Source organism: Gorilla gorilla, chromosome 18, assembly GCF_029281585.2.
Source record: "Gorilla gorilla gorilla isolate KB3781 chromosome 18, NHGRI_mGorGor1-v2.1_pri, whole genome shotgun sequence".
Classification (NCBI taxonomy): Eukaryota; Metazoa; Chordata; class Mammalia; order Primates; family Hominidae; genus Gorilla; species Gorilla gorilla.
In genome coordinates, this window is record NC_073242.2 from 23,172,780 (window position 1) to 23,226,931 (window position 54,152).

At 47.5% G+C, this 54,152-nt stretch overlaps 2 protein-coding genes across 7 annotated transcripts; one reads left to right on the forward strand and one right to left on the reverse strand.

Annotated features, from left to right (window-relative positions):
* Positions 1-843: 843 nt before the first annotated feature.
* Positions 844-36,459, reverse strand: EARS2 (glutamyl-tRNA synthetase 2, mitochondrial). 4 transcript variants are annotated; one of them, XR_004067624.3, is made up of 10 exons: positions 35,967-36,232; positions 30,911-31,066; positions 23,264-23,453; positions 13,702-14,174; positions 11,484-11,592; positions 8,563-8,716; positions 8,321-8,451; positions 4,075-4,210; positions 2,338-3,280; positions 844-2,244 (listed from the first exon to the last, which is right to left on the reverse strand). XR_004067624.3 is itself a non-coding variant. In XM_031002739.3 (9 exons), exons 1-9 carry the CDS (start codon positions 36,103-36,105, stop codon positions 3,197-3,199), a joined length of 1,572 nt encoding a protein of 523 aa, XP_030858599.3. In that variant the 5' UTR covers positions 36,106-36,459; the 3' UTR covers positions 844-3,196. The 4 variants fall into 4 exon arrangements, 2 of the variants coding, with proteins under 2 accessions (XP_030858599.3, XP_030858598.3); XR_010131514.1 differs by lacking the exon at positions 35,967-36,232 and adding an exon at positions 31,806-31,885; XM_031002739.3 differs by having other exon boundaries at positions 844-3,280; positions 35,967-36,459.
* UBFD1 (ubiquitin family domain containing 1) lies at positions 36,319-53,155 on the forward strand. 3 transcript variants are annotated; one of them, XR_010131515.1, is made up of 8 exons: positions 36,394-36,529; positions 36,712-37,041; positions 38,229-38,437; positions 40,963-41,028; positions 41,381-41,486; positions 42,799-42,849; positions 45,748-45,830; positions 49,240-49,257. XR_010131515.1 is itself a non-coding variant. In XM_019011903.4 (7 exons), the coding sequence occupies exons 1-7, from the start codon at positions 36,505-36,507 to the stop codon at positions 49,348-49,350; spliced, it is 930 nt and encodes a 309-aa protein (XP_018867448.2). In that variant the 5' UTR covers positions 36,319-36,504; the 3' UTR covers positions 49,351-53,155. The 3 variants fall into 3 exon arrangements, 2 of the variants coding, with proteins under 2 accessions (XP_018867448.2, XP_055221475.2); XM_019011903.4 differs by lacking the exon at positions 42,799-42,849 and having other exon boundaries at positions 36,319-36,529; positions 49,240-53,155; XM_055365500.2 differs by lacking the exons at positions 42,799-42,849; positions 45,748-45,830 and having other exon boundaries at positions 49,240-53,155.
* Positions 53,156-54,152: the final 997 nt, after the last annotated feature.

Consider the following 54,152-nt stretch of genomic DNA (forward strand, 5'->3'; position numbering starts at 1 on the left):
GTTCAGCGGCATTACGTATCTTTATAATGTTGTGCAATTATCACCACCATTGACCCCTGTAACTTCATCTTGCAAAACTGAAACTCTACACCCTAAACAGTAACTTCCCATTTCTGCCTCCCCAAGTCTGACAACCACCATCTTATTTTCTGCCTGTATAATTTTGATTATTTTAAGTAATTCAAATAAGTAGAATCTTACAGTATCTATCCTTTTAACTTTATTTTATTCATTTTTTTTTTTTAGACACAGGATCTTGCTCTGTTGACCAGGTTAGAGTGCAGTAGTGCATTCATAGCTCACTGCAGCCTTAACTCCTCAGCTCAAGTGATCCTCCTACCTTAGTCTCCCAAGTAGCTGGGACTACAGGCATATGTCACCTCACCTGGCTAATTTTTAAATTTTTTGTAGAGACAGGATCTCACTATGTTGCCCAGGCTGGTCTCTGAACTCCTGGCCTTTGACAAGCCTACCACCTTTGCCTCACAAAGCATTAGGAAGTATTTGTCCTTTTGTGACTGACATTTCATTTAGCATAAAGTCCTAGAGGTTCATCCATGTTGTAGATATACCAGAATCAACTTAGTATTTTGACCACTCACTTTGTTAAAAACACTCACTTGACCGTGAGCCAAGAAGCTCCTTGTAACCATTCTTAATGTCTTAGAAACAGATGCTCTGACAACACTCAGTAGATCAGAGTTAAGCTTGGACTCTGGATTGGCACAGATCTGAGTTTAAATCTTGGTTTTGCCTCGTACTATAACCTTGGAAGTTTTAGTTAACTTTTCAGAACCTCGGTTTCCATATCTGTAACAGAAAAAAAAAATACTGCTTCTCTCGTAGTGTTATAAAAAAAATTTACTGAGATGATGGACTAAGGCATTTACGAGCATTATCTGACACCTGGGAGAGGGTGAGGCTCATATAAGCGCACAATAAATTACAAGTATTATTGTCCCCTTCTGTGGTCAACCACCTGTTGTTTCTGCCATTACATCATCTTCTGGAGAAAGCTCCCTAGTTTTCCTTGAGAACAACTTTTCCTCCATTGCATATAATCCCTGTGAAACTACCTATTACTGGCCAAGGAATGGTAGCAGGACCTCAGATAGCCCAACAGATACTTGCTCCTCAGAATCTGAACCTTGAGCAGAGTCATCCAAAACTGAGGGGAAAACACGGAGAAATTAACAACAACAAAATGGTTGTAGTTCATGTGTCGCCATCAAAGAACTCAGACAAGATTGGCCATTAGCTCCTGTAGCTAGTTCCTGTCTTTTCCAAGACCTGTTTTTTTTGGCTTTTTGGTAGATGCTGTGGCTCTCTTATGGCCTCCAATAAACATAAGTGAGGCAGAGTTGGTTTCTATTCTTTGCAACCAACGAACTTAATGGATTCTGTATTAGAAAGAACTGGTATATTTCTTTAAGCAAAGACTAGGACTCTATGGGGCTCAACAAACTCTGTAATCAATCGCCTTTCCACTCCCCTGGACAAAATAAATATATTGTCTACTGCTGAAACGCAAATTATCCCCAAACCAAGTAGCTTTAAACAATAAACGTTTACTATCTCACAGTTCATGTGTGTCTGACGTTCCGGAGCAGCTTCTCTGAGTGGTTCTGGCTTAGGGTCTCCCATAGAGGTCACAAGCGAGATCAGCTAGGATTGCAGTCATGTGAATGCTTGGCTGGAACTGAAGGACCAGCTTTCAAGATGGTGCACTCCCATGGCTATTGGTGGGAGGCCTCGATCCCTTGTCATGTGGAGCACTCCATAAGGCTGCTTGAGTATTTTCATGACCTGGAAGCTGGCTTCCCCCAAAGTAAGTGATCAAAGAAAACAAGACAGAAGCCATGATGTATTTTATGACTTACCCTCAGAAGTCAAACTCTCATTTCTTCAATAGCGTAGTGGTTACACAAGTCAGGCCTATTCAGTGTGGGAAGGAACCACACAAGGGTGTGAATAGAAGAAGGCAGGGATGGTTGGGGGCCAACTTAGAGGCTGGCTGCCATGCAGGGGAAGCCTAGAAGTCTGGTAGGGGTTCATGTACCCTGCCACCATCCTCCTTTCACTTGCTATTCCTCTTCACTGAAGACCCCAAGGAGCATATCTCATTTCAGAAACCAGCAGAGATGATGACTTATAAGTCATGGAGGAAGGACAAGGTGGATTTGAAGAGAAAGCCACAAAATAGGCAGGGTGAAGGTCTCCAGTCCAAGGACCAGGTCTGGAAGACTGGAAAAACGGAACAGATGACGTTTAGGGATGGGAGAAACAGGCTGCCCCAAGGTTCAAGAATAAAGGGTAGCATAAGACAAGAGTGCTTACCCTTGGCAGTGGAGTCACACTTCTCCTTTTACAACCCCAAAGAAAGTCTGGTGTCCAGTTCAGCCCTGCTTGTGTCATGTATCCTTTGCTGCTCTGAGTCCCTGGGGTCTGAGAACTGGGACCCATGAGTCCTGCTGCCCAGCTGCTACGGGCTGAATTGTGTCCCCCTAAATTCTTATGTTGAGAAACCCCCGGAACCTCAGAATGAGACTGTACTTGGAGATTGAGCATTTAAAGAGGTGATTAAGTTAAATGAGTCTGGTTAAAGTTAAAATCCAGTCCAAGTGGTGTTCTTAGAAGAGGAACGTTGGGCACATAATGAAACCAGAGATGTGTGTGCATGGAGGGAAGACCGCACAAGGACACAGTGAGAAGACAGCTGTCTGCAAGCCAACAAAAGAGGCCTCTAGGAAAAACCAGGCCTGCTGACACCTTGATCTTGAACTTCTAGCCTCCAAATGTGAGAAAATAAATCTCTGTTGTTTAAACCACCTGGTTCTGTGGCATTTTGTTATGGGGGCCCTAGCAAACTGAAACCCAAGCCTTCTGCACTGTTCCGGGATGTTTACTTTTCTGTGAACTAACTCCAAACCTCTGCTGTGTAATGTGTGAGAAACCAGACCCGGAGAATGCCTTTCCAGAGTCCAGGAGGTTAGATGGGTTGGGCTTCCCCAGCCAACTGACCAAAACGGGCCTGTGGTGGATCACAAATGTACTTGTGTGCAGTCAGAGATTGTTTCCACTCTTAGTTCCTTCAGCAAACTTCCCAGCGGGCCCCAGGCCTCCTTCTGGTCTCTGAAAGCTGTTTCTAAGCTCACAGGTTCTTAGGGCGATCTCCACTGCCCGACACATCCTCTCCCTAGCTGGAAACCACCTTCTGGATCCGTTCCCGTACTTCCTTTGGTCCCAAGGCCAACATCATCTCAGCTACAGGAGGTCCTTGCTAAGAACAAAAAGAGCAAATATTGCCTTACTAACCTTAAACAGCCTAAAGAACTGAAGCTCAGCCTCAGTCTGCAGAAGTTATTCCCAGGCCAGCCCCCACACTGCTGCCTGTGTTCTGAGGATCAGTGCTTGTGTTATTTCCCTGGAAAAGGATGGGTCCTAAGAGCCTGTTTCTCCTCCAACCACCGCCCCCCTTTTTTTTTTTTTTTTTTTGAGATAGAGTCTCACTCTATCGCCCAGGCTGGAATACAATGGTGCGATCTTGGCTCACTACAACCTCTGCCTCCCAGGTTCAGGCAATTCTCGTGCCTCACCCTCCCAAGTAGCTGGGATTACAGGCGCACCACCACCCCCAGCTAATTTTTGTATTTTTAGTAGAGACAAGGTTTCACCATGTTGCCCAGGCTGGTCTCAAACTCCTGACCTCAGGTGATCCACCTGCCTAGGCCTCCCAAAGTGCTGGGAATACAGGTGTGAGCCACCGTGCCTGGCCTGATTTTCCCATATTAAGTAAGCTGTTGCTAGGTCTGTTATCCCCAATAAACTGCAAACCCCATGGAGGCAGAGATTACGTATGTGTGTTTCATTCTATACTGTATTCACTGTACCTAACACAATGCTTGCACATAGTAGGTACTCAATAGTGTCTGTTGATTGACTGAATGAGGGGAGTGATCATGTTTCATTCACCTTTGTATATTCAATATTAAGCTCAGTGCCTGCCAGGAAATATAAGTTCAGAGGATCCATGAGGGGCTCCAGGGAACAATCCAACCCGTGTCCCTGCCTCACCTGCTGTCCACTGAGGGCCACCCGAAGGAGTTTCATCACATTACTGTACTTGGTGCCTTCCAGCCCTTCTGATAGCTTCTTCAGTTCTCCATTCAGCATATCCTGAGTTAAGCTCATACCAGATCTTTCTAGAAGCCTAGAAGAAGAGGGCCAGTTTACAGGGCCTGCATGGGCCAATGGCAAGTGGGTGGGAGGAAGGGCTTCAGAAGGTTATTGATCAGCTACAGTACGAGCAGCACAACCAATGTTCAAGCCTGTTTTGAGGGAGGTGAGGAAGATATCGACCACTTTCTCCCTTATCCAGGTCGGGAAGGAAAAACCACCAAGGGACCACACACAGAGAAGCCAGTGGTCACAATGCAGGGAGGTAAGAGGTGCCATAAGAGGCTTTACTCATTGCTACCTCTGCGTCATGCAATCTTTATGCCTCAGTTTTCTCATCTGTAAAGTGGGGAGAATAATAGTATCTGAGGCTGGCGCAGTGGCTCACGCCTGTAATCCCAGCACTTTGGGAGGCCAAGGCAGGCAGATCACTTGAGGTCAGGTGTTCGAGACCAACCTGGCCAACATGGTAAAACCCCATCTCTACTAAAAATACAAAAATATCAGCCAGGGATGCTGGCAGGTGCCTGTAGTCCCAGCTACTCAGGAGGCTGAGGCAGAAGAATTGCTTGAACCTGGGAGGAGGAGGTTGCAGTGAGCCGAGATCGCATTGCACTCCAGCCTGGGTGACAGAGCGAGACTTTGTCTCAAAATAAAAAAATAATAATAATAGCATCTGTCCTGCACAAGGCTATCGTAGAGAGTTAAAACTTATAAAGCACCAAGTGCCTGAACACATGATAAATACTCAGAAATATTACCTTTTTTTTTTTTTTGGAGATGGAGTCTCGCTCTGTTGCCCAGGCTGGAGTGCAATGGCACGATCTCAGCTCACTGCAACCTCCACCTTCCAGGTTCAAGCGATTCTCTTGCCTTAGCCTCCTGAGTAGCTGGGATTACAGGCACGTGCCACCACGCCCAGCTAATTTTGTATTTTTAGTAGAGACAGGGTTTTACCATGTTGATCAGGCCGGTCTCAAACTCCTGACCTCAGGGGATCCACCCACCTTGGCCTCCCAAAGTGCTGGGATTATAGGCAGGATTATAGGCATGAGCCACCATGCCCAGCCAAGTATTACATTTCGTATTTGAATTTAAAATTTTTAAAAATTAGTTAAGTACAATCAAGAGCTTTGAGACATTACAAAAGGATATAAAAAGAAACAGTTCTGCTTGCAGGCACAACAAAAAAGAAACTTAGGAATAGATTTGACATAGAATGGATAATTTCTGGGAAATTATCTGAAATATAGCTTTAAGATTGGTAGAGGGAGACTTCTTTGGAGACGTAGCCAAGAAGAGAAGAAATCAGAAGACCCCACCCAGCTCCAGCAATGGCTCTGCCACCAACTTGCTATGGCCATTCTTCCACAAATTGAAGCCTCTAGGATTCCAGCGGGCCAGCAACCAACCCCCACATCCTGGCAGTCCAGCTGAGCAAGATGCTCTGCCCAAAAGCTTTTGTTTCAGGAGAAATTCTCCACTCAGTTAGAGGTGGACTTACAAAAATTTGCCTCGGCCCTGATTGAGTTAGTCAAGAGATGGGAATAAGCTGGGGATGAGTATATTTCACTGCAACTTTCCAGTTCCTCTCAGTTTTTAAAAATAATTAATTATTATTTTTTTTAAGACAGGATCTTGCTCTGTCACCTAGGCTGGAATGCAGTAGTGCAATCACAGCTCACTGCAGCCTCAAACTCCTGGGCTCGAACGATCCTCCCACCTCAGCTGCCTGAGCAGCTTGGACCACAGGCACCCACCACGATGCCTGGCTAATTTTATTTTTACTTTTTGTAGAGATGGGGTCAAGCTATGTTGCCCAGGCTGGTCTCAAACTCCTGGCTTCAAGTGATCCTCCCCATTCACCCTCCAAGAATACTGGGATTACAGGCACAAGCCACAGTGCCCAGCCTCCCTTCAGTTATTACTGGAGATTCCAACATGGAAACACTGAAGAGGAACTGGGGCTGGACATCTTTCTGGTGCAGATGATCTGTGATGTCAATTCTGACCCTGCCTGCTCAAACATGGTCCAGGCAACTGCATTCCAAAGTCAACTCAGTATGGACCACTACTGTCTCAGGGAACTGGGTTCATAAGTGATTTGAAGAAGCAGCCTTTCAGTGCAGACAGATTTCCTTACTAACTGTCAGCACTGAAGCAGATGAGTTTCAATTTCAGACAAGGGTGATCGTTCTTTTTTTTTTTTTTTTGAGACAGAGTCTTGCTCTGTCACCCAGGCTGGAGTCCAGTGGTGCAACCTCAGCTCACTGCAAGCTCCGCCTCCCGGATTCACGCCATTCTCCTGCCTCAGCCTTCCGAGTAGCTGGGACTACAGGCACCCATCACCACACCCGGCTAAATTTTTGTATTTTTAGTAGAGATGGGGTTTCACCGTGTTAGCCAGGATGGTCTTGATCTCCTCACCTCGTGATCGGCCCGCCTGGGCCTCCCAAAGTGCTGGGATTACAGGTGTGAGTCAACGCGCCCAGCCAAGGATGATCGTTCTTACTGCATCATCTCTATGTTCTGAATGTTTGTGTTCCCCTAAATTCATATGTTGAAATTTTAACCCCCAAGGGGACAGTATTCAGAGGTGTGGGCTTTGGGAGGTGAACAGGTCATGCAGGCAGAGCCCTTATGCACAGATGAGTGCCTTTATAAAAGACACCCCAGAGAGGTCCCTCGTCCCTCCACCACGTGAGGATGCAGCGAAGGGCTGGAAAAGGGAAGGGCCCAGGAACAAGGCCCTCACCAGACACTGAATCAGCGGCACCTTGACCCTGGACTTCTAGCCTCTAGATCTGTGAGAAATAAATGTCTGTTGTTGAAGCCACCAGTCTATGTTATTTTGCTATAGCAACCCCATGGACTGAGACAATTATTAACTGGGTCACATGAGTACTGCTATTTACAAAAATCAGGAGATGAAATACCGAAGACATAAAATATAATGTGGGAAAAAAGCAGACACTCTCCCCAATGGCACTGCAGGGAAGCAGGCTGCTGAGGAGCTGATGAAACAATGACATGCCCCAGGCCGGGAACAATGGCAGTTCCAGACCTGCTAGAGCTGGCCCAGAGTTAAGAACCATGGCATAGGCACAGAAGGGATTTCTAGTGATCTGGCAGCTCCTGAACATTTGGGTATCAGCTTTCCTGACTCGAGAGGGAGTCCCAGAGCAAATCTAAAACCCAACCTCATGGTGGAGACACGCAGTTACGACACTGAATCCTGGTGAATTAGAACTAATAGGCCCTGGCCAGGCACTATGGCTCATGCCTGTAATCCCAGCACTCTGTGAGGCTGAGGAGTGAAGATCGCTTGAGCCTAGGAGTTTGAGACCAACCTGGGCAACATGGCAAGACCTTGTCTCTACAAAAAATAAAAAAATTAGCTGGGCGTGGTGGCTTGTGCCTGTAGTCCCAGTTTCTAAAGAGGCTGAGGTGGGAGGATGAGCCCTGAGCTGCTTCCTGCAGATTGCTACATAATGGAGAAATGTACTTCCACAAAGGACATGCGCTGTCATTTCTTTTGTCTGGTAAAGAGTCTTGCCCTCTAGTTACCTGATACACAGCTTCTGCAGGAAAAGTGGTCAGCATTGGCGAGTAGGGGCAGAAGGGGAAAGGCAGAGAGAGAAAGCGAATCCTGGTGATGGAGTACCGACTCCTGCATTAAGCTGTGCCTCAAGCAGCCCTTCTTCTAGCATCTACAGTTACATAAGCAATTATTCCCCTCTTGCCTAAGCCAGCTTTGGTTGCATTTGTAATTGAAAGTTATTACTGTTACAGTAAGAATTAGCATCGTCTGTCTCTCACTGAGAAGGAAAAGGAAGCTCAAATAGGTATAGTAACTTGGCCAAAGTGAAGCCGCCTGAGCAAGGTGACATAATCTGGTGAGTACACGGCAGAGCTAGGATACAACCAGGTTGGTGCAGGCAGTGAACACATGCCTATGTCCAGAGAAAGCCCGGGTTCTCCAGGTAAGCCCTCCTCACCAACGAAAGCCAGTGAAGGGTCAATTCTTCACTGGCCATGGGGTTGTGCTGGGGCCCCAACAGCCCAGCCCTGAAGGAAAGAGAACTATGGGACAGAGAGAGGGAAGGAGGGTGTGGAACCCTGAGCTCAGCCTGCGGGTACTCACCCCAGCACACGCTTGGCAATCACATCCACCTTCTCCGAGATGGCGTCCAGCTGTGCTCGACCTACTGCAGGGCGAGTCCACAGGTAAGAGTATACTGGGGACACCAAGTCCTGCAGGCGGCAAATGTGACCCTGGGGAAGGAGGCAGTCATTGAATGCACTAGGGACAGGGCTCTGGAAGGCAGGAGGAATTGAGGCACCCAGTAACCCCTCCCTCAGCCTCCCAGAATCCTGACACCACACCTGTCTCAGCAGGAGGATCCTCTCCACGTAGACTGGGTTGAGGACATCCCTGTTTTGCAGCTGGCAACCAAAGGCCTCCTCCACAAGGACCTGCAGCTTCCCCACCAGCTGGCGCCTCTGGCTCTCATTGCTCACCAGCCGCTGGAGGTGCAGTCTGCGGAAGAAATCAAGGGGCTGCCCTGCTGTCAACACCCCAACCCACCCAAACCGTCTCTCCCCCAGGGAAAGGGTGAAGTTGGAAGAATGACATATCAGGTCCCATGAGCCCTCCCTTTTGCAAGCTAGAAGAAATCTCTTCACGTTTATAAAAAGAAAGGAATGTGACTAAGGTCACAAACAGCCTGAAAGTCCCAAGCAACTCGGAGACATGCTTTGTTTTCAGGGGTTTGGTTTTTGTTTTTGTTTGAGAGTCTTGCTCTGTTGCCCAGGTTGGAGTGCAGTACCACGATCACGGCTCACTACAGCCTAGACCTCCTAGGCTCAAGCGATCCTCCCATCTCACCCTCCCAAGTAGCTGGGCCCACAGACACACATCACCATGCCCAGCTAATTTTTTAGTTTTTTGTAGAGACAGGGTCTTGCTATGTTGTCCAGGCTAGGCAACAAGCAATCCACCCAGCTGGGCTCCCAAAGTGCCAGGATTACAGGTGTGGGCCACCATGCCCAGCCACACTTTCAGTGTTTTCAAAATAGTAGCTGACATTTTATTTTTATTTATTTATTTTTGAGACGGAGCCTTGCCGTGTCACCCAGGCTGGAGTGCAGTGGTACGACCTCCGCTCACTGCAACCTCTGCTTCCCAGGTCACCTGCCACTCAGTCCTGCTGGACCTGGAGAAGCTTTTGGCCAGGTGCAGTGGCTCACTTAATCCCAGAACTTTAGGAGGCCAAGAAGGGAGGATCACTTGAGGCCAGGAGTTTAAGACCAACCTAGCAACATGGTAAGATGCCATCTCTACAAAAAAAATTTAAAGTAACAAAATTAGCCTGGCATGGTGGTACACACCTATAGACTCAGCTGGTCTGGAGGCTGAGGGGAAAGGATCACTTCAGCCTGGGAGTTTGAGGCTGCAGTGAACCGAGATGTCACCACTGCACTCCAGCCTGGGTGACAGGGCGAGACCCAGCCACTAAAATATATAGAAAGAGGCTTTTTTTTTTTTGAGATGGAGTTTTGTTCTTGTTGCCCAGGCTGGAATGCAATGGTGTAATTTCGGCTCACTGCAACCTCCACCTCCCAGGTTTAAGTGATTCTCCTGTCTCAGCCTCCTGAGTAGCTGAGACTACAGGCGCCTGCCACGTCGGGCTGATTTTTTTTTTTTTTTTTTTTTGTATTTTTAGTAGAAATGTGGTTTCACCATGTTGGCCAGGCTGATCTCGACTCCTGACTCAGGAGATCCACCTGCCTCAGCCTCCCAAAATGCTGCGACTACAGGCGTGAGCCACCGCGCCCAGCCTACATCCACTCTTGAATGCCCCATTCAAAAGATGCCCACTGTTTACTGTGTGAACTTTGGCTAGTTTCTTTTTTTTTTTTTTTTTGAGACGGAGTCTTGCTCTGTCGCCCAGGCTGGAGTGCAGCGGCGCAATCTCGGCTCACTGCAAGCTCCGCCTCCTGGGTTCACGCCATTCTTCTGCCTCAGCCTCCTGAGTAGCTGGGACTACAGGCGCCCGCCACCACACCCGGCTAATTTTTTTGTATTTTTAGTAGAGACGGGGTTTCACTGTGTTCGCCAGGATGGTCTCGATCTCCTGACCTTGTGATCTGCCCACCTGGGCCTCCTAAAGTGCTGGGATTACAGGCGTGAGCCACCCACCGTGCCTGGCCACTTTGGCTAGTTTCTTAACCTCTCTATGTCCTGGGTTCCTCATACGTAAAATAGGGCAAAATCATACAACTGACCTCATAGGCTGATGGGAGAAGTAAATAAAGTAATAGCCCTAAAATATCTGCAACTGATGTTAATTCTCTGGGCTCATGCAAGTAAATGCACTGATACTGTGTCCCCAAACCAGTGCTCTAGGCAAAGTATCAGGAAGACCTTCACCCCAGGTGCACACCTGGCTGATGGTCTTACAAACCACTAATAACTTTTTTTAAAGACAGAGTATCACTTTGTTGCCCAGGTTGGAGTGCAGTGGTGTGATCCTGTCTCACTGCAACCTCTGCCTCCCAGGTTCAAGTGATCCTCGTGCCTCAGCCTCCCAAGTAGCTGGGACTACAAGCATGTGCCATGTCCAGCTAATTTTTGTATTTTTAGTAGAGACAGGGTTTCACCATGTTGGCCAGGCTGGTCTCGAACTCCTGACCTCAGGTGATCTGCCAACCTTGGCCTCTCAAAGTGCTAGAATTAAAGGTGTGAGCCGCACACCCAGCCAACACTAATACCCTTTGACTCAGACATGTTAACTATGATCTGAGTTGGAACGATATTTGGAGGTTTCCAAGTGAAGAGCTAGTTGCAATATCAAATACATGAAATATAAAGTAGATGCCATGAGAGAGTGCTCACTCACTGTGTTGGCTGGATGTAAGGCTGAGAGGGGGGAGGGAGTCTAAAATGAAGATACACCTCTCCAGGCTTTGGTTGTTAACAGAGTCCATGCAAGGGGTGGCTAGGAACATAATGCTAATGATAAAAATATACGTACCATTTACTGAGCACTTTGTATGTGCCTGGGCTACACAAGATATTTTCATGCAACACTTAATACAAGATACTTTCATAGAACAAGCATATAAGGTTGGTACTGTTATTAATCCCATTTTAGAGAAGAGAAAACAGAGGCTCAAAGAGGCTAGGTGATTTAGCCATGGTCACACAGAATTAGGTACCGGAGCCCATTATACCCTCTGCTGTAGGGATCATCATAAGCAAGAAAGCCCTTTGCCACCAGGGGATCTCCATGCTCCCCACTCACCTGTTGAATTCTGGGAGCTTCTCCAGGTCCAGCAGGGCTGAGTGACAGGTGACCTGGGTCAGGTTGAACTGTGTGATCAGCTCTGGCAGGGTCCTGCCCATTTGGTTCTCTGCAAAGGAGAGCGGCCCAGCCACTTAGCTTCCTCTCTTCCTTCCTCCTTCCACTTTATCTCTTTTTTTTAAGAGACAGGATCTTGCTCTGCTGCCCAGGCTGGAGTGCAATGGTACAATCCTAGCTCACTGTAACCTCAAACTCCCAGGCTCAAGCAATCCTCCAGCCTGTCTTCCAAGTAGCTGGGACTACAGGCACGTACTACCACACCTGGCTAATTTTTAAATTTTTCTGTAGAGCCAGGCATGGTGGCTTACACCTGTAATACCAGCATTTTGGGAGGCAGAGGTGGGCAGATCATGAGGTCAGGAGTTCGAGACTGGCCTGGCAAACATGGTGAAACCCATCTCTACTAAAAGTACAAAAATTAGCCAGGTGTGGTGGCGCATGCCTGTAATCCCAGCTACTCAGGAAGCTGAGGCAGGAAAATCACTTGAACCTGAGAGGCGGAGATTGTAGTGAGCTAAGATTGTGCCATTGCACTCCAGCCTGGGCAACAGAGTGAGACTCTATCAAATAAATACATCATACATACATACATACATAGACATGGAGTTTCACTATATTGCCCAGGTTGGTCTCAAACTCCCAGGCTTAAATGATCCTCCTGCATTGGCCTCCCAAAGTGCTGGGACTACAGACATGAGCCACTGCGCCTGCCCTCCTTCTACTTTCAAACATAAGGGAGGCTGAGTGAGCAAGCCCTGGGCCCCCAATTCCACTTTGCCCAAAGGGATTTAACTTCTAGCTATTTATGTATCAAGAGCCTGAATGAGCTTTCATTTTCAGAAAGGGTTCCATCATTAAAGAAAAAAAGTCTGAAAACAATCAGGCTAAACCCATCTCCATTACTCTCAAGACACGAGCTGCAGAACAGTACACCCATTGCCTGGCTGTACCAGAGACTCTGAGTCGACTGGGTTTGGTTGGGGTCTGAGCATATTTTAGAAGCTTCCTAGCTGATTCCAAAGCACGATCAAGAGTTAAGAACCAGGCCAGGCACGGTGGCTCACGCCTGTAATCCCAGTACTTTGGGAGGCCAAGGCGGGTGGATCACCTGAGGTCAGGAGTTCGAGAACAGCCTGGACAACATGGTGAAACCCCATCTCTACTAAAAATACAAAAATTAGCCGAGCGTGGTGGCGGGTGCCTGTAATCCCAGGTACTCGGGAGGCTGAGGCAGGACAATTGCTTGAACCCAGGAGACGGAGGTTGCGGTGAGCTGAGATCACGCCACTGCGCTCCAGAATGGAGGACAAGAAGTTCTGTCTCAAAAAAAAAAAAAAAAAGTTAAGAACCATAGTGCTGGGAGCTGCTTCTTGTGAGCAGCAGCTCAGTCCCATACGGTCAGCAGGCATCGTGATCAGGCATAGGCCTAAAGCGCTATATCCCTCACTAGGTGTGTGACTTTGGCAAGTTATTCAGCTTCTCTGAGCTTCACAATCCTCTTACAAACAGTGGAGATATGTATCTACCCCTTAACAGTATGTTGTGTTAAATGAAATGAGACCAGCAGGCAGGCTATTCTGGACACATTTTCAGAAATCCTTCAGGTCATCCTATTTGATGCTTGCTTCTTCAAGGTTTGGGTCTAAGTCTTGGACCATGGATAAGTGCTCAGCTTGAAATAAACTAGATTCATCTGGCAGTAAAATGAAGAAGGAAAAAAAGAAACTAAATCCATATTAATTCTAGTCATACTGTTAGCATACATGTTTGTAATAACTGTCAGAATCATAGGGTCTGTCATTTTTTGTGCTTACAGTGTGACAGGTGCTGGGCTGGGTACCTTACACTCCTGAGCTCAGTGAATCCTAACCCTATGAGGTAGACACTTATCCCCATTTTCCAGATATGCAACTGAGGCTCAGAGACTATAAGTCCCTTGAGGGCAGGGATCATGTCTATCTCACCCACTATTGTAGCCCCAGCACTTAATGTGGTGTCTGGCAAAATAAACATTTATTGAATAAAAGAATAAACTTGTCCAAGGTCACCTAGCTGGTAGGTGGCAAAGCTGGGACCAAAGAGCAGGACTGTCTGAGCCAAAGCCCTGCTCCTCCTGGCCATGCTCTCTGCTGCCAGGACTAGTCAGGTGGGCGCGTACCTGCAAAACCTGAGCCACAGTTGGTGATGATGTCCAACAAGGAATCGGGCAGGAAGCCATCAGCAGCAAAGTGCTCCAGGAAAATGTCCCCTTGCCTCTTGGAGAGCTTGCTGCCATCCCTGTTGAGGAGCAGGGGCAGGTGGGCGAAGTGGGGTGGCTGCCAGCCCAGGGCCTGGTAGAGGAGCAGGTGCTTGGCAGTGGAGACGAGCCACTCAGAGCCTCGCAGCACGTGGCTGATGCCCATGTGGTGGTCGTCCACCACGCAGGCCAGGTGGTATGTGGGGAAGCCGTCGCTCTTCATGATGACTGGGTCTCCCTCCACGCTGGCCACTTCATGCCTATTCCAGCCATACACCAGGTCCTGGAAAGCCGGCGCCACCTGCTCCAGGCGGAAGCGGATCGCAGGCTTGGGGTCCTTGGCCAGCTTCTGGGCCACCTGCTCCTGGCTCATGTTCCTGCACCGATTGTCATACCTGATGGGAAGCAGAGCAGCATGAGTACTGTTGATGGAAAGGTTGATGGACAGAAGTCCTACCTTTGTCATAGCTGTGTGACCTTAAGCAAGTCAGTTACTGCTGCAAGCTGCTTCCTCAGTCTAGAACAGGGATGATGATACAGTTGTGTGGAAAACTGAGATAACATGGTGTAGCAGACACTAATGTCTGCCTATCTACCAGCCATTCCACGCTTCTTCCTTGCTAACAAGAAAATAGCAAAATTCTTAGTCCGAGGGGTTGAATCCTGATTGGTATAGCCAATCTTGCAATCCTATTGCTCCATGCCAGTGACCAGTCCAGGCAGGAATGTAACCCCATCCTAGTCACTGGGATGCAAAGAAAAGCACGCCTGGGGAGTAAGGAAGGCTTAAGGTTCCGGGAAAGGTTTTTCTCTCCAAAGGACAAGAAGAGACAGCCACAGGAGGAAAATCCCTTATTAAAATTTCCCACTACCCCACTTCTGTCCTCTTTGGATGTTGTCCTGTAAGGGGAGCATGCTTGGACCTGCCACAGCTACTTGCAACTGCAGGAGGGAAGGCAATGAAGTCAGAGAGAAGCCAAAATAGAGCCCTGGTGTATCTACACTGCTAGTCTCATCCTGGAGTCACCCACCTCCAGCCTTGTGCAGAATCAAAAGACAAATGTCTATGATTGATGCCCTGGCTACTGAAAGTGTGGTCTGTGGGCCCCTAGCATCAGCCTCTTGGGACTCTGCCAGAAATGCAGACTCTTAGGCTCCACCCCAGACCTACTGAGTCAGAATCTGAACATTAACTAGGTCCCCAGGTGATCCATCTGTGAGTTAAAGTATCGTTTGTCCCTTCTAACAGGGTATTCCACTAACTGCACCCAAAAGCGTTCTGAGACACAGATGGAATGCTTGTAAGGTTAGTCTTTGCCACAGCTAAGTGTTCAATCAATCAATAAATGGTGCACAGGGCTGGACACAGTTGCTCACGTCTGTAATCCCAGTGTTTTGGGAGGTCAAGGTAGAAGGACAGCCTGACCTCAAGAGTTCAAGACCAGCGTGGGTAACATAGCAAAATCCTGTCTCTTATTTAAAAATTTAAAATACCAGCCTGGGCAACATAGTGAGACTCTGTCTCTACAAAACAAAACAAAACAAAATCAGCCAGGTGTGGTGGTGCATTCCTGTAGTCCCAGCTCTGTGGGAGGCCAAGGTGGAAGAATCACTGGAGCCCAGGAGGTTGAGGCTGCAGTAAACTATGATGGCACCACTGCACTCCAGCCTGGGTGACACAGCGAGACTCTGTCTCAAAAAAAATTTTTTTTTTTTTTTTTTTTTTTTGAGATAGAGTCTCGCTGTGTCACCCAGGCTGGAGTGCAGTGTTGTGACCTTGACTCACTGCAACCTCCACCTCCAGGGTTCAAGCAATTCTCCTGCCTCAGCCTCCTGAGTAGCTAGGATTACAGGTGCCTGCCACCACACCCGGCTAATTTTTGTATTTTTAGTAGAAATGGGGTTTCACCACGTTGGTCAGGCTGGTCTCGAACTCCTGACCTCGTGATCTGCCCGCCTCCACCTCCCATAGTGCTGGGATTACAGGTGTGAGCCACCGGGCCCGGCCAAAAAATAAATTTTTACAAATGAGTCAGTTGCACATGAGTGAACAGGAGGGTGTTCAGCTGCAGAAGCAGGGCAGCACAATGTCTGAATCAAAGGACCTTGTTTCTTCAAGCTCTTCTGGCAGGAATTCTGACTGAGTTTGACAAAAAGTTAAAGAAGAAAAAGTAAGTTGCTCCAGAAAAACTTGTAAAGGAACAAAAGACTGGCAAAACTTTGGGACTCTGTCATCTTCCAAACAGAGCAGTGGCAGTAAACATAATAACATGTTTCTTTTCTTTTTTAAATTTCATATAGAGATGGGGTTTCACCATGTTGCCCAGGCTGGTCTCGAACTCCTAGTCTCAAGTGATCCACCCTCCTCAGCCTCCCAAAGTGCTGTGATTAGATTACAGCCCACTGTACCCAGCTGACAACATGTTTCAGATTGGGAAAATGAGGTACCTTAGTGTTTGGGATGTTAAAGGGGAAGTGCTAATTGATGATATTAGAGATTATTGGATGGATCTCAAAGGTTAAATAAAACCAGGAAGAAAAGGTATTTCTTTAAATCCACAGCAATGGGGCCAGCTGAAGAAACATTCATTCATTCATTCATTTATTGAGACAGGGGACAAGGTCTCACTCTCGTTGATCAGGCTGGAATGCAGTGGTGCAATCACGGCTCACTGCAGTCTTGACTTCCTGGGCTCATGTGATTCTCCCATCTCAGCCTCCCGAGCAGCTAGGACTACAGGTATGCATGACTATACCCAGCTAATTTTTTGTATTTTTAGTAGAGACAGGGTTTCTTTCTTTTCTTTTCTTTTTCTTTCTTTTTTTTTTTGAGTCAGGGTCTCACTCTGTCACCCAGGCTGGAGTACAGTAGTGTGATCACAGCTCACTGCAGCCTAGACCTTCCCAAGGGTAAAGTGATTCTCCCACCTCAGCCTCCCAAGTAGCTGGGACTACAGGCGTGCACCACCATGCCTGGCTAATTTTTGTATTTTTTTTAGTAGAAATGGGGGCTCACCATGTCGCGAAGGCTGGGCTCTAGCAATCTGCCCACCTTGGCCTCCCAAAGTGCTGGGATTACAGGCATGAGCCACCGCGCCTAGCTGGAACAGATATTCTACATCGATACACTGATGATGCAGTAAGAAAACTGTAAAGTCTGAGCCATACAAAACCTACACTGTCCTAGTTGGGTTTTTTTGTTTTTGGTTTTGAGATGGAGTCTCGCTCTGTCACCCAGGCTGGAGTGCAGCGGCGTGATCTTGGCTCACTGTAGCCTCTGCCTCCCAGGCTCCCAAGTAGCTGGGATTACAGGTGCACGCCACCATGCCCGGCTAATTTCAGCAGAGATGGGGTTTCACCACGTTGGCCAGGCTGGTCTCGAACTCCTGACCTCAGGTGATCTGCCTACCTCAGCCTCCCAAAGTGCTGGGATTACAGGCGTGAGCCACCCTGCCTGGCTTCTAGTTGTATTAATCTGTCTTTTTACATTGGCTTCTGTTTTCTAAATGTTGTTCTCCAAGCTGTCGTATGTTTGGATTACAGAACAACTTGTAAGATGAATACTTGTTTTAAATGTGCATTACTGAATACGTTCTGTCCAAGTGCGGTGGCTCACTCCTGTAATCCCAGCATTTCGGGAGGACAAGGCAGGAGAACTGCTTGAGCCCAGGAGTTCAAAACCAACCTGGGTAACGAGACCTTGTCTCTACTAGAAATTAAAAAAAAAAAAAAAGAATTAGCCGGGCATGGTGGGTACATGTGTGTAGTTCCACCCACTTGGGAGACTGAAGCAGGATTGCTTGAGCCCAGGAAGTCAAGGCTGTGGTGAGTCATGATTGCATCGCTCCAGCCTGGGTGACACACCAAGACCCTGTCTGAAAAAAAAAAGTTCTAAGGGAAGCTAACTGTCAGCTTTATTAAGAAGGATTGCTTTGTACCTACCACCTAATGTAAAATAAAATCAAGTAATACAATCTCAACAGTTATGGCCCCCCTCTTTTTTTTTTTTTTTTTTTTTTGAGACAGGGTCTCATTCTGTCTCCCAGGCTGGAGTGCAGTGGCACAATCTCAGCTCATTGCAACCTCCATCTCCCTAGTTCAGGTGACTCTCCTGCCTCAGCCTCCTAAGTAGCTGAGATTATGGGCACACACCACCAAGCCCAGCTAATTTTTGTACTTTAATATAGATAGGGTTTCACCATGTTGCCCAGGCTGGAGTTGTGGCCTTTTCTTGCTCATAAGAGCTAGTACTGTTTAAGGTCCAAAGTAATAGTTTTTACAGATCTTTTAGTTTCAACTAAGCTTTTACAATAAAAAGGACTTGTATTGCATTGAGTTTATAAACTTTTGGTTTGTGAAATCCATACTTGATCTGTTCTTTTCCAACCAAATGTCTAGGCTTGACTTTTCCACCCCAATGACATTTCACTTTATTAAATATTAGCAGATATACTTTGATAACCAACACAGTTTGTATGAAAACTGAGCAAGTGTCCATCATGACCCATAGGGTTCTGGGTAGTTGTTACCTTACTGTTTAGTCCACAAAAAATAATGACTTAGATGAGCTGTCTGATTTGCTTTCGCTTATTAAACACATTCACCATGAGATGATGTGTGTAACATCAGATACCGTTAAACTAGACTAGGATTTAATACAAATCCTGAAAGCTTAAAATAAATAAATAAATAAATAAATAAATGGCTGCAAGGATTCCACAACAGGGCATGACTATAATTTTAAAAAAAAAAAATTTGTTGGCCAGGCATGGTGGCTCATGCCTATAATCCCAGCACTTTGGGAAGCTGAGGTGGGAAGATCACTTGAGTTTCATACCAGCCTGGGCAAAATAGGGGAATTCCATCTCTGCAAAAATTTAAAAACTAGCTATGTGCCAGCCGGGCATGATGGCTCACACCTATAATCCCAGCACTTTGGGAGGCTGAGGTGGGTGGATCTCCTATGCTCAGGAGTTTGAGACCAGCCTAGGCAACACGGAGAAACCCCGTCTCTACCAAAAATACAAACAAAATTTGCCGGGCATGGCGGCATACACCTGTGGTTCCAGCTGTTTGGGAGGCTGAGATGAGAGGACTGCTTGAGCCCAGGAGGCAGAAGTTGCCTTGAGCCAAGATCACACCACTGCACTCCAATCTGGGTGACAGAGTGAGACCCCATCTCAAAACAAAACAAAACATAACACTCTGTGTGTGGTGGTACATGGCTGTGGTCACAGCTACTTGAGAGGCTGAGGATGTAGGATCGCTTGAACCCAGGAGATTCAAGGCTGCAATGAGCTGTGATCATGCTACTGCACTCTAGCCGGGGTCACAGAATGAGATGAGAAAAAAAATATTCTGTCAAGAGACAAATACATTGTTTATAATAAAAAGGCAATGTCACCGTAAACGTCATGACCTTGGCCAAACAGCTGAGCCCTTGACCAAATAGTTCACTGGAACTGCAATGTAAATGTTACGATGCTATTGCGGATGGGAGTGTAAACAAGTAAAGGGCCAGCCACTTGGCAGTATCCATCAAAGCTACAACTCGACCCTGCAATTCCACCTCTAGGAAGGTATTCAGCAAACATACTGCACAAGTGCAAAATGACATATGTCAACATTAGTCATCACAGCTCTCTTCTTTTATAACCAAATATTAGAAATAACATAAAGGTTTGGGCCGAGCGCAGTGGCTCATGCCAGTAGTCCTAGCACTTTGGGAGGCCGAGGCAGGCAGATTGCCTGAGCTCAAGAGTTCAAGACCAGCCTGGGCAACACGGTGAAACCCTGTCTCTACTAAAATATAAAAGAAAATTAAATTAGCCAAGTGTGGCGGTGTGCACCTCTAGTCCCAGCTCCCCAGGAGGCTGAGACAGGAGAATTGCTTGCATCCAGGAAGTGGAGGTTGCAGTGAGCCAAGATCACACCACTGCACACCAGCCTGGGCAACAGAGCAAGACTCTGTCTCCAAAAAATAAATAAATAAATAAATAACATAAAGGTTTATTAAGGCCGAGTGTCGTAGCTCATGCCTGTAATCCCAGCACTTTGGGAGGCCACTTGAGGATCACTTGGGCAGATCACTTGAGGTCAGGAGTTTGAGACCAGCCTGACCAACATGGTGAAACCCCATCTCTACCAAAAAAATACAAAAATTAGCAGGGTGTGGTGGCGGGCGCCTGTAATCGCAGCTACTCGGGAGGCTGAGGCCAGAGAATCACTTGAACCTGGGAGATGGAGATTGCAGTGTGCCAAGATCGTGCCACTGCACTCCAGCCTGGGGAATAGAGCAAGACTCCATTTCTAAAATAACATAACATAAAACAAAACAAAACAAAAATAAATGTTTGTTAAGACGAAACTGATTAAGTAAATGAAGTTATATCCACAAATGGAATATTATGCATTATTATGGACTGATATCTGATCCTCAAGATGGTAAGCGGACACGGTAAATTGCACCACATAGCATGTACATAGTACATTGCGTGCTACCATGTGAATAAGGAAAAAGAGAAAATAATATGTACTCACAGGTATATGTACTGAATGTCTCTGGAGGAGACATAAGAAAATTTTAACACTGGTTGTCTCTGGAGAGCAGAATTGAGTGGCCAGAGTCAAGATTGGAAGAGAGTTCTTTCAATATATATCTTTGTGGACCTTTTTTTTTTTGTTTTTGAGACAGTCTCCCTCTGTCACCCAGGCTGGAATACAATGGCACAATCTCAGCTCACTGCAACCTCCACCTTCTGGGTTCATGCGATTCTAGTGCCTCAACCTCCCAGGTAGCTAGGATTACAGGCGTGCACCACCAAGCTCAGCTAATTTTTTTTTTTTTTTTTGGAGACGGAGTCTTGCTCTGTTGCCCAGGCTGGAGTACGATGGCATGATCTCAGCTCACTGCAACCTTCGCCTCCCAGGTTCAAATTATTCTCCCGCCTCAGCCTCCCAAGTAGCTGGGATTATAGGCACCTGCCATCATGCCCAGCTAATTTTTGTATTTTTGTAGAGATGGGGTTTCACCATACTGGCCAGGCTGGTCTTGAACTCCTGACCTCAGGTGATCTGCCCACCTCGGCTTCCCAACGTACGGGGATTACAGGCATGAGCCGCCACTCCAGGCCTAATTTTTGTATTTTTAGTAAAGATGGGGTTTCACCATGTTGGCCAGGCTGGTCTCGAACTTCTGACCTCAAGTGATCTGCCCGCCTCCGCCTCCCAAAGTGCTGGAATTACAGACGTGAGCCACCATACTTGGCCCTTTGTGGACCTTTCATTTTTCTTTTTTTTTTTTTTTGAGACAGTGTCGCTCTATCACCCAGGCTGGAGTGCAGTGGTGCAATCTTGGCTCACTACAACCTCCACTTCCTGGGTTCAAATGATTCTCCTGCCTCAGCCTCCCGAGCAGCTGGGACTACATGTGCACCACCACGCCCAGCTAATTTTTGTATTTTTAGCAGAGACGGGGTTTCACCACATTGGCCAGGCTGGTCCTGAACTCTTGACCTCGTGATCCACCCACCTCAGCCTCCCAAAGTGCTGGGATTACAGGCGTGAGCCACCACGTCCGGCCTGTGGACCTTGCTCATTAAAAATAACAAATAAATAAAATTACTTTACACATTACTTTCTGAGACCAAATCTTGGCTTCTAACATAGCCCCAGTCATTCTCGCCTTCTGGTGTTTCTGTCCTTGTGTAGTCCCCTCCCCTTGAGTGTGGGCTGGGCCTACTGACTTCTGTCTAATGAACAAAAATAATGCCAAATATGCCTAATCTGAAATGCTCCAATGGTCCAGGTGCAGTGGTTCACACCTGTAATCCCAGCACTTTGGGAGGCTGAGGTGGGAAGATTGTTTGAGTTCAGGAGTTTGAGAACAGCCTGGGCAACATGGCGAAACCCTCTCTCTATTAAAAACACAAAAATTAGCCAGGTGTGGTGGCATGCGCCTGTAGTCCCAGCTACACAGGAGGCTGAGGCACGAGAATCCCTTGAACCCGGGAGGTGGAGATTGCAGTAAGCTGAGATTGCACCACTGCACTCTAGCCTGGGTAGCAGAGCAAGACTATCTCACCAAAAAAAAAAAAAAAAAAAAAAAAAGTCAGGTGCAGTGGCTCACACCTGTAATCCCAGCACTTTGGGAGGCCAAGGTGGGAGGATTGCTTGAGGCCAGGAGTTCAAGACCAGCCTGGGCAACATAGTGAGATCCCCATCTTTATGAAAAGTTTAAAAAAAAAAATTAGCCAGGAGTACAGTCCTAGTTACTTGGGAGGCTGAGATGGGGGGACTGCGTGAGTCCAGGAGTTGGATGCTGCACTGAGCCAACATCACACCATTGCACTCCAGCCTGGGTGACAAAGTAAGACCCTGACTCTATGAAGAAAAAAAACAACAACAAAAAAAACCAAAAAAAAAAACCTGATCTGGCTGGGCACGGTGGTTCACGCCTGTAATCCTAACACTTTGGGAATCTGAGAAAGGCGGATCACCTGAGGTTGGCCTGGCCAACACGGTGACACCCGTCTCTACTAAAAATACAAAAATTAAATGGGTGTGGTGGCGGGCACCTGTAGTCCCAGCTACCCAGGAGGCTGAGGCAGGATAATTGCTTGAACCCACGAGGCAGAGGTTGCAGTGAGCCAAGATTGCACCACTGCACTCCAGCCTGGGCGACAGAGTGAGACTCTGTCTCAAAAAAAAAAAAAAAAAAGCCACAACTGATCTGACATTTGAAACCTTTTGAGTGCTGACATGATGCCTAAGTGGAAAATTCAACACCCAAATACATGTGACAGGCTACAGTCAAAATAGTCAAAACTTTGTTTCGTGCACAAAATTATTTAAAATATTGCATAAAATCACCTTCAGCCTATGTGTATAAGGCGTACATGAAACATAAATGAATCTCATGTTTAGACTTGGATCCCACCCCCAAGATATCTCATTATATATATGCAGATATTTCAATATGCAAAAAATCCGAAATCCAAAACACTTCTGGTCCCAAGCGTTCCAGAGAAGGAATACACAGCCTATAAAACAAAAGTGGTGAGAAGTTGCTTCCACAACTAGGTAGACTCCAGCTCGTACGTGCTCACTCTCTCCTTGGCTGGCTTTGAGAAATGCTGGCTGCCACGCTGTGAGCTGCTCTATGGAGAGGCTCGCATGGCAAAGAACTGATGTCTCCAGGCAACAGCTAGCAAGGACCTGAGGTTGGCCAATAGCCTTCTGAGAGGAGATGGAAGTAGATCTTCCCCAAGCTAAGCCTTAAGAGAACTCCAGGACTGGCTAGGACCTGTAGTTGCTTGCGGCTTTGAGAGAATCTCTGAGCCAAAGAAACAGGTGAGGCCACGCTCAGATGCCTGACCCACAGAAACTGAGAGGTAATACATGTTTAGGGGAATTTCTTACGCAGCACAAGGTAACAAACACACCCAATGTCAATGAGGCATCTGCAACAAGCTGAGGTTCTTACCGGGGCGTCTGGTGGTTCCGCAAGGCCTCCTTCTTCAGGAGCTCCAGCCGCTGGGGTGAGCAGAAACAGGGGTAAGCAGCTCCGGTCTTCAGCAGCGCTTCTGTGGCCTGGGCATACAGCTCCAACCGCTGAGATTGCTGGTAGGGCCCAGCAGGACCGCCCCGGCGGGGGCTCTCATCAGGGGGGATGCCTGGAACACAGGGAATAATGACAGCTAAGGTGCACACAGCGCTTGTTCTCAGGCATTGCTCTAAGCACTTTATGCACATATTAAAGCTTTAATCCTCGTAACAATCCATGAGGTTGGCATTAGTACAATGTCCTCCCCCACCGCCTTTTTTTTTGAGGCAGAGTCTTGCTCTGATGTCGCCAAGGCTGGAGTGCAGTGGTGCAATCTTGGCTCACTGCAACCTCCACCTCCCAAGTTCAAGCGGTTCTCCTGCCTCAGCCTCCTGAATAGCTGGGATTACAAGCATGTGCCACCTCACCCAGCTAATTTTTGTATTTTTAGTAGAGACAGCGTTTCACCATGTTGGCCAGGCTGGTCTTGAACTCCCGACCTCAGGTGATCCACCTGCCTCGGCCTCTCAAAGTGCTGGGATTACAGGCGTGAGCCACTGCACCCGGCCCAATGTCCCTTTTAGAGATGAAAAGTTAAAACACAGAGAGGTGAAGCACTCAAAGTTGCATGGGCTCATAGACTAAGGAGCAAACGGAGGTGTACGGGCTCCAAAGTCCACATCCCTAATTGTATATCCTCTCAATCCCTGATGGGATTCCCTGGAGAGGGAGAAACAAGCCCAGGCCTGGGAACAGCTGACTTAGGAGAAAAAAGCGTGGTTCAGAGAATAGCCCATCAGGCCCTGGTTGGACTCGTGGCTCTGCCACTTAGTAGCTGTGACAAGGGATCCTGAGGTGCTACCAACGTGTGAGCACCAGGGTGCTGAGCACCATAAAAGACACTTTTCCCTGAAGCCTAAAACCCACCCTACCAGGTAGGTGCGGTTATTCCCCCATTCTGTGAGGACACTGAGGCACAGAGATGCTTTGTCACCTGGCTGAGTAGAAGGCACAATCAGCTTCAAACCCAGACTAATGGGCACCGGAGCCGATATTCTTAACCACTCATTACACTGCTGTTTGTGTTACTTAGCCTTTCTTTTCCTAAGAGATGGGGTCTCACTCTATCACCCAGCTGGAGTGCAGTGGTGTGATCATAGCACACTGCAGCCTCGAACTTCCAGGCTCAAGCCACCCTCCTGCCTCAACCTCCCGAGTAGCTAGGACTACAGGTGCACATCACCACATCTGGCTATTTTTTTAGTAGAGAGCGAGTCTTGCTGTGTCACTCAGGCTAGGGTGCAGTAGTGCAATCATAGCTCACTACAGTCTCCAATTTCTAGGCTCAAGTGATCCTCCCACCTCAGCCTCTCCAGTAGCTGGGATTATAGGAATATGCCACCATGCCCAGCTAGACTTAATCTTTCTAAGCCTCAGTTTCCTCTTTTGAAAAGTGGAGCTAGCAGCCTCCTGTGCAGAGGGAATTGTGAGAACAAATGTTTCAGTGCTTATAAGCGCTTAGCCCAGTGGTGTATATTTAGGACAGTTTCAATATATGCTATAGAATAGATTAAATATGATCTACTGTAAGCCAAACCCCAAACCCAAAGTCCAATTCCCTCCGAATACATAGGATAAATTTCATTATGAATGCTTTCAGGAGAGGGCAGAGGGACATGAGAACTGGAAGATGGTGTTTCTGCCCTCAAAGAGCTTTCAAAGGAATTGGGAAGATAAGGACATTGTTCACCCTGCTACCCTCAATGCTAACACAAACTGAGCTGAGTGGGCCTAGGTTCAAATGTACCAGCCAGCTCAGAGACCTTGGGCAAGTCATCTTTCTGGGCTCTGGGTTCTCATTTGTCAAAGAAGGAAACAAGTAGTAACTTTCTCATGAGGATCATCATGAGACTAGAGTAAGATGATGTAAGTAAAGTACTCATCAAGTGGCCTGTGACCGGTGTTCTCTATGCTTTGGTATTTATGCATTTATTTATTTGAGACAGGGTCTCACTCTGTTGCCCAGGCTGGAGTGCAGTGGCACGTTCTCAGCTAATTGAAGCCTCAACCTCTCAGGCTCAAGTGATCCTCCCACCTCAGCCTCCCAAGTAGCTGAGACTACAGGTACATGCCACCAGGCCTGGCTAACTTTTTTTAAGTTTTCTATAGAGACAAGGTCTGCCTATGTTGCCCAGGCTGGTCTCAAACTCCTGGGCTCAAGTGATCCTCCTGCCTCGGCTTCCCAGTGTTGGGATTATAGGCGTGAGCCATGGCACCCAGCCATCTGTGATTCTTATCAGTGTTACTTGGCTCCCTCTCATGGGACCTCCATTTCTTCATTTGTCAGAAAGGAGGGCTAAATCGGGTAAACTTGGGGGGTCCCTTCCTGATCTAATGCTAAACAAGTCTCTTTAATGTGGTATCTTGGAATGCCCCAGGGTTTAAGAGGGACTCCCCTAGGAGAACTGAAAACATGTTAACTTAAACTCTGGCATGTAAATGTTCATAGAGTTTTATTGGACAGCCAAAAACCAGAGTAACTAAAATGCTCATTCACTAGTGATGAATAAACAAAATATGGTATATCCATACGATGAATATTATTTGGCTATAAAAAGGAATGAAGCATGATAGCCCACAGATGCGCTTATGGTAAGTGAAGGAAGCCAGTCACAGAAGGCCATATATTATATGATCTCATTCATATGAAACGTCCAGAAGAGGCAAATCCATGGAGGCAGAAAGAGATCGGTAGTTGCCAGGTGGTAGGAGAGGGTAGAATGGAAAACAACTGCTAATAAGGAGGAGTTTCTTTTAGGGGTGATGGAAATGTTCTGGAATTAGTGGTGACGGTTGCACAATACAGTAAATATATTGAAAACCACTGAATTATACACTTTGATATGGTAAATTTCATATCATGTGAATTATATGTCATTTTTTTTCCCCCAAAGACAAGAGTCTAGCTCTGTCACCCAGGCTGGAGTGCAGTGGCACGATCTCGGCTCACTGCAACCTCCACCTCCCAGTTCAAGCAATTCTCCTGTCTCAGCCTCCTGAGTAGCTGGGATTACAAGCATGTGCCACCACGCCCAACTAATTTTTGTATTTGTATTAGAGACAGGGTTTCACCATGTTGGCCAGGCTGGTCTGGAACTCCTGACTTTGTGATCCGCCTGCGCATGCGAGAGCCACCCCAGGTGAGAGCTACCACGCCTCGCTTATATGTCATTATTTTTAAAAGGCTGGGCATGCTGGGTCATGCCTGTAATCCCAGCACTTTGGGAGGCCGAGGCAGGTGGATCATTTGAGCTCAGGAGTTCGAAACCAGCCTGGGCAACATGGTGAAACACTGCCTCTAAAAAAACAATAATAATAGCCAGGCGCGGTGGCTCACGTCTGTAATCCCAGCACTTTGGGAGGCTGAGGCGGGCAGATCACGAGGTCAGGAGATCGAGACCACCCTGGCTAACACAGTGAAACCCCATCTCTACTAAAAATACAAAAACAAAATTAGCTGGGCTTGGTGGCAGACACTTGTAGTTCCAGCTACTCGGGAGGCTGAGGCGGGAGAATGGCATGAACACGGGAGGTGGAGCTTGCAGTGAGCCGAGATCGCGCCACTGCACTCCAGCCTGGGCGACAGAGCGAGACTCCATCTCAATAAATAAATAAATAAATAAATAAATAAATAAATAAATAAAATGAAAAAAATAAAAAAAGAAAGAATGACTCCCAAAGTAAGGTGCTCCAGAAGTCAGCCACCATGAGGTGCCTGAATACCTGCCCTCTGCCTCGCCAAAACACCAGGGTGGGGGACAAGCTCTGGGCTGCAAGCCTCATTCTCACAATGATGCTGCCCCAGGAATTCCACGAGGGTGGGACCCGCCACCATCACCGTTGTTCATCACTGTATCCCTCATGCCTGGCATGGTACCTGATAAGTAGCAGATCCTCTGTGAAACTGAAGCCTTCATCTTGGTCTGTGAGGCACCATGTAATTTGGCTCCTGGAAAGCATTTTTTTTTTTTTTTTTTTTGAGACAGGGTCTCACTCTGTCGCTCCAGGCTGGAGTGTAATGGCACGACTGACAGGAGACAGACAAATTCCTAGGCAGTCAGGGACAGGTCCCTGGTGAAATCTGACTTCTAAGCCAAAGACAGCCTGAAAACCAAACTGTCAAGTCAGGATAGAGTCCATGACTGGAGTGAGAACTTGTTTCTCTGTCTCACCCACTCTCTCTCGATTGGTTCCTTCTGGATGATGTTTTAACCAACCGAATGGTCCTTTTTCCAAGACCACTCATGGACCAATCGGCAGGCACTCCCCCATTCTAAGCCCATAAAAATGATAGACTCAGCCTCACAGATGGCTACCACTTTCAGGGTCCCCTCTCGCAGTGGAGAGTTTCCCTTCTGTCATTCAATAAAATTCTTCTCTGCCTTACTCACTCTACGGTACCACCTCATTCCTCTTGGTTGCAGGACAAGAACCCAAAACTCGCCAAGCTGCGGGTGACGGAAATAAAAGAGCTGTAACATGCTCCCGCTCACCAGACTACAGGAGAAAGAGAGCTGTAACACGCTCCCACTCACCAAGCTACAGGAGTGAAGAGCTGAGACAGTGCTGGGGACTCAGATCTCAGGACTCCCCAAACAAGAGCTATAACACCCCTTGGAGCTCCATGACTGATGGTTTTTCCCAAGTTTTTGGGTGCCACCATGTTCCCCTCATCTAGATGCCAGCACCCAACACAGAAGCCACTCGTGGCACACCCAGTCCAGCCATGGGCTGAGTGTGGAGCCATGGCAGGTGTGGGATCCAAGTGGGCATGAGCCAAGTGCAGCCTGCTGGGCCAAATGGGCCCAGAAGGCCCAAGCGAGGCCCCGACAGAGGTGAGGGCAGCTGCAGAGATTTCTGGCTGGCAAAGTGGCACTGAAGGAATTTTGTAACATGATCACAGCTCACTGCAGCCTCAACCTCAACTTCCCCAGGCTCAGGTGATGCTCCCACCTCAGCCTCCCAAGTAGCTGGGACTATAGGAGTGCACCACTACACCCGGGTAATTTTTTGTAGAAATGAGGTCTCACTATGTGGCCCAGGTTGGTCTTGGACTCCTGGGTCCAAGTGATCCTCTCTTCTTGGCCTCCCAAAGTGCTGGGATTCCAGGCGTGCACCCCTGTGCCTGACCTGGCAAGCCTTCTATCCTCACATCCCTGGTCATTCTGCTCACTATGGTTAGACCAAGCTGGTCTTTTTGATGCTCCTCAAATACATCCAGAACACTCCTGCTGTGGGGCCTCTGCATTGGCTATTCTTTTTGCTTTGAACATTCTTCCCCCAGGTCACCACGGGGCTGGCTCCTCACTTCATGCAGGTCTCTGCTCCAGCATCACCTCCTAAGAGGAAACTGCCCTATCAACAAGGGCATCCCTCACCCTAGTTTCTAAGCCTGTTACTCTTTTCTCCATACTGGTTATTATCATTTAGTATCCTATGAAGAATGAATTAGGAGCCAGGAGCGATGGTTCATGACCGTGATGCCAGCACTTTGGGAGGCCGAGGCAGGAGAATTAACTTGAGGTCAGGGGTTCAACAGCAGCCTGGGCAACATAGCAAGACCCTATCTCTACAAAAACATAAGTTAATAAAATTAGCTGGGCATGGTGGCACACAGCTATGGTGCCAGCTACCCAGGAGGCTAAGGTGAGAGGATCCCTTGAGCTCAGGAATTTGAGATTACAGTGAGCTGTGTTTGAACCACTGCGCTTTAGCCTGGGCAACAGAGCAAGATTTTGTTTGTTTAAAAAAAAAAAAGAAATAATTAATCCACTCATCTGTCTTTCCCCTTGTCACTAAGCACAGGGTCTTTTTTTTTTTTTTTTTTTGAGACGGAGTCTCACTCTGTCGCCCAGGCTGGAGTGCAGTGGTGCAATCTCGGCTAACTGCAAGCTCCGCCTTCCGGGTTCACGCCATTCTCCTGCCTCAGCCTCCTGAGTAGCTGAGACTACAGGCACCCGCCACCACGCCTGGCTAATTTTTTGTATTTTTAGTAGAGATGGGGTTTCACCGTGTTAGCCAGGATGGTCTCGATCTCCTGACCTCGTGATGCGCCAGCCTCGGCCTCCCAGAGTGTTGGGATTACAGGCGTGAGCCACCGCGCCCCGCCAACCATTTCATACTCTTTAGGAACCCAGAGTCCAGTGAGTAATTTACCTGAGATTAGAACACACAACTCAAAATAGTCTTGGGATTTTTCTTTCTTTTTTTTTCAATCTCTAGACTAGCAGAGTCTTGGTATTTTTCCTTGGGAATCTCCCCTTTCCTAGTCACACCTGTCCATACAGGTAGACAACTGTCGACCCATGAAAAGGAAACACACTCCTCTTTGTTCTCCCTGACCTTAGCTGTCCTCAGGATTAAACTTCCCACAAGATCAACTTCAGAAGCTGTACGTGTTTTGTGTGGCTTATACAACATGGTTAAAAAAAATCTGAGCCCAGATTTAATAATGGTTAAGTATTCATCCAGAAAAACTGGATTTCTGGCTCCTCTTGGAACTCAGAGGATTGGACAAGCTGGGCCAGCATTCCCGCATGGGCACAAGGAGCTGGAGCTCAGAGTACTCCCAACTCTGAATGAGGTGTGGTTTTCACAGCTCAGCACCGGCCCAGCTCCTCCAGTTCCCACTTGGCCCTGTGTTTCCTGCCTGGCCCCTGTAGGGAATGGACTTGAGATTCTGAGGTGAAAACAGGAATCTCAAAACAGCCTTCGCAGTGGCTCACACCTGTAATCCCAGCTCTTTGGGAGGCTGTAGCAGGAGGATTGCTTGAGCCCAGGAGTTTGAGAATAGCTTGGGCAACACAGCGAGATCTCATCTCTACAAAAAAATAAAAAACTAAAAATTAGCCAGGCGTGGTGGTGCGTGCCTGTAGTCCCAACTACTTGGGAGGCTAAGGTGGAAGATCACTTGAGCCCAGGTCGAGGCTACAGTAAGCTATGATTGTGCCATGGAACTCTAGCCTGAGTAACAGAATGAGACCCTGACTCTAAAAAATTAAAAAATAAAGAAACCAAGTTGGGCGCGGTGGCTCATGCCTATAATCCCAGCACTTTGGGAGGTCGAGGCAGGTGGATCGCGAGGTCAGGAGGTCAAGACCATCCTGGCTAACACAGTGAAACCCCGTCTCTACTAAAAATACAAAAAAACTTAGCCAGGCGTGGTGGCGGGCGCCTGTAGTTCCAGCTACTTGAAGGCTGAGGCAGGAGAATGGCGTGAACCCGGAAGGCGGAGCTTGCAGTGAGCCGAGATCGCACCACTGCACTCCAGCCTGGGCAACAGAGCGAGACTCCGTCTCAAAAAAAATAAATAAATAAAAATAAAGAAACCAGTCTTGGAGCTGTGTTTCAGAGAGCTTCGGCATTTTTTCAGGTGTCATCTGCCACCCCGGGCAGGGCAGTAGAAATGTAGCCACTTCTCCAGGAACTCCGCATTTTCCACCCAGAACTCCATGAGAAGACCCACAGGCTCCTTTTCCTGCTTCCTGTTCCTTCCCTGCAGAAAGATCCTTTCTCTGCCACGCTTACCTGCCCACTCCAGCATGTCCTCAATATTCTCTGCTGCCCCAGGCACAAGGCGAGTCTGATCTGTGTCCTCTAGCCTCAGGATGAAGCTCCCCTGGTACTTCTTAGCAAAGATGTAGTTGTACAAGGCAGTGCGGAGGCCACCCAGGTGCAAGAAGCCTGGAGAAGAGAACAGCTCAGATAAGACAGGGAAGATAAGCTAATAGGCCTCAGCAAGGGGCAAGTAAGCACTACTGTGACAGAATGTTGCAATAAATTTAAAAGACCAGCAGGACACATTGGCTCACGCCTGTAATCCTACCACTTTGGGAGGCCAAGGCCGGGGGGATCACTTGAGCCCAGGAGGTTCCTGTAGGTTTTTTAAGACAGAGTCTTGCTCTGTCACCCAGGCTGGAGTGCAGTGGCACAATCTTGGCTCACTGCAACCTCTGCCTCTTGTGTTTAAGCAATTCTCATGCCCAGCCTCCCGAGTAGCTGGGATTACAGGTGTGTGCCACCACGCCCAGCTACATGTTTGTATTTTTGGTAGAGACAGGCATTCGCCATGTTGGCCAGGCTGGTCTTGAACTCCTGGCCTCAAGTGATCCCCCCAAGCCTCGGCCTCCCAAGTGCTGGGATTACAGGCAAGAGCCATCACACCTGGCCAATTTTTGTATTTTTAGTAAAGATAGGATTTTGCCATGGTGGTCAGGCTGATCTCAAACTCCTGACCTCAAGTGATCCATCTGCCTCGGCTTCCCAAAGTGTTGGGATTACAAGCATGAGCCATTGTGCTTGGCCTGAGTTTGAGATCTGCCTGGGCAACATGGTGAGACCTTGTCTTAGCAAAAAATATAAAAATTTAGCTGGGCATGGTGGTACATGCCTGTGGTTTCAGTTACTGAGGTGGGAGGATCACCTGAGCCTGGGGACGCTGAGGCTGCAGCGAGCCATGATCACGCCTCTGCACTCCAGCCTGGGCAGCAGTAGAGTGAGACTCTGTCTCAAACAAAAAAAATTAAAAATTAAAAAATTTTTTTTCAAAGACTAAGAACTAGTTACCCCTGTGCCCTGTCTCCAGACACATTTAATCCCTCATCCTGAAAATGGAAACCACCCAGGATTTGGAGCATGTCATTTTATTAAAAGGCTCCAATGTTCCCCAACTGCATCCACCACTCTATTTTGATATTTGTCTCAAGGCCAAGTTTCACCTGAAAGAGAAGCAGAGAGTTATTCACTGAGGCCATATCATGTACGTTTAACTTACGGAAATTCAATGATGTGCGCTGGGAAAAAAATTAACTACAAACAAACTAGAAATTTAAAATACTGTACAATCACATTGTGGGCCAGGTGCAGTAGCTCACACCTCTAATCCCAGCACTTTCGGAGGCAGAGGCATGAGGATCACCTGGGTCTCTAAATTTGAGACCAGCCTGGGCAACATTGTGAGATCCTGTCTCTATCAAGAAAAAAAAAAATCACTGGGGCATGGTGGCTCACACCTTTAATCCCAGCACTTTGGGAGGCCGAGGCGGGTGGATCACGAAGTCAGGAGTTTGAGACCAGCCTGGCCAACATGTTGAAACCCCATCTCTACAAAAATACAACAAAAAAAATTAGCTGGGCATGGTGGTGGGCGCCTGTAATCCCAGCTACTTGGGAGGCTGAGGCAGGAGAATTGCTTGAACCCAGGAGACAGTGGTTGCAGTGAGCCAAGATCGCACCATTGCACTCCAGCCTGGGCGACAGGGCGAGACTGCATCTCCAAAAAAAAAAAAAAAAAAAATCACATTTTGCATATGCAGTGTACATGACTGTCCACGTCGTACATTTTAAATTTTGTCTACTTGAGATTTTTACTTTTTTAAAGAAACAAAATTCATTTTTAAAATTTGAGATTGGGTCTCACTCTTGCCCAGGCTGAAGTCCAGTGGTACAGTCACGGCTCATTGCAGCCTCAACCTCCCAGGCTCAATCAATCCTCCCACGTCAGCCTCCCAAGTAGCTGGAACTACAGGTGTACACCACCATGCCCGGCTAATATTTGTTGTTTTTTTTTTTTTTTTGTAGAGGCAAGGTCTCACTATGTTGCCCAGGCTGGTCTCAAACTCCTGGACTCAAGCAATCCATCCACTTCAGCCTCCCAAAGTGCTGGGATTACTGGCATGAGCCACCATGCCTTGCCAAGATTTTCACCCTAATTGCTGGCTTTAAACACTAACCAAAAGTAGTGTTTGATTCCACTGTATTTCTCTTCATCAGTTTAAATTCCTAAGATTTGCCTTTTTCATCATTCCTGTCTGAAAACTGAAACTTAACAGCTTTTCCAGAGTTGTCATTACCTCTTACCGTACCTTCTTCGGACCAGCCCACAGCCCTAAGTCTCCACAATGAGCTCATCTACATTTACAAGTACAAGAGGCAGCAGAGGAGAGAAAAAGCTCTTCTGGGGCCAGGCCGACCCTGCTTCAACACTGATGTGTGTAACCTTCGGATAGTTACTGCAAGGACACCAGAAAACCAGTGGTATTCAGTGGCACTGAGTCCCAAGAGTCTCCAAGACAAAAGAGGAACCCAGCTGCTGAAAACGAAGCCTCTTACATCAAGTACACCTGGATTCAAATTCTGCATCCACCATTTATTAGTTGCTACCCCTTGAGAAGGAACTCTACTTAACTTTTATGGGCTTCTATTTCCTCATCTGTCAGAGGGATTAAGAGCAAAAAAATAAGAATCTTCTTTATTATAGGGTTGCTCTGAGGTCTAAATGCTGACCAAAGTAAACCCTCAATTAATTTCAGCTACTGTAATGATCTGTGCCTGATAATTCTTTTATCTGTTTATAGTCAAAAGCCTTTCCCACATGGGCTTTTCCCGCAAATGAGCAAGGAAATGAGAAGTACAATAATCATAATAGAGGCTGTTTATTAAGTGCTTTCTGGGTGTACTAGACCTTATTAAGTGGTTCGGCTGCATGAGCTTAACCCCATAAGACAGATACTATTATTAGCCCTGTTTTGACAAATGGTGAAACTGAGGCTCAGATTCATTAACTAATTTGCACATCTAGGCCAGGTGTGGTGGCTCACACCTATAATCCCAGCACTTTCGGAGGCCAAGGCAGGTGAATCACTTGAGCTCAGGAGTTCAAGATCCACCTAGGCAACATGGCAAAACCCCATCTCTACAAGAAAATACAAAAATTAGCTGGGCGTAGTGGTCACACACTTGTAGTCCCAGCTACTCGGGAGGTTGAGGTGGGAGGATCAATTGAGCCCTGGAGGCCGAGGTTGCAGTGAGCCGAGATTGCACCACTGCACTCCAGCCTGGACGACAGAACAGAGCCAAACCCTGTCTCAAAATAACAATAATAATTTGCACATCTAGTAAGTTACACATCTAATAAGTGGCCAAGACAGAAATTTGGACCCAGGCAATCCCAGGCTATGGCATTCTACATAAGTGCTCTTCAAAGCAAAGTGTGCAATCCAGTGCTGGTCTGAAAACAGTTGTCAGTTCACAATCAAGTACAGAAACTGAGAGTAAAGGTTTAGAAACTTCTGTTGTTGTTTTGAGATGGAGTCTCACTCTGTCACCCGGGCTGCAGTGCAGTGGCACCATCTCGGCTCACTGCAACCTCTTTCTCCTGGGTTCAAACGATTTTCAGCCTCCTGAGTAGCTGGGATTACAGGCCTGGGCCACATGCCCGGCTAATTTTTGTATTTTAGTAGAGACAAGGTTTCGCCATGTTGGCCAGGCGAAACTTACATAGCAATCTGGCAGAATGATTTTACCTCTGCTAACCCAAATAAAATGAGATCGGTTTGTATTTTGGATGTTTTCAAAATTTTATTTTTCTGGTCATTAATTTATATTAATTTTGTGCAAATATTGATACACAATTGATTGGAAATTTAAAACCAGCACTTCCACAACAGATGGTTTGAAAGGCACTGCTCTACGCTATACTGCCTGCCAGAAGGATCCTGTCATGTATAGCTGGGATTTTACCACAAAGATCTTTGTATGTTCATCCTGGGATTTGGGATGAGAGGCATACTCCGTGTAGAGAACGTAGAAGGTAGCCTTACTGGTGGGAACCAGAAGGCCCTGACAAGATCTCCAACTGGCTATACAATGGGCCTCTGTCACCCTCTAGCTTGCTAAGCTCCCAACAGCACTAGCACAGTGCCTTGGTACCTGCGATTTCCTCTACCCAGAAGGTTCCTTCTTTTTTGTTTTTGAGACAGAGTTTCGCTCTTGTTGCCTAGGCTGGAGTGCAATGGCGCGATCTTGGCTCACTGCAATCTCCACCTCCTGCGTTCAAGCGATTCTCCTGCCTCAGCCTCCCAAGTAGCTGGGATTACAGGCATGCACCACCATGCCCAGATAATTTTGTATTTTTAGTAGAGACGGGGCTTCACCATGTTGGTCAGACGGCTCTCAAGTGATCCACTTGACCTCAAGTGATGCACCCACCTCTGCCTCCCAAAGTGCTGGGATTACAAGCGTGAACCACCGCGCCTGGCCTCCAGAAGGTTCCTTCTATAGGCTTCACATAGCGTGCTCCTTCTTGTCATTTGGATCTCAGCTCAAATGTTACCTGCTCAGTAAAGCCTTATGGAGCTTCCTTCTTAACCCCTAGTCTCCTATCCTGTTTCACTTCCCGCATGGCACATGTGACTCTAAAATTACACTTATTTTTTATAAGTGCGGCAGCCACTAGAATGCAGACTTCCACAGAGCAAGGCCCCTACCTTTCTCAATGATCACTGTATCCCAGCGTCTACAACACCTGTCACACAGTTTGTCATCAATACACATGTATGGAATGCATGAAAAAAAGATCGAAAGAGATGGGATGGCACAAAAAACACAAAGAAACTCCTGGCAATTTGAATTATTTCCGCTCCTGCACCTCAGTTTCCGCCTCTGTAAAATGGGCTCGCGCTGCCTTTAACCCTCCTCCGCCCGCCCACTCTGACACCACCGGAAAGGATTCATTCGGGAACATTCGTGGGGCGGAGACGGGACAGGGGGCCTCGGCCTGTAGCGTCACGTCCGCCAAGGTTACCTGTGGGGCTGGGAGCGAACCGCACTCGCACCGCAACCCCGGGATCAGTGCCCAGGCTGGCCTCGCGCCGTCCTACGGGGCGGCCAGAGGCCGCCGAAGGCCTCTCGCGCTGCAGCAGTCTCCTCAAGAGCGCCGCCATGTGGGATGGAATAGCACACGTGGGCTTCTCCCTGCGTCACTTCCGGGGACTGCTTCCAGCCAATCGGCCTCCGCCACAGCCAGCGCAGCCTTGCCCCTTAAAGTCACAGGCCCCCTAGCGCGAAAGCCCACGCCCCCCTGGACGGCTGCGGCCGCACTCGCCACCAGGGGGCAGAGGCCAGAGAAAGGGCTATTTCCCGGACCCGCCCCCTTCAGCTTGGGAAAGCGAAAGCGTGGCAGGGGCCGGACTGGGGAGCGGAGGAGGCGGGTCTCCATAGAAACCTCCACCTGTTTCCGGCCGGGCTGTGAGAGATTAGGGGCTGCTGCGGGGGCCAATCTCAGCCAGCTCGCCTCTTCCCAGCGGCCTCTGCGGGAGCGGTGGGTGTTGTACACAATCATCATGGCGGCGGCCGGGGCCCCGGATGGTGAGTGCGGCGGGGGTGGCGGGCGCCGGGCCGGGGCTGAGGTTGCGGTCGCTCCTCTGGGGGATGCGGCCCAGCCCGGGAGGGAGAACCGCGGCTCGGGAACGGAGGTCCGGCGGCGCCCGGACAGCGTCCGTTCCCAAGCCCAGCCCGCGGCGAGCGCCCACCCCCTAACCCCCTTGCAGGCATGGAGGAACCTGGCATGGACACGGAGGCCGAGACTGTGGCTATTGAGGCTCCCGCGCGGCCCGTCAACTGCCTGGAGGCTGAAGCCGCGGCGGGGGCGGCGGCCGAGGACTCCGGCGCCGCACGAGGCAGCCTGCAGCCGGCCCCGGCCCAGCCCCCTGGGGACCCTGCAGCCCAGGCCTCGGTCAGCAACGGCGAGGACGCGGGCGGCGGCGCGGGCAGGGAGCTGGTAGACTTGAAGATCATCTGGAACAAGACCAAGCATGACGTGAAGTTCCCCCTGGACAGCACAGGCTCCGAGCTGAAACAGAAGATCCACTCGATTACAGGTAATTCCTGTGGCGCTGACAGCCAGTCTTCCCCACCCCGCCTCTTGATGGCCCTTGCACCCTACTAGGCACCTGGTGGCTTTCCTTGCATCACGTCCCCCTATCCTTACAGCAATCTTCTGAAGGATACTTGGATGCCCATTACTCAGCTGGGGAAAGAGACTCAAGTTTATAGAGCTAGTAAGTTGCAGAGCTGGGATTAAAGCCGAAGTCTGACGTTTAGGCCCCAGTTTCTCATTGATGTTGCTCTAACATCTCTAATTAAAAAATCATCTAAGGCACTTGTTTTACAGCTTCCGGGCCCTTTCCCAGGAGATTCTGGTTCAGTGGGTCTGGGATGTAGCCAGGAATTTATTTTTAGCAAATATCTTAGGTAATTCTTCTAAGTGAAGTTTAGGAAACACTGCTATTGACTTTGATGCTGGTTCTTCACAGTCGATTCTGTTTCTTAATTTTACGTTGTTTATAGCTCTTTGCCATCTGAAATTTCTTTTCTTTTTCCTTTTTTTTTTTTTTTTTTTTGAGACGGAGTCTTGCTCTGTTGCCCAAGCTGGAGTGTACTGGCACCATCTTGGCTCACTGCAACCTCCGCCTCCCAGGTTCAAGCGATTCTCCTGCCTCAGCCTCCCGAGTAGCTGGGATTACAGGTGCCCGCTACCCCGCCGGGCTAGTTTTTTTTATTTTATCCGCCCACCTCGGCCTCCCGAAGTGCTGGGATTACAGGCATAAGCCATCACTCCTGGCCTTGAACTTTTTTTTTTTTTTAAAGCTTTCTACATGTAGCCTTGTAAACTCCATGAAGAACAGGAGTTTTGTCCCTATTGGCTTCTGTAGCTCTGATGCCTGTGGATTCTCAATATGTGAATGATTTAGATGACTGAGGAACAACTTGGAAAGAATGAGAGCTAATACTTATTGAACAGTTATTCAATGCTAGCCACCGTACTAAATGCCCCGCATTGGTCTCTTAATCCTTGAAACAGGTCTGTACAGAAAGACTTACTCTAATAAATCTTCTGCAGTTCTAGAAACTGAGGCTCAGAGGTTGTAAATCTCCCAAGTTCACAAAGCTAATAGGTGGTGGAGTCAGTATTCACTTTTTGGTCTGTTACCAAAGAGCTGTGTAGTATCCATACATTTTTCTTTCCTTCCTTCCTTTCACTGTCCACCTTCTACCTTTTCCCAAGGTCTCCCGCCTGCCATGCAGAAAGTCATGTATAAGGGACTCGTCCCCGAGGATAAAACATTGAGAGAAATAAAAGTGACCAGTGGGGCCAAGATCATGGTGGTTGGCTCCACCATCAATGATGTTTTAGCAGTAAACACACCCAAAGATGCTGCGCAGCAGGATGCAAAGGCCGAAGAGAACAAGAAGGAGCCTCTCTGCAGGCAGAAAGTGAGTCCATCTTGTGCTTCTTGGTCTTGAGAAATTTGAGGCTTTGTCCTCTTGAGCCTTGGCTGGTTATATTCTCCCTAGAATAAGCTCCTTTTTGGACAGGGCCCATGATGGAAATTTATGGCAGCAGTTGAGTGCCGCAGAGTGGAGGTGACAACTACCTGAGATTTGCAACTTTGTCTCATCTGGCGGGTCAGTGTGTCTCAAGTCTACCTACTTTAGGATAAGACCTTGGTAAAGGGAGGCTTCTGACCATGTGTTGAAAGGAATCAGATGTGGGTTTCTCTCTCCTATTTAGTGCCAGAGAAAACTACCAGTACTAGAAGTAAGCCCTCATTTTGTACAAGTGCTTACATTTGGCTTTTTGGTTTGTGGCTTTCCCCAAGTCAACAAGCCTGGCTAGGCATGGAAATCAACAACTCTCGGAGGTTCCTCTAAAACTGACTGTTTCAGGAAGCTAAATGAAGCTGAGTAGGAAAACAACTACACTGATGGATTTGTTTATTTATTTTTTTGTCCTGATCTGTGCAATAGGAGCTTGGTTTTTTACATTCTCTGTTCTTTTGGCTGCAAGAGATCCTGCCTTGTCTTGTGCTCATCATAGCCATTAACATTCTTTTATGTAACGAGGAAAAGTGAGATTATTTTACTATGGAAGGAACAGGTTGTAAGAATCATCACTTGTTATCTTTTTACCTGGCAAATTCTACTGATTGCTGTGTAGCCTCCTGATCGTTCTTCCTAGTTTTCCAAGGAAAACAGGTATTCTCAACTGTGTCTGAAGTAGAGTAGATAAACTTCAATCAACATCATTTAGTGACCATAGACACTAAGATATATGACCAACAGTAAGAAAAGGACACAGTTTGTGTTGCAGATCCATAATCCCCCATGTGTGCTTCCAAAACCCCAAAGGAGTATGAAAACAAAAAGTGTTTTTATAAATTTAACAGCAAAACCTGACCAGAATTAGTGTGAATTTTCGTCTTTGGTGACAAGGTACTGCCCCAGACCCCACAGAGAAGATTGTTATGTATTTGAAAGCAATATTATCTTTATAAAACTTCCAAAACCCTGAAAGTTCAAAACTCTAGGGTTTCAGATAAGGGGTTATAAACCTATATTAATTATCTAAAAGGTGTTGATTTGGAGACTTCACCCCCACATATGGGGTCTCAGTGTCTTGAAACCGATTGAGTTTCTTCTCATCTTCCTGTTTTTCTTTGCCACGTGTATGAAATAGTGAAATGTGAGCACGTCAGATAGGAGTGGTCGCAATGGTCACACCCTTGGAGCATAACATGCCTCCTAAATACAGGTTTTTAGTTACTAATGGTAGCTTAACAGGCCTAGAACTGTTCTCCACAGTACAGGAAATCTTGTTCAAAAGGTACTTGAAAGGTGTGACTCGAATTGTACTTCCAGCCCATGCTGCTGTGTTTCATTGAGGCCAATTATGACGCATCACATGACCTAATGAGAGGGATATAGTCCCTTGCCTTTTTACCAGCTTATTAAGGGGTCTGGGGGTGATGTCTGGAGTGACTTTTTGCTAGCAGTCTGGCAGTGCTGAGTTTATTCCTCCCAGAGGGATTCCACCATGCCAGTGAGGATTTGGGCTGGCTTGTGGCTGTCTAGTGCTTACATTTGATTAAATTGTTACCTTCTATCCATTCATTGTCCCCTAGTTCCAGCTTTCCAAGCAGTGGCTATGCCTATAAGGCCACAGATGGAGAAGAAAGAAGACTCAGGCATTTGGGCCAGGCAGGAGAGCTGTTTAAGGGGCCCTGAACTTAGAATCCTTAAAGAGCTGCCTCAGAGTTCTTGGGGCAGGCGGTAGGGGTGGAGTTTAGAGGCTTCTTAATGTCAGGTTATAGAGTAATAAGCATTTCTTTCTGAAAGGTGGCTCTTCCAGATTCCTGTTTAGCTGGAGTTAAGGGTAGGGCAGTGGGGAAAACTTCGGCGATGGGCTGGGTCTCCATTTGTTGAAGAACTGCTCCTCCTAGGCAGTTAGACGGATTACCAGCATCTCTATAGTGTTCTCTGGGAGTTTAAGTTGAAAAAGGTGGGTGCCATTTTTTGTCTGCTAGGAGAGCAACACCCTTTGTCGCCCTCTTTAGTTTGATGGTTTAATCATTTCAGTGGTGATTTTTTTTTTTTGAGGGGAAAAGGGCAATCTGGAAATCCCGTTTGCTGTAGAACTTTGATATCTAATATGGTAGCTAGCCACATGTGGCTGGTTAAAATGAAATTAAGAATTCAGTTCCTCAGTCATAGTAGCTGCATTTCAAGTGTGTAATAGTCACAGCAGTAGGTAGTGGCTAGCACAGGTACGAACATATTCGCCCTCCCAGAAAGTTCTGCTGGACAGCACTGTGCTATAGTTTCAAAGGATCCACAGTCTGTCATCATTAAAAGCTTTTGAGCCAAAACACTAATGCTTTCTTCATCCTCTCTTTCAAGGGAATAGTAACACGACTAAATGTAGTCAGCTGTTTCATTTCATTCTCTCTTCTGACTTATAGCAACACAGGAAAGTGTTGGATAAAGGAAAACCTGAAGATGTGATGCCATCTGTTAAGGGTGCCCAGGTAAGGCGGATTTCTTTGTGAGCATTCTGAAAATGAGGCAGCCCCACCATCTGACTTGAGGTTCCTCCAATCCTGTCCCTTCTCTTTTTTCCCTTTTTTTTTTTTTTTTGAGACAGAGTCTTGCTCTGTCGCCCAGGCTGGGGTGCGCCACCACACCTGGCTAAAGTTTGTATTTTTAGTAGAGACGGGGTTTTACCATGTTGCCCAGGCTAGTCTCCAACTCCTGACCTCAGGTGATCCTCCCGCTTTGGCCTCCCAGTGTGCTGGGATTACAGGCGTGAGCCACCACGCTTGGCCCCCTTCTTTTTTTCTGACTGTCCCTCCATCTCTTACCATGCTCTTGTGCCTTCAGGAGCGCCTGCCAACGGTACCGCTGTCCGGCATGTACAATAAATCTGGAGGAAAAGTGAGACTCACCTTTAAACTAGAACAAGACCAGCTGTGGATTGGCACTAAAGGTATGTTCTTCCTCGCCTCCTTGCTGGCCCACTGCCTGCCTCTGGCACCCAGCAGCACTCACATTTTAGAGTGCGATTTCACCCCTCCTTCTGAAACCTCTCTCTCTCCACTGTGCTTTGCTTGCTTCTGGCTTTTAAATTTGCTTTTAGATGCTCGCCTTTTGTTTGGACCCTTTTCCCTCATTGTTTTCAGTCTGATCTTAGGGCTGATCCACCAAACATTGGCTCTTCAGTTGCACACAGATTTGGAGGTCCCAAACACGTGGCCCAAGGGCCAAATCTGGTCCACAGAAAAATGTTTTGTGGGATGACACACAATCTGTAAAAATTGGGAGATTTCACTTAATCTGATTTTTTTTTTTTTTTTTGGCTTCTCTTGAAAACTCAAATGATCTGGCCCTTTGGGGCCTGCATTCTCACATGGCATCGATCCACTAGAGCCGAGTGGTGGTTTCCAGTGGGCCATACTACAGTCCTCATGGTCCCATTTATCTTAGAAGTAGCCAGCTTTGTTCATTTGTCACCTGCCTGGCCCCTGTAGGTCAGAGTTTGACCCTATAGTAGGTGAAGTTTTCCTAACCGCTGCCGAGGAATCTGCCTCTCCCTCCCTGCCTGGTTGCCCTCTGCCTGCCCCACCCCCGCCTGTGCACGGTGTCTGGATCAGCCTTGCTGTTTGCCGGGAAGTGTCTCTGACTGTCCTCCCTCTCCCTTCCCCCAGGTGGTTACAAAGTCTTGTTAGTTACACTGCAGAACTGTCTGTCCCTTTCTTTGCCACACTGTTGTGCCAGTTAAAGTTCCCAAGCATCTTTAAACTTGGTCTGTTCAAAGCGAGTTACCCTGTTTCACTGCCCCATCTGTGTTTTCTTCTGTCCTGTCCATCTTACCTACTGCTTTTTATTCTGGGTACCCGTGCTCAAGGACCTTTGGCTGTTTAAGGACACGTTCAAATGCCTAACCATAGCGTTCAGTGTTCTCAACACTGGGCCTTAGTTTAAATTTTGGTTCCAGCTTCTGGCCCGTTTGCCCTGTGGTCCCCTGTGTATTTTAGCTGCATCTCTCTGTGAAACTCCCAGTGTGCTTTGCACAGCTCCTTGTCTTTGCTCATGCTGTGCCCTTACCTGGAATGCCTTTTTCCCATTCCTTGTTATTAATAAAATCTTCCAAGGCCCTACTTAAATGTCCTCTCCGAATGAAGCCTTCCTTGATTCTCCCCCCACCCTCCAAATGACTTGCTGCCGCTTCTGTTCATAGAGCGCTTCGTTTATATCCCCAGAGCACTCATTACTCTCTGACTTGTCTGTCCCCCTGTTAGATTCCTGGAGGGAACCGAACATGCCTAAATCACCTGTTTCTGGCCAGCACTGTAGGTATTCAGTGTTCGAGGTAAATGCTAAAGAGAAGTATAGGGGGTCCCATCATCTGACGTTCACTGGTTTCAGGGACAGACCATTTAGTGAGACTCCACTTAAAATGGGACCAAGTTTTATGGAGAATAATTGGGGCAGGGGTGGTGGGAAGAGAGAGTTTTTAATCATCTAAAACACAAAAATCAGTGTTCAACCCTATACTGATTGTTAAAATGAACAAAAATTGAAATGCCAAAAATGCTTGAGTTTTCTATCAATTTTATGATAACTTGCTATTTTCTTCATTTCACATTCAACTCTAACTGCATGGTCAAAGCAAGTTTTGCAGAATATCTGAGGGTTCCCCCCAGTTTTTGCAAGGGCCTTTGAACCCTCTGCTAGATCATTCTCTTCTGCAGAGCCTGTCCATCTTCCCTTTATCAGTAGTAAGCTGCCCAGCCTCTGTCAACTTTGCAGGTGATTTTGCTTAGTTCTGTCTCATCACATTCACTTGCTGAAGTGCATAGACTTCCTGCCTCTTGCTGGACCTCTACTTTTGCTTGTGGGCAGCCTCATTGAAGGCAGTTGCTACGGCTGACCTGGAAAGACCCTGCCATGAAGATAGGTGCAGGCAGAGAAGTCTGGATGGGAACTAAGTCTGTAAGTGCTCATTGGTTCCTTGGGGAATATTTCTGTGTCAGGAAGTTGTATAGGGAACACATCATAACTGCAGGAACTGACAGAACAAGAACTTCCTGACCCTGTATTGGAGGTTTTCTTTTTGCTAGTAGGAGCAGCCGCCTTCCTGCTTTGGCCTAAAGGGAGAGCTGTAGAAGAAGCTCAATATGTTGGGGCTTCTGAGCCCTTGAAAGCCTCCTTACTCACCAGTCTTGTTGAGGAGCATGGCCATGGACTACTCATGTTTTCTAGGGTTGAACAAGGTTAAGATTTTCATTCCCACCCATAGCACTGTACCTCTGGAGCCCAAGGGGCAGGCACTCTTGCCACTTGCCCAGTCCTGTTACCGAAGTGTCATAAGCACTCATAAGAGGACAGCTTGTTCTGGGAGTTGGCTGCTAGCCACTGGCTTCATCTTTCTGCTGGCAAGAAGAAGCGGCTATGGAATGACCATCCCAGCAGCGAGTTGGCCTCTTTGTGGGGTGCTTTGCTGAGTAAGTGACCCTTAAGGGCTGCTACTCTTGACTAAACTCTGCTAGCTTGTGTAAGAGGAGGCAGTTCTAACAGCCTCAAAAGAATGAGAACAAGCTCCAGGCAGGAAACCGGAAGCCGCTGGAGGAGAGCATGTACCCTGCTCGTAGGAAAGTTGAATCTGGCTGAAGGTCTGATGTAGTGATCAGGAGTGTGGGTCCAGAATTGCCCAATTTTTGGAGTTTTCAAGAGAAGCCAGAAATCTGTTGTATATTTTTGTGAAATCTCCAGACATTTCAGGATGAAAGGTGTTTTAAAAGTTTCCATCTTAAAGACAACTGCTGCCCAGGTCCTGCTTTAGGGCCCACTGTTGTAGAGCCACTAGAAGTCCAAACCTAAATAAACATCTTCAGGTCCCTTCTCCCCAGCCCCCATTTTTCAGATACTGAGGCCCACAGAACTGAAGTAAAATGTCTTAAGTCCCCAACTAGACCAGAATGCTGGTCTCTAAATTCCTAGTCTGTTTGGCCAACTTATCTATTTTTAGACTCTACCTTTCCAGATTTTTCTTTCTGCAAAGGCTGCAAGTTTTTTTCCACTTGGTTTAGCTGTTTGCTGAGCCTCCCCTCCCCCCTCCCCCTGCGCCCCCGTCCCTGAGGTGTCTGCTGCTCCAGGATGGCCATGTCCCGTTGTGCAGGTGCACCTCGCCTCCCCTGACCTCACCCAGTCCCGCTTCACTTGGCTCACTCCCGGCAGTCTCATCTCACTCCAGGCATCCCTTGCTGCCCCCTTCTCTTAACCTGCCATCCTCCTTAAACTCGCCTCAATGTCTTCTGACCCCATGTGATCAGTGGTATCTCAAGTGTTAATCACAAAAGGTTATAAATGTTTTAAGAGAACTTCATAAAAGTGTGTGAATATAGAGTGCGGAGGACTCGAGGAGGGAGGCGGGGGAAGGGAGCAGGGTCGTGGTATAGAATCTAGCCCTAAAATCCAGGCACTCCCCTTCCCTTGTGAGAGCCACAGGGGAACGTGTTGCCTCTTTGTTCGTAGGCCTCTTGACTCTCCCTACTGCCCAAGACCTTAGCCAATGCTGGGCTTGCATAAGGTTACAAAGGAATTTCTTGGGTATTTATTTATTTTATATTTTTTTTTGTTGAGATGGAGTTTCGCTCTTTGGCCCAGGCTGAAGTAAAGTGGCATGATCTCGGCTCACTGCAACTTCTGCCCCCCGGGTTCAAGCGATTCTCGTGCTTCAGCCTCCTGAGTAGCTGGGATTATAGGTGCCCACCACCACGCCTGGCTAATTTTTTGTATTTTTAGTAGAGACGGGGTTTCACCATGCTGGCCAGGCTGGTCTCGAACTCCTGATCTCAGGTGATCCACCCACCTTGGCCAAATCCTAACTCGCAAGATGTTAGGATTACAGGCTTGAGCCACCGTGCCTGGCCTTTCTTGGATATTTATTAACCATCAGACTTTTAAAAAATAATCCCAGGGAAGATACATTTCTGCCCTCAGAGACCTTTACTATACCATTGCCAAACCCAGTTTCCCACTTGCTCCTACGGAGTTCCCAGCTCCCACACAAAGCCCTATGTGCACTGGTCAGAAGACCCTGTCGTGTTGTCCCCAGAGGGCATGGCGCCAGTCACTTGAGTTTACTGTAGATCCCGCAGCCACCAGCCCTGATGAGGGACTGCTGAGTCAGAGGAGTTAGAACAGGAGGGCCCTTTAAATAATCTCTGTAATCCCTCTCAACTTAGAGCGGACTGAGAAATTGCCCATGGGCTCCATAAAAAATGTGGTCAGTGAACCTATCGAAGGACATGAAGACTACCACATGATGGTAAGTAGCGCTGGCTGAGTTCAGCCCCTCTCACTAGACTCCCACTTCACCTGGCAGGAAACAGTTTTAACTGAGCTTGTTTAACGGAAGAAAACTCAGTCTCCAGAAGATGCACTTTTTTAAGACCCTGATGTTTTCTTCATCTGCTTAGAACTTAATCCATGGCCTCTGTTCCTAGTTCTGTTTATTTTACACCCCCCCACACACACCTTCCATCAGTTTAAAGGGGATATGTTTTCTCTTACCTCTTTTAGAAAAGTCTCTCTTGCCTCCCTCTTGTCATGTGTTGTTTCTAGACCAGGAAAATAAATATAAAGAGGAGGAATGGCTTGTGGATTTTTATTGTAAGTTTTATCTTGCTTATAAAACAAAACTTGCCCTTAGCCTTGGTGTTGGTGAGGGCACCAGGCAGCCTCTTTTCTGTAATAACGATGCCGCTCTTCCAGGCCCAGTGGCTGAGGGCCTCGTGGGGAAGACGGGCTCTGTGGAGCATCTATTCTGCATAGAACCCACTCTGCAGAGAGCAGGCTACTCTTTCCCAAGACAGAATGTTTGGAGGTGTTCTGCAGGTCTGCAGAACAAAGCAAAAAATTCATTCATCTGGTAAAATGAGCAGCTTAGGCAAAGTTTCCAAAATTTTCCCAGTGCTCTTTGGAGGAGCCACATTGATAACGAAGTTGATTCTGCAGTTGCCCATCAGGGGCCTGGCCTGAGCAGCTGTAATGTGAGGGCGGGGCCTCCGGCCATTGTTCATCTGAGGAGGCAGGCCTTTCAGTGTCCATCCCATAGTGATGAAGCCACATCAGCCCATCCCAGGGAAAAGAAGGAACTAGTGGTTTGACCAGTAGATTGGGATAACAAGTCCCAGGCAGAGAGATGTGTTGGAAGATCCTCTTGCTATAGAAAAAAATCAAAGGGGCTTAAAGTATGGTGGGCAAGGGAGGCAGCCCTGTTGGCATCCTGCCCAGTGTGGCTGTAGCAAGGCTGTAGCTGGGAGTGCAGTCCCCAGGCTGTGGGGCTCCTGGGGTTTTGTCTTCTGAAAGTGATGATGCCCCTTGGCAGCCCTTCCACCCCTACTCTCTCTGTAGTCTTTTTTTTTTTTTTTTTGAGATGGAATCTCGCTCTGTCACCAGGCTGAAGTGCAGTGGCACTATCTCAGCTCACTGCAGCCTCTGCCTCCCAGGTTCAGGCGATTCTCCTGCCTCTGCCTCCTGAGTAGCAGGGATTACAGGCTCACGCCACCACATCCAGCTAATTTTTGTATTTTTAGTAGGGATGGGGTTTCACCATGTTGGCCAAGATGGTCTCAATCTCTTGACCTGGTGATCCGCCCACCTCAGCCTCCCAAAGTGCTGGGGTTACAGGCGTGAGCCTCCATGCCCAGCCCTCTCTCTGTAGTCTTTATTACAAGGATTGCAGACAGATTGGTTTGGCCTGGTCAGTTATTTTTTTCTGTTTTAACAGTTGGGCCGGGCGTGGTGGCTCACGCCTGTAATCCCAGCACTTTGGGAGGCTGAGGTGGGCGGATCATGAGGTCAGGAGTTCGAGACCAGCCTGACCAACATGGTGAAGCCCCGTCTCTACTAAAATTACAAAGATTAGCTGGGCGTGGTGGTGGGCACCTGTAATCCCAGCTACTCAGGAGGCTGAGGCAGGAGAGCTGCTTGAATTGCTTGAACCTGGGAGGCGAAGGTTGTAGTGAGCAGAGATCGTGCCACTACACTCCAGCCTGGGTGACAGAGACTCCGTCTCAAAAAACAAACAAACAAAAAAAACAAAAAAAAACAGTTGGACTTGAATATTTTTAACTGGGCCCCATCACTCCTTTTTGAATAGTTTGTGTTGCCAGTCACACCCTGTAGGGTTTGTAGCCTGACTTTTCAAGCAGTGTGGTGGTAGGGAGTCCAAGGAAGTTGAGTGGACTGTTTTGGACGTCTTTGGAGGAATTGGTGTGGATGGGTAATGACTTAGTATTTCATTGAAATGTTCATTTCTCTCGAGTTATTTCTGGCAGAGGATAGCTCTGGTAGTCCCCTTCTCTTTTCCAAACACCTTTACCTTTGTCCTAATGAAAGTACTTAGTTATCTCTTTGGGCAGATGCTATTTCTCTAGCTAAATTAACATGTCATCATTCACAGTTGGAAAACTGTGGCTGTGCTTTTTCATTTTTAGAGAAATGTTTTTAAAATACAGAAAAGAGGCTGGGTGCAGTGGCTCACACCTGTAATCCCAGCACTTTGGGAGGCCGAGGTGGGTGAGTCACTTGAGGTCAGGAGTTTAAGACCAGCCTGGCCAACATGGTGAAACCCTGTCTCTACTGAAAATACAAATATTTAGCTGGGCATGGTGGCGCGCACCTGTAATCCCAGCTACTTGGGAGGCTAAGCGAGGAGAATCGCTTGAAAGTGGGAGGCAGAGGTTGCAGTGAGCTGAGATTGCACCGCTGCACTCCAGCCTGGGCAACAGAGCGAGACTCCAGCTCAGAAAAAATAAAAATAAAATACAGAAAAGAAAGAGAATAACTGTCACAAACCCATATATCCATCACTGAGAAGTGGCAATTGTAAATATTTTGTAATTTGCTTTAATTTTTTTAAATAAAAGAAATAAAGTTTATTCACAGCAATGATGGCCCCACTGTCTTCCCCTCCCCCCATTACCATCGTCATGTGTCACGTGCGCCCTTCCCATCTATCCATTCTTTGATTTACACGTGTATCCACGAACAAGATGGAGTATTGTTTTGTGCTTCCAGTTTTCGTAAATGGTATTATGTATTGTTCTACAACTTGCTTTTCTTTGGTTCAACATAAGAATCTGTCAGTATTAACTGTAGATCCATATGGACCCAGTTGATATCTCTTTAAAAAGAGCTGCAGTATTGGTGTGACTAAGCCTTGTCACTTTGAATTCTGCATTCCCTTACTGATGGATATGTAGGTTGCCCCAGGTTTTTGTGGTTTCAGACAGTGCTGCAATGAACATTCATACCTGTTTTCTTGAGCATGTGTGACAGGTTTTCTAGGGCAGCGTTTCTCCAACTGTGGTCCCTGGATCAGTAGTGTTGCATCACCTGGGAGCTTGCTAGTTTCTCAGGCCCCACCCCAGACCTCCCCAAATTAGAAACTTCACAGGGTTGGAGCCTGCTGATCCATGTTCCAACAAGCCCTCCGGATGGCTCTGATGACCACTCAGGTTTGAGAACTGCTGCTTTAGGGTTGGCTCAGCTTAACCCTCACCCTGCCTGTTTTTGTTTTTGGTTAGGAGAATGCTCCCCACGTGCAAAGTTTTGTTTGGTTTTTCTTCCCTTTTTAATTAACTCACATCCCAACCCTCCCCCATGTTTGTCCTGCCTGCTTGGTCTCCCGACCTCTGAAGTACCGCTTGGTTTTCCTTTTTCCCTTCCAGGCGTTTCAGTTGGGCCCCACGGAAGCCTCTTACTACTGGGTGTACTGGGTTCCAACTCAATATGTGGATGCAATCAAAGACACTGTGCTGGGGAAATGGCAGTATTTTTGAAAGCACTTTCACCTCTGGCCCAGGAGACTGACCCAAAGTGAAGGACATTGCCGGGAGAGGCCTGCAGCATCCCTGGATTTCAGAGTTCTGGAACTTTGTTCATAAAAAATCTATATTCAATCTGAGGTGATGTGGTGACTGAAGCCAGAGGTGATGTACTTTCACCATTAGCTTAATTTTAACTTAAAATTACCAGTTCCCTTTCTTGCAGTCAGCTTCATACCATTTTTAAAGTCAATACGATGGAAATCAATAAATCTGAATTCCGAACATGTTGTGTGGAATACTCTTAAGTGTGTTTGAGAGTAGATCTGCCAATTATGTTGACAAGGGAATGATCAAAAGCTTTGTTTTTTTTTTAAAAAAAAAAAAGCAGTTTCAATTGAAATATTTTCATACATCTTTGGTTGCAAACATTTGGACTGCATTGCAATGAGTTGGGGTGTTTTTTTTTTTTCCTTTTTTGTATAAAATTGTATGCAAAATGGGGGCGGGTTAGTAAGCCATATATTTCTGTCCATTGATTCAGATTTAATTCTTTCCCTTTTTCATTCTCTCGCTTCCTCAATTTGAGTTTTTGTTTTAAGAACCCAAAGATGTCAGTTCTTCTTTTGGTACCTCATCAACGCTTCCTTTCCTGGGCTCCCTCCCGCCGTGCTGCTGCTGCCTGTGAACGCACGGTGGGAGAGGAAGAGCTGCTCAGTCTTGGGCAGGGAGCTCTCACACTTGCTGTGGTGTTCGTTGAGCAGCAGAGTATCTCCCAGTGACTCCTGTTTAAATGTCTTGCCCTTTGGGCCCCCATCTCCGAGGAGTTCCATTGCTGGTTGGATGATTGTCTGCACCCCTCACTGAGCTTGGCCTAGAGGCCCAGCCTGGCATGGTTGTGCCTGGGCTGTGCCGCTCAACAGCCCCAGCTCCCAAGCAGACAAAGGCCTCTTCCAGGAGGAGCCAGGTAGAAGATAGTTATACAGCCATATAGCTGCAGATCCAGATAACCTTCTTTCTTTGGAAGTTTTCAAGAAATTCTTAAGCAGTCCAAGGATGATTTCAATTATGCTTCTCCATTGGGTCCTTCTGCTCATGCATTCAGTTCAAGTGTCCTTTATCCCAGGTTCAGAGATGCTGCCTTTCTGAAGAAGACATCTGACCCTAGCAGGTTGGCCAATGTTATTGAACAACAAAAATGGGATAAATTGCTTTCATGATTAGCTCACCTTCTTCTGGTTTTAGCCCTTCTGTTCTTTGTACACGTGAACTTCTGTCATCTCCTTCTGGCTTGGTTGCCTCTGAAAGGAGGGAAAGTCTCTTGGTAAATTATCTCTTTTGTGCTGTTTGCTGTTTCTCTGCTGCCGTCTTTGCAGTTCTCCTCTCACTGGTTGCAGGCTCTCATAGTAAGGTTTGGCGAGAAATGTTCCAAACATCACATTTTGGATTCTAGGCTGTCACCCCTCATTCTGTGAAACGTATTAGCATGTGTTCGCCCAAGATGACTATTCCTTGTGAGCCAGTTAATGATGATATTCTACGCCCTTCCCTTCTAAGCTGTAGTTCAGGAATCCAGCCCACATAGACAGACTCTTGCTTTCCATGGTGTAGTCAATGCCAAGTGATGCGTCTAGGCAGGAAAATCTACTCTTTGCTTTTTTGGGGGCAATTAGTACATTTGTGAAGTGCAGCATCCAAGAAACAGCCTGTTTTTTCATCCCTTGAGAAAGGAGCAGTCATTGCAGCTTTTCTGTCCTTGTCGGCCTGCAGTTCCTGGGGAAAAGAGTGCATCTGAGCTACTTGTCCAAGCCTCTGTCTGCAGGTGACAGGTTTCGGGGGAAATGAGATGCATTAAGTAGAACATCATCTCGGGTCAGACATTGCCCATTTTGTTTGCCAATGCCCCAGTCCTAGAGACTTATCCTGACAGTGCCGCACACCTACTTTTGATCTCTCAGAGCAGGTGGCTCCATCCCCAGACTAGCCTGGCTGCTCTCCGAGGCCCCTCCACCTGCTCCCCTTATTGCCCCATTCTTGTGGCTTGCCAGGCCACTTGGCCTCCCTTCTTGCCAGTGACAGCGTTCCATCATCTCCCCGCTCCCCAAGGGCCAACTGCTTCTCACTCAGGCTGGTGTCATTTCAGGAGGACCAAAGCCTGCGTGAGCCTTTTTATTTTCAGTAAAATGGTGCTTTTTTCTTTACTTCGAGATACTATATATAAATAATAATGTAAATGACACCTTTTCGTACGGAGCTGTTTGAGTATTGCTTTACAGAGCTCACTAAATCAGCTTCAACAATCTTGAGCTCTGTGGCTCCTCACTCTGTCTGCATGGAACACCTTGCTGGAAGCTCTCGGGAGAGCAGACATAGCACCAGAAGCCACTGGGAGAAGTGTTTTCGATCCGTGTCTGGGCCACAGTAGTATTCACTGTTTAGTCTTTGAGTTCCATGAGCAGTCTCTTCATACATTTCTTACAGTCTGGAGTGTACTGACTAAATCTGTGTAAGCAAATTGAAATACTCTTTCTTTTAGGTAGCGTCACAGTGGTTTTTTTTTCCCTCAGGATAATTTCTATACAATTTCCTTACTGTCAGAGGGACCAGATCTTTCCCTCACTGTGGCAGGGGCCATGCAGGTGGATAAAGGAAGAGCTGGTTTCCGGAGAGTGACTGTAACAGCGTTGACTCGAAGCTAGAGATGGAGGGGGTGGCCGTCTCTTAGACATTGGACACCTCTCAGAGCCTCCTGAGGGCTTCTTTGTCTTCTAGAATCTCTACCGGTGGTCCTCCTGCGGGTTCTGGCTCACAGACATCATCATGCCTTTTTTCCCCTCCCTGAGGGGCCTTGGCAGAAGAACGTGACCCTGTGAGCCAGGTCCCCCTTAGCTCTGCTTCAGATCACAGAACACAGACAGACTCGCGAGTTGCTGGACCTCTTTGGTATTAAGTGTTTGAATCCATGGTGGGCCTTTTGCAAGTAGCGTTAGCTCTTTTTAAATGTTGAACTGAGCTAAGGATGCACTTTCTTGTGGACATAGAAGGGGCCCACGTAAGGCCCTGAGTAGGCTCCTTAGTTGCTGCTTTACCTGATGAGGGCCAAAGAGATTAACTCTGCCTCGTTGCCATGTCTCAGAAAAGTTGCCATATTTCACCCAGAAGGGGCTCGTTTTCCTCTTACTCTTACTTTAACCATGTGCCTGGAGGAGCCATTCTGGGCTCTTGCACTTGCCCAGCCTTTCTTTGCCAGGGGCAGAGAAGGGAAAGGGGGTAGATTGAGTGTGCCAAGGGCCGTGCAAGGGCAGGCTTGCTTTCCACCCATCTGCTGAGGGAGCCGTCTCCTCTCGCTCCTTGCCTCTGTTCACACCTGTTGTCTTGGAAGAGGATGGTCCCTTTGTCTTAAGGCTTTGTGATAAAGTCATCTCCAGTTAGGATCTGCACCTGTTTCCTTCGTAATAGTGCCTGGCGGCCTTTCTGAACTTACAGGTGGTTGGGAGCCCTCTCACATGCAGAACATCTGGTAGATTGACCTGCCAGGCTGGGTGATTCTACTGCTTTCTCAATTTCTAAGAACTTTTTTTTTTTTTCTTAAAAGAGTTCTGCAGAATTATTTGACAATATTTGTAAGTACCATGTTTCCTTGTGGTGTATGCTCTGTTCTGGTTTCTGTTTTTAAATCAAATGCCTGTTTGGGAGGAGATGAACGTATTTAGTCTATTAGATTTGCGCTGCTGGATTTTTTTTTTAAAGTGTAACCTTGACTAGCTGTCTTATTGTTTATCCTGTAAGATTAGTCAATCGATTAAAGTTTGATAATTAATTGCGTCTCTTTTTCCTTCCAATTCTTCATGCGCCTAATCCATACTGGGGATTAACCAACATTTGGAATTGGACCTGGAGCCATTTCTTTGCCAGTTGTGGTCTTATTTGGCTTTAAGTATATTCAAATGTATTCTCTGCTGAAACAGTTGACATTTACTCTGCAAAATGGTGAAAGTGACCGGTGTGACAGTGAGCCACACTCCTGTTGGAGCAGCATGGTCTGCTCCTTGGTGGGCCCTGGCTTCCACATGTTGGAAGAGAAGCTGCCTCCCTGTACTCACACCTCCTGACTAGTGCCTTGGGCAACCCCACCTAGCCATTTAGCCTTTGAGGACATGTTTTAGAAAACACTGACATTGGAGCTACAGATTTAGCCACAAGCTATAAAGACCCAGGAGTCGGGAGGAAGAAAATCTGTTACCAAAAAATGGGCCAGGCTCACTGGCTCACACCGGTAATCCTGGCACTTTGGAAACCAAGGTGGGAGGATCACTTGAGCCCAGGAGTTTGAGACCAGCCTGGGCAACATAGCAAGAGCCCCATCTCTACAAAAAATACAGATATCGGCCAGGCACGGTGGCTCACGCCTGTAATCCTAGCACTTTGGGAGGCTGAGGTGGATGGATCACCTGAGGTCAGGAGTTCGAGACCAGACTGGCCAACATGGTGAAACCCTGCCTCTACTAGAAAATATAAAAATTAGCCAGATGTGGTGTCAGGTGCCTGTAGTCCCAGCTACTTGGGAGGCTGAGGCACAAGAATCGCCTGAACCCCAGAGGCAGAAGCTGCAGTGAGCTGAGGTTGTACCACTGCACTCCAGCCTGGATGGCAGAGCGAGATCCTGTCCCCCCTCCAAAAAAAAGGGCAGGGGACTAAAACAGAATCCTTGGTATATGAAGAGTGATGGAGTTTGTCCCTGCTGGTCTCACTTCTTCCTAGCAGGCGGAGGGGGTCAGCTCTTCACTTTTTCACAGTACCTCATAATCCTGAAACAA

What these genes read in the sequence shown, in the direction of transcription:
- EARS2 (XM_031002738.3), bottom strand. Translation starts at nt 36,105, where the DNA reads ATGGCGGCGCTCTTGAGGAGACTGCTGCAGCGCGAGAGGCCTTCGGCG. An exon ending in CTGTGGCTCAGGTTTTGCAG is followed by an intron (nt 11,593 to 13,701) that starts GTACGCGCCCAC and finishes TCTCCTTTGCAG; the next exon opens with AGAACCAAATGGGCAGGACC. An exon ending in AAGCTCCCAGAATTCAACAG is followed by an intron (nt 8,717 to 11,483) that starts GTGAGTGGGGAG and finishes TTTCTTCCGCAG; the next exon opens with ACTGCACCTCCAGCGGCTGG.
- UBFD1 (XM_019011903.4), top strand. Translation starts at nt 36,505, where the DNA reads ATGGCGGCGGCCGGGGCCCCGGATG. An exon ending in GAAGATCCACTCGATTACAG is followed by an intron (nt 37,042 to 38,228) that starts GTAATTCCTGTG and finishes CCTTTTCCCAAG; the next exon opens with GTCTCCCGCCTGCCATGCAG. An exon ending in AGCCTCTCTGCAGGCAGAAA is followed by an intron (nt 38,438 to 40,962) that starts GTGAGTCCATCT and finishes TCTGACTTATAG; the next exon opens with CAACACAGGAAAGTGTTGGA.